A 66,406-nucleotide genomic window follows, 5' to 3' on the forward strand; every position below is an offset into this window, starting at 1 on the left:
CCAGCCGGTTGTTTCTTTCCTGCGCTTTTTAAATTAGAGCCCCCCCCCGGGGGGGAACTCCAGACGCCTCGCCGGCCCCCTTGCAGGATGGCAATGAGCAGCACGGGGGGGGGCTCCCCTTCCCGAGTCCTCTTTCCTGCTTTCCTCCCCCATGAATGCAGGACAGACAACCAGCGTGTTCCTGCATCTCTGGGGGAGCGAGGCCCCCCCTGTCACCCAGTCCCTGCAGTTGGCCCAGCCCCTCTTTCCGCCCCAGTTCTCTCTGCTTGTAGCAAACAATAAAAGGCGCCCTGGGCCTGCGCTTCCAGGCCCTGCGTTGTGGGGTCTCCTGGGGGATGAGGCCGTAGGGTCAGCCGTTAAGCAGGAGGTGGCTTGGCTTGGGGTTATACCATTCGTGCTGCAGATTTTGCTCCCAAGACGCACAACTCTTACGTGGACCACATCTATCTGTGTCCATGTTCTGAGTTTAATTCTCATCATAATCATAACATGAAAAAATGCTCCAGAGGGCCTGGAAATGATGCAGATAGACTTATGATGCGTGTCTCTTAAGAGCCACAGTTGGGAAGGGCAAATCCATTGCTAAGCAGTGTGGTCGCTAACCAACACATCACTTGACCGCAACTTGTGATTTTTCCAATTCAGTGTCTCTGCACGCTCCCATTGTCAGATGGCAATCGTGCAACCGTAGGATGCTGTGTTGGTCATAAGTGCAGGGACCGGTTGTAAAGCTACATGTTCAGTGCTGTCACAACTTCAGGTGGCCACTTAAAACAGTCAGTGTAACAGTTGTTAAGTGAGAACCGTACATTATTTGGCAGTTGTGATTTCCTGAGTGGGAGGAGGATGCCTGTAGTTGGCAATGAATTTTTGGCTGGCTGGTATGGATGGTGATGGCTGGTCTTTGGACATGCCCAGAGAAGCGGAGGCTCTCGGGGTTGAGCTTGGTTCTGTGTCGCCGGTGCGTCTCTGGGCGAAAGCCTGCGCTAGAAGGAGCTCAGTTTCTCTTCCTCTCTCCGTCCTGCAGGTGCTGCAGCTCTGCTGGATGGTGCAAGGCATGGAACGTTTTGCCAGCTCCGGGACCCAGACGGATGCCGTGGTGGTGCTGTCGCTGGCCCAAGCCGCGGTCCTGGGCCTGGTATCCGAGAATGAGTTCTTGGGAGGCACGGTCAATCCGGACAGCATTTTCTCCAGCTTGGCAGGAAAACTGGATGACGCAGCTGCCGCCGCCGCGGCCGAACTGAAGCAGCCGGAGAGCAGCAGCCCAGCTGGCCCGTCCCAGGGGGAGCCCCTTGAGGAAGAGGAGGGCCTGGAGGCAGAAGCCCCCTTTGGGAAACAGGCCCGGAGGAGGAAGCGGCCCCCTATGCGCCTGGTGCCCAACGTGAAGCACGAGAGGGGCGAGATGGAGGAGGAGGAGCAGGAGGGCAGCCCTGAAGCGCCCACTGGAGGCCCCGAAGAGCAGGTGGAGAGCAGCAACGTAGAGGGGCCCTGCTCTGAGCCAACAAGGCAGGGTGGCACCGGCAGGATGGCAAGCCTCAGCCCCTTCAGCAGGCGGCCTCAGCCCCCGCAGCCTCCGCGAAGGCCCCCGCAGCAAGAGCATTCCTTGGGAGCCTACGAGGAAAGGTTCCCCAGCTCGCCCCACGCTGGCCTGGACAGCGGCTGCAGTTTCCCGCCCGGCCTGCCGTCCCTGGGTGGCGTGGAGAACCAGCTGCCGGCCTCTCCCCCAGAGCAAGGCAAGAGTGGGGCGGGCTTTGCCTGGCAGGAGCCCCTGGACTTTGAGGCGGAGGTCCCCGGTGAGCACAGCAAGAAGGTGCACATGGACCGCCTGGACATCAATGTCCAGATTGACGATTCCTACCTGGTGGAGAAGCGCTGGCAGTGCCGCCTGTGCGAGAAGTCCTATACCTCCAAGTACAACCTGGTGACCCACATCCTGGGGCACAACGGCATCAAGCCCCACTCCTGCCCGCACTGCAGCAAGCTCTTCAAGCAGCCCAGCCACCTGCAGACCCACCTGCTCACTCACCAGGGCACCCGGCCCCACAAGTGCCAGGTGTGCCACAAGGCCTTCACCCAGACCAGCCACCTCAAGCGCCACATGCTGTTGCACTCAGACGTCAAGCCCTACAGCTGCCGCTTTTGTGGGCGTGGCTTTGCCTACCCCAGTGAGCTCAAGGCCCACGAGGGGAAGCACGAGAGCGGGCGCTGCCACGTCTGCGTGGAATGCGGCCTGGACTTCTCCACTCTCACCCAGCTCAAGCGCCACCTGGCCACGCACCAGGGGCCCACGCTGTACTCGTGTCCCGAGTGCAACAAGTCCTTCCACTACCGCAGCCAGCTGCAGAACCACACCCTCAAACACCAGAACGTGCGGCCCTTCGTCTGCACCGAGTGCGGCATGGAGTTCAGCCAGATCCACCACCTCAAGCAGCACTCGCTCACCCACAAGGTAGGCCGGGCCCACTGGGGTCACGCGGGGGTCCAGCAGCCGCCTTCTGCCCCGCTGTCCTGGCTGGAGCGGCTGAGGTCAGGCACAGAGCTTTCCGGGGCTATCCAGACCACTTCCGTCTCTTTCAGGGTGTGAAGGAGTTCAAGTGTGAGGTGTGTGGGCGAGAGTTCACGCTGCAGGCCAACATGAAGCGGCACATGTTGATCCACACCAGCGTGCGCCCCTATCAGTGCCACATCTGCTTCAAGACCTTTGTGCAGAAGCAGACGCTCAAGACCCACATGATTGTGCATTCACCCGTCAAGCCATTCAAATGCAAGGTAGGGCTGGGAGGGAGGGGGCCAAAGCCCCGTATCTCGTGCCTTCCCCCCTCCCCCAGCTGTGTTTGGGGCCCCATGCCAAGTGTTCTTGTGGGCCACCAGCCACACTGCACGTTGGCCACACGGGGAGGCTGCTGCCCACCAGTGGAGGGTGCTTCTCCTCTCCGGGCATCCCCTTGGAGGGGCTCTGAGTCCCGCCCTGTCCCCTCTGTCTGCAGGTGTGTGGGAAGTCCTTCAACCGCATGTACAACCTCCTGGGCCACATGCACCTGCACGCCGGCAGCAAGCCCTTCAAGTGCCCTTACTGCTCCAGCAAGTTCAACCTGAAGGGGAACCTCAGTCGACACATGAAAGTCAAGCACGGCGTGATGGATATCAACCTGGACAGCCAAGGTGGGCGAGGGGGGGAGGGAAGCACCTGAGAGGGGAACCCCAGACGCTGTTTTCCCAGAGGTGCCCCCGAGGCAACCTGGCATGTTTGCATTTCTCCCCAGATCCCATGCTGGAGCTAGCAGGCACCAATCCCTCGGAACTGGACGGGCAGCAGGAGATGGACGACTACGAGGAAAACGCCTACGACTATGGGGCAGTGGGGAACCCCAGCGGTGGGTCTGCCTTGGCAGAACAGACCATGAAGGAGATAGCCTACTACAACATGCTATAGTTGGAATGGGAAGGGCCTGGTTAAGGGGGTGGGTGGGTAGAGTGGGTTACCCCCCCCCCCATAAAGCAAGCTGCACAGACCAGGAGAGCCCTACGAGGACCGTGCTGGACCTGCGGCTCTTGCTCTATTACAGCCTCTGTGGCCCTCCCAGCCGCCTCTTGACCAGGTGTGGCTCCGCTGGCTGGCGGCCCTAGCTGGGTTCCAGCCTTGCGGGACTCCGCTTGCCTTACTCTACCTCCCACACTTGGCCAGGGTGACCTTGAAGACCCAGCCCAAGTCGTGGCTAAAGCGACTGGGGGGAGTGGGAGGCTAGGCAGATCTCCCTCAGTTTGCTACTGGACCAGACCGCAAGCGCTCGCCTCCCACCCATGTTGCAATCTACCTCTGCCCTGCACTCTGAAAGAGCAGCCTGGGTCAGGAAGCCTCCTGATCCAGTGGACTCCAAAGCCCACCCCACCCCCCTTACTTGGCAGAACGGTCAAGGCGCGCCCTGCACAGTCTGTGGCCATGTTCTATTCCTGGGGCGTTGCCACCAAGTGGATTGCTCCTTTTGTGCATAGAGCTACTGTGTTTATTTTCCAGTTCTGAAGAAGTTCAGCAATAAATGAATATTGTTTGGCAGACGGACTGGGTGGTGCCGCCGGAGCAGTGTGGATGTGTTGCACGGACTGACTGTCGCACTAAGGGAGAAGCCATCATTTAATAGCTCTCTTTGGCACCCAAGGCAGTTACAGCACTCAACCATTGTCTTCTCTGCTTGCAAGATCTGCAGTCAGAGTGGGGAGGGGAGCAAGGTCCCCTTCCCAAGTGGCCAAAATGGCCTCGCAAGCTTTAGGAACGTGCCCCAAAGGACCCCTGTTGGACGGGAGCAGCCGTGCTGGCGTGCCCAGAGTCCCCGTCAGCAGGGTCCCTGCAGCCGCAGCCCTCCTCTCCTACTGCTTGCTCAGGGCTCTATCCAGATTGCTTTTGATGGCGTCCAGGAAGTCAGTGGTGTTCACGTAGTGCTCGTTTAGCTTTACACTGCAGGGAGACAAGAGGCACACGGTCATTCTGGGCAGCGCAGGGCTTCTGGCCAACGCGTCCCAGCCCGAGCCAGGCCTCACTTGCTCAATCCATGGATGCAGCCAGCCAGATCCTTGGTCATTGTCCCGCTCTCCACCGTCTCCACGCAGACCCTCTCCAGAGTCTCGGCAAACCTGGTGAGGGAGGGGAAGGCTGAGGGAGAGAGCGGAGGCCTCCTCGGTCTGGGGAGAGGCTTCCCCCAGCCGCTGCTCCCCAAGAGGGCCAGGGGCTGCTCTAACCTGACCAGCGGTGGGTTGCTGTCCAGCTTGCCTCGGTGCTGCAGGCCTCTGGTCCAGGCGAAGATGCTGGCAATGGGGTTGGTGCTAGTGGGACGGCCCTGAGGGGGAGGGGCAAGCAAAGAGCCTGTGCTCGGGGGACTGTGGTGGCCTGGCCACCCAGAGCAGCGCTCCCCAGGACTTCCCTGCCTGCCAGGCAAACTCACCTTCTGGTGCTCCCGGAAGTGGCGAGTCACCGTGCCATGAGCAGCCTCTGCTTCGATGGTTTTTCCATCCGGACAGACGAGAACCGAGGTCATAAGACCCAGCGAGCCAAACCCTGGGGACAAACCCAAAGCCTGGTCAGGCAGGGTCCGTCTGACCAGGAAGAAGTGGGACTCTGCTCCCTTTGCTCACCAGCGTCCCGAAAACTGTGCAGCCCCCCAGGGGCACCCCAGGCACAGCTTGGCACCAGCAGCCCCGGTAAAGGCAGCAAGAGCCTGCTGTGGGAAGAGGAAAGCCCCCTCCCCCCAGGTCTCCCCCCGCTTCTTTCCCCAGGAAGAAGTCCTGTGGCCCTTAGGAGGGGGGGGGCTGAGCCCAAGCTGCTTCCCCTGGAAGGTGCCACCCTAGCCTGGCTGCACCAGCTGTAGGCAGGAGGGACCACTCTTGCCAGATCTAAGAGCTCAGCATGGGGTACTCAGCGCCTTGGTCAGCGAGTGCTCAGCCCCAGTCCACCTGCTGGTTGTGTGCCCTAGGCAGGGCCAGCCAATACCTTGGGCGAGGATGTCCGACTGGACATCTCCATCGTAGTTCTTGCAAGCCCAGACGAAGCCGCCAGCTGATTTCAGCACCTGGGCCACCATGTCATCAATGAGCCGGTGCTCATACCAGATCTTGATCTTGTCAAACTCGGTCTTGTAGTGCCTGACAGGGAGGAGGACAGGAACCCTCCTCAGACAGGGCTGGCATCATGCAAGGCCGGCCCTGTGTAACTTCCAGTGCAAAGGGCCCCCCGAGGCCTGGTAGGCAGGCTCGGACCCCCCTGTTGAAAGAGCCAAGGGGGCTGCTCCCACCCCACGCTCCCTCTGGGCTAAATGGCTCACTTGTCAAAGATTTCCTGGAAGATGTCCTTGAACCGCCCGTCGTAGGCCTTCAGGATGGTGTTCTTGGTACTCATGTAGAGCGGCCATTTCTTCTGGATGGCGTACTGGAAGCAGCTGTGAGCAAAGCCCGAGATGGACTGCAAAAGGCAGGCCGGTGCTCAGTGGGACGTGCCTGAGGCGGGGCCTGCAGAGCTCCCCTCCCTCCTCAAGGGAAGATTCAGCAGGCCGGACCCCCCCCCCCCCGTGAGGCTGGGCATTCCCCCAGGAAAGCTGCGTCTGTGCGAGTCCTGGCCTGTCCCCTCTGCCCAAGCCGCCCCTCTTCCTCCTCACCTCATCCGTGTTGTACATGCCCAGGCCGACACCCCCGCCTGGGAAGTTAAAGACTTCCCACTCCTTGGCTCCACTGCCATCTTTGGGCACGAAAACCATCTTAAAGGTCCCTGACCTATCCACCACGAAGTCTGTGGCTTTGTACTGAAAAGCAGAACCCCGAGGTTATTGCAGGGTTTACAAGATGCAAAGTCTCTAAAGAAACCAAGATCAAAACCCACCTAGGGCTGGCAGTTAAACCCACTTAAAAACAAGAAAGGTTTCAAAAACGGCATTTTTAGGCAAGACAAGTAAGTAATGCTTTGCAAAACGAAAGATCCGGGAGGATCAACCCAACACTGCTGAGGGGAGTCCCAGAATGGCCTGGCTAGAAAACGGGCTTTTTCCTCCCATGTTCAGGCTTCAGAGCAGCTGCGGAAATTCCTTAGCTTCGGTTTTTCCCGTCTTTATAACCTCTGGTCTAATCTGGGACACAGGATAATTTGAGGGCTTTTACCTGGATGCATTATGGCTGCCCGCACCCACCTTGCTTTGCCCTGGTGCATTTCCTGACCATTCTGCCTGTTACATCAGCTCTTCTGCCCATCCCCCAGCCTGCTAGGAAGTGTCTGTGGCTTCTGCCCCTGTCCTTGTCCCAACTGTTTGCTGAGCTACAATTCAAGGTTATCTTTAAGGAGAAGCTGTCCGTCCCACAGAGGTGGTGGCCCCACTGGGAAGCTGTGACTGGGATGATTATTATTATCACACTTTTTAATATATTGGAGCCTGGATTCAGGTGTGCATTCCAGAAAGTGTTTTTGGATCGGATCAGCAGATTATATCCCATTCACATTCACTTAATGACTTCCAGGTCCTGTAAACGTTCAACTATTAAACCCTGAATAAAGTGCAGAAGTTTCATCTGTTTAAATCGTTAGCAACTTTGCTGGTTCTCTTAACTTCCATGGGTGGCTGTGCAAGTAGAAAAACTCCTGGAGCCCACAGAGATCCCAACAGGCCTTTCCTTCCATGGCTTCAAATGGGTCCTGGGAGGTGCGCCAGGACACCCGGCAGCAAGAAAACTGCTTTGTGTGGCTTGGCAGCAGGTCAGCCCTCCCCCTCGCAAGCCCACCTGGTCACCGTGAGCATGTCTCCCAATGGTGATGGGCTTCGTCCAGCCTGGGACCAGGCGAGGGATGTTCTTGCAGACGATGGGCTCTCGGAAAACCGTCCCGCCCAGGATGTTCCGGATGGTGCCGTTGGGGCTCTTCCACATCTTCTTCAGCTTGAATTCTGCAGGGGTCATGAGGAAGATGCATCTGGCATTGGGGCCAAGGTGACTTGCCCACCCCCTCCGACACCAGCGGCATCCTCTGGGTCCACCACCTTGCTCAGACAGATGCTCTCCAGGGGCCCCTTGGTGGAGCTTCTGCCTCGCCTGGTCGCACATACCTTCCACACGGGCCTCATCGGGGGTGATGGTGGCGCACTTCACAGCCACGCTGTACTTCTGAGTGGCCAGGGCTGAATCGATGGTGACTTGGTCCTCTGTCTGGTCCCGGTGGGGCAGTCCCAGGTCAAAGTACTTCAGCTGCACGTCCACGTTGGGCAAGATCAGCTGCAGGCAGCAGATGAGAAGCAGTCAGGAGCAGACACCTGTTTGCCCGCCTCACCTGGGCAGTCTCTCCTGTCACCAAGAGAGGCAGTGGGCGTGTGCTTCCTCCTCTGCACGTTTTATGGGCAGAGATCACTTTCAAGCCCTCAGGGCGCTATTCTGCAAGGATGGAGGGGAACTTGACACTGCTCTCCTCTGTGAGCCACTGCCTTGCATGTGAAAAGCATTTGTGGCATCACCTGGGCTGCCTAAGATGCATGCAGGAATCAACAAGATACCTCAGGATTCCCCATCTCAAAGCTTCAAATCCAGCTCCCCACTTCTCCTTCGCTTTCTACTCTGTCCAAGCACTCCCACCATCCACCCTGGGCTCCCGGCCACCGTCTCAGTGGCTCATCGGGGCAGGGAGGGTGGGCAGTGCCAGGTACCTTCTCCTTGATGAAGGCCCAGATGATCCGGGTCATCTCATCCCCGTCCATTTCCACCACAGGGTTGGCAACCTTGATTCTCTGGTCAGCATCTGCAGAGAAGATGGGATCAGAGGTGGCAAGGCCGTGACTCTCCCTGCGCCCCTGGACAAACTCAGGCTCCTTTGCGGTGGCAGCAATGCCGGACAGGCCCATTTGGAAGCGTCCCGTTTGTTAAAAGCGATTAGAAGGGCAGGTTTACGTTCCCCAAGGAGACCAGACTCCTCTCTCGAACCAGCGGCTGACATACTGCCCCCTGCCCAGCCCAGCCCACCTGCGGAGGCTTTTGACCGGCTAGCGAATGATGGCTGTTCGGGGGCATCTAACGGTCCGCCCGGGAGGAGGATCAAGCGCTTTCGGGGTCCTGGGCCAGTTTCCCGTCCTCTGCAGGGCCCACTTGCTCCCCGGAGGGTCTCCAGGGCTGCCACCACCCTCCTGCCACATCGCGCTCTCGCTGAAGGGCCGCCCCGCCCCAGAGAGGGGCGGCCTCTGCCCGCAAAGGGACAAGGTCACGCTCAGAGGACGCCGGGCAGCGGCAGGCCCGGCCGCCCCTCTGCAGCCCGCCGAGCGCCAGCTGGCCCCGCGTCCTCCGACAGGTGCCCGGCCGGGCCGGCTGCCAGGGCCGTGGAAGGGGGGCGGCGGCGCGGGCTCCGCTCGCGGCCGCCGGAGGCCTTCCCCAGCCCGACCGCTCCGGCCAGCGAGGAGGGCCGGGCCCGCAGCCCTTCGCCGGCCGAGACCTCAGCGGAGCAGCGCCGGTGTTCGGGCGGGCTGCCGCCAGGCGCGGCGCCTCCTGCATCTGGCCGCGTTCCAGGCGCCGAGCTCCAGCCCGTCCTCGGCCTGGCCGAGCTCCAGGAGCCGCGGGACCGGCGCGCTCAGCCGGCGCTCTCCCGGCCAGGCGGGCTGCCGATGCCCCCGCCGCCACCCTTCCTTCTGCCGGCGCTGCCCGGCGGCCCTGCGGCCGGACGAGGGCCGGGCGGTCGGCGGAGACAGGCCGGCGGTCGGGACCCCAAGGTCACCGGCGGAGGCAGGGCGGCCCCCCGGGCGGGCGAGTCGCGGCTGGGGCGCGCGGCGGGACCGTCTCTCCGGGGCCGGGAAGCGGAAGGCGCCGCGGCGCTCCGACCCGACCCGACCCGCGCCCCACTCACAGTGCCGGTGAGGCGGGCGAGGCCAAGCGTTGAGCGCGGGGAGCGCCGCGGCCGGGCAGCGAGGCCAGGCGGCGGCGGCGGCGGCAGCGGCCCCAGAGCGGAGGTAGCGTGCCATCGCGGCGGGCGGCGGCGGAGGAAAGGGAAGGCGAGCAGAGCGCCGCCGCGAGCGCAGCAGCCCTGGAGCCGCCCCCGCCCCCCCCCGCGCCCGGCCCTCCCTGGGCGGGGCGTCCCCGCTCGGCGGCCACGTGCGTCTTTGTTCCCCGCCCGCCCCTGGCGCCCCTTGCGCGGCCGCCCTTCGCCCGGGCCGAGCCCTGGCCGGACCGGGACCCGCCGGTGCCACCTGCTGCCTCCCCGCGGATGGGTCTGGACTCAGCTGCACCAGGCCGGGGGGTTGCCGGGATCTGGGTTTCTGCCCCCCCCGCCCATGCCCCAACCCCCGGCCCAGGAGAGGCAGGGCCAGCAGCCCCCCCCCCGGGCACGCCAGGTGGAGGTGTTTCCTCCTGCCAGCGGTTGACATGACTGGAACTTTGCACCAGGACATCAAGCTGGTTGGGGACAGATGGGCACTCAACGTCGACCCTAGTTGTGGAAATGCAGGGGGGGGAGTCGGTAACTGGGGCTCACGGCGGGACTGCCTCTCCTGAGCCACGCTGATCAGGACAGTGGTACTGAGGGGGGGGGATTTTCCTTCTCCCCTGGAGCAGAGAGGAAGCCCTCCGGCTATTTTTAGTCTTGCCACTAGTGGAAATCGGGAGGGCCCCAGGCCAGGGGCCACTGTGCACAATGATGCTGAAACCCACCTGATCATCCTGGGCTATTCGTGTTTTGGCCAGTGCTGACTGGCTGAATGCCCTGCTGGCTCCTCTCCATATGAGGAGATCCTCTTCATCTCCGAGAGACAGCTTGCCATTCTTATCCGGCTGGTCCCTTTCCCAGTCTGAGGGCTGCAAGTTCTGCCTAAGAAAGAATAGTGCAAAGGCCTTTATGATAAAGACCGGGGTGGGGCAGCCAGCAAGTCTAGTTGCAGGCCAGCCACCTCTGACCCACTCCTCTTGACCGCAGCTGCAGAGTCCAGCACAGCACAGGTGGCCTTTCAGAGGGGCTTAAACAGGGGAGGCCTTCAAGACCAGAACTCAGGGCAGGCAATTCCCACATGCTGCAGATATGGGTCGAATTATGGCTAGTATCTGCCAGAAGAAACATTTCTATGTTGGGGTGCATTAACAGAAAAAGTTCGGCCTGGGGGAATTAGATGTCAGCCCTTGCTTGAGTTTTTGTCCTGTTCTGGGCTCTGAAAGAAAGGGGAGCAAGTTTGCTGAGGGCAGGTAGAGGAGGGGCCAGGAGGGGATGAAATGAGGGAGGCTCCCTCTTGGGTTGTCACAGCAGAAAAAAGAGAGGGGATTTACTGTCTTGCTCCAGATGGGCAGCTCCAGGTTCCAGAGGTCAAAACTGTGAGGAAGGAGGAACTGCCTGACCTCACAAACTATCAGCAGTTGCAGAGGCTGCCCCATGAAGTGATGAGGTAAGCAGACAGGCTGGATGCTCGTGCTCAGATGGATCTTGCACCAGGCAAGTCTAGATGGCCTCTCATATCTCTTCTAACTCGATTCTATCCATTTAAGAAAAGAGGGTACTCATTCCAAGCATGTATATTCACTTCAAAAAAGGGGATCTGGGTGGCTTATAAAAGCAGTAAAGAATTAATTGTAAGGTATAGCTCTGTTAATAATTGTCATAAAATCATGTTCCGCACATCATTAGCAGCCACCAGCTGCATCCTACCAGTTGCTTATGTGAATCATGACGTCGTCTCTGGGGTGCTGAAGGTCAAGTTCTGGCCTCGTTTTGTGGGGTGGTGATCCTGAGGAAAGGGGTTCTGGCCACGGCTCACCTGCGACTCCCTTTCTGCCACACGTCCCCAGAGGCTCCTGGCATGGTTGTTCCCCCTATGTGCCCAGGGCAGGCAGATGGGTTTAGAGTCAGCAATTCTGCTGAGGTCCAATCCCCCAGCCTTTAGGATTCAAGTGCCTGCTCAGCACTGGCATCTCGAATTGCCCCAGGAACAGACCACGGCTAATGCAGCTCCCAATTTCCCATTGCTTACATGGCCAACTGCATCCAGCTGATTTTCAGGGCAGTGCCATCTTGTCACGTGACAAGGCCACGAGGATGGCCAATCCCTCCTGCTGCAGGATGGGTCATACCTAGCGCACAAGCCAAAGCTGAGCAGGCTGTTCTGTGCACACCTTCCACCTGCTGTTCTACTTGGATCCGAGTCCGGAAGTTTCCCCAGATTGCAAATCAGCTCCTGCTGGGGGAGCACTACTCCATTAAGAGCTAACCTTGGAAATGTAGGGGAATTGGTTAGTTTCTAGATTAATAGCCATTTCTTCTAGCTTGAGATAAGTCACCGCCTCTTCCATCCGGAGCTTTACAACCTCCTGGCACTGGGTCAGGACTCTTCCTGCATCTCTCTCCAGAAGAGGGTAGAGATGTGTAACTGGAAAGCCTCACTGCGTGAATTCCCCACACCGACTGGGCTGCTTGCGGAGGAATGAGCTAAAACATCACAGGGAGGCCAGAGGGGGTCAGTGGTACAGAAATCCACCAAGAGATCTACCAGGACTAAAAGGATTCCACTGCCCCGTCTACAATATGTCACCAAGGCCTACAACAGGGGTAGGCAACCTTGGCTCTTTTATGACTCGTGGACTTCAACTCCCAGAATTCCTGAGCCAGCTGGCTCAGGAATTCTGGGAGTTGAAGTCCACGAGTCATAAAAGAGCCAAGGTTGCCTACCCCTGGCCTAGAACTATTTATACTAAGATTGGTTATAGTAACTTTTGTTTTGATTTTAAAATAAAAAAAAATGGACACTAGAGGGAATTAAAGATTGCTCTTACCAAGGAGAAGAAAACTCAACTTACTATTATAGAATAAAGCAAAATACTTTTAACATTTGACATACTGAAGGATATTTTTGAACAATAGACTTGGGAGTTAATTTTAAGAACGTCTGTGTCATGGTTCCAACAGACAGTCCCTAGTCTCGGGAGCAGCAGGTTAAAATAGGTGTATTATCTCTGGTATCCTCTGGACTTTTGCTGACATGAAGACCAGAATGACAAGGTTTTATGTGTTGACAGATAACAGAGGGGATATGGGGAAAGAGTGGGATGAAACCTATTGGCTGCCGCCTAGGGGCTAGACTATATATTGTGGCTGGCTGCAGCCAGGTTTCAGTACAGTTCTAGGAAGAATAAAGTATGTGTTATCCTGTACTCAGCCTCGTGTCTTCCTTCCTGCACCAAAGAGCCCACTACTTAACACCTTTTTTGCATTTTATCTGTACTTTCAATTCTTCCTTTTTATTCTATTTTTTTCAGTTGTATTGGTTTTCATTGTTACAATCTTTAATAAAATGGCTATATAGAGAGAAAGATATCAGTTTTAAGAGCCAAAGTTTACAACTTTGATTATCTTGTATTTCCTCTTGCTACTTACATTCTAGTGAAATGGGGTGGTGCCTATCGGATTTGCTTTCAGATATTATCTGCCTGTTGTGGACTTAAAGTATTTGTCTCCGCTCATTATCTTAGCAATGCATCTTGCATATCTTCATCAAGACATGTTCCCTAATCTCTATAACTTCACATTCAGTTCTTCATTATAATTCAACTGTCTTTTCTATTTGTCAGGCACAAACAACCAGATCCACATGTGAAGAGTTCAGGTCGCTGTTTCATTGCTCAAGCCTATATACAGGAATCTTTTCGGAGTTGCACCTCAGTAAGACTAGATAATTTTCAACGACATTCAAGGAGAGTCAGACTTGTGCCCACATGGGGATTCCAGACTAATTCCCTGCTTTACTCCCCCCCCAACCCCAAGCCAGGCTCTCTCCTACATCTGCTCCCAGTTAGTGTCTTCTCCCTCTGGTAAGGAATCCTTCAGTCCTCTGATGCTCTGCACAGTATTGGCATCGCTCCCACTGCCAACAGTCTCCAACGGTGGCACAACTGTTGAGCATCAAACAGCAACAGTGGTCTTTCTTGGGGTCTGCAGCTTCCCAGTCCCTGGCAGCTCTGAATACTAGGACTCCATACAAAGCCATCCTCTAATTATGCCCTCTAAGCTGCCACTCCAGTTGCCCACGATGTTCTGGAATGGCCCAACTCTGCTGACTCCATTGCCCACCTCTCCAGTCAAGACAGCTGAAATAGATCCACCATCACGACGGCTGACCTTTTCTTCTCTGCCACTCCTCCCTCCAATTACTTTGCACGCAGATTTGCCTTTAGTATCTATCCACATCCCTTCATACACCTCTCAGTACTACTAAGAAGATGCCCTGACTATCCTGCACAGTATCCTAAAGTCTAACTTAAAACTGGCTACACTTAACAACCTAGATTAAAATACTTTTTCTTTCCTTGGCAACATCTTTTAAAAATAGCAAGGTGTTTATACCCTCCCCGTCTAGGTCAATAAGACGCAGTCTTGCCTGCTAAGCTCTCAAGTCTTACTTACAAACAGCTTGGAAGCATCTGGGTGCCATTGCTAGAGTCAGAACATTTGCACAGTGTTTAATGTAATGGATCACGTATTCGTGGATGCCCTGATGTGCTTTGTTTTGTGCTAGCCCTGCCCACTTTTCCTTTTCAAAAATGTGAGTACAAAACCTACCTTGTGTCCCTTGGTTCAGCATAAGAGTTGCTCCCTCTGGGCCTTGGGATATGGTGTTCCACGGGCTATATCACTAATTGATCATACGCCTGGTTCTGGTGGTATGAATCTTTTTCCTAAAATGGCTCACTTCAGTCCCTGCCCCGCTAAGATAGCTCAGCTATTCATTCAACAAGTTATCTAGAAGCGTGGTTTGCTAAGATTTCTGACCAAGACCCACAATGCATTGTTTCATCCAATGATTGAATGTGAAGTTTCCCCTGCCCTCTGCTGGTCATCCATAGCTGATGATGAAGTCAGGAAGGCAAATGGAGCAGAGCCTTCATTGCCGTACAAGCTGCCAGCATGATGTGTAGCCTCATCTCCTACTCCAGGAACCTACAGACTTCCTGGCAGCTTTGCACGGTGGTGGGAATCAGTGATTTCATTCTTGTCTGCAATAAAGGTTCTGATCTAGCTGAGAGGAGTCTGGGACTCTCCTGCCAAACCAAGTGGAGGAGTCGAGTCTGGAGATCTGCAATTTAATTCAAGCTCACCTGGGGAGCCTCGGAAATGCCAATTTGGCAACTGCTTGTCCAGCTCTTTGTATTCTTGAAGTGTGGAAAGGGTATCTGCCATCCCTTCTTTGACAAAAGGAAATCTTAACAGAGGCACTGATACGCCCCTTATTAAAATCTTTGACCCAGCAGACTGGGAAAAGGATGAGCCAGTCTCAGGTGTATCAGGGTTGTGTTTTGTTTTTTTTGCTAAGTTGGCCAAGGTTGCTGCATTTCCAGAAAAGCTGGGTAGCTCTTGAATGGTTTTCATCAAGCTTTCGACCAAGAGGTGTCTAATGGGTAACCTTGAGGAAGGAATGCAAGAGTCACTGGGAGAGCCAATCCGAGGAACTAAACAAGAGAGAGGGAGAGAGCAAGAGAGAGGGAGGAGAGGCAGGAGAGGGGGTGGGCCCAATCTCTGCTGCTCTTACACCTTCGCCAAGAAAGTGTCCTCCCGAGATCCTCTTGGGGTCTGTTTACTGACTTGGCTTGCGCAAAGGGACCCGGTGGCTGCTTTGGTGGATGTTACAGCCTCACCAGAGTCCTCGGAGCCTGAGCAGAGGAGACCCCATGAGACCACGAGGGGCCAGATTCTGGCAGAGCCCTGACCCAAGAGCACATCAGCCACTCTGAAGATCCGGGGGGGGGGGGAGTGTGTCTCGGAGGAGCAGACCTCCAAACAGGCCCCAAGTCGATCCACATCCAAACCAGCCCACAGGCCCAAGCCTCTCTGTTGGGGCCAACTCCAGATTTGGGCTCCTGGGCTCTGTTTCTGGTAATCTGCATGTCGAGACTTGATTCAGAAGGTGAAGGACGGTCACCAAAGAATACCAAGAGAATTTCAATCCATCTTTAAAAAAAGGTTTATTAAGAAATTGCCCCTAAATACTGACGTGTCAGGAAGATACAACCCCAACGAGCCAAGTGGGCCCCAAGGACAGAGGTTCATACTCTGGAATTTGGCTCACAAGAAAGCTTGGAAAAAGGGCTAAATCCTGCAGCCCTCTTGTCCTTTGTAGCCCTCACTTGGATGCTAGAAGAGCAAGGCGAAATCAGTGTTTGTGTTCACAGCCGCTGGAGGGGGAAGAGATTGCCAGGAAGCAAGCAAGCACACAATGGGGAGACTTGCCTTGGCGCCAGCTATTTGCTTAGCTGCTCCCCTGCCTTAGAGCACAAAAGGAAGCCTTTGGGGTAATCTTGGTCAGGATTATGCCAATTTCAGGTAGCAGGAAGAATCAACTAATCTGGCAAAGAAAAGCAGCTTAGGAAGATACAGCTGGTCCAAGCAATATCTTCCTTCTACGGGGGGGGGGGAAGTGGGAGGACAATACAAGAAACAGGAGTGGGGCACGTGGCAGAGGAATGACTCCTGCAGTCAGCCCGGCCTGCTGAAGAGGGGCAACCACTGTGGCCCTCGGCCCTTTCCTCCTGCTAGCAGTTGCTGACGGAGCTTGGTAGCAAAAGCTCTCTGGCTACCTACTCACCCAATTCCCAGCTACGCTCAGAAACGTTAATGTAGCAACAAAGCCTCTGAAGCCTTTATTTGGCTGGCTTTTGGGGGATTTGCAGAAGAACAAAGGAGCTCCTCGTCTTGGGCCTTTTGAATCGTGTTGTGGGTTTTATGCCAACCACAGTGTCTTTGTGGATCATCTGGTCAGGTCACAATCTGGTGATGGTGCTGTTGCAAGGTTCAGCCCTTTTCATCTGCATGAGGCAAAGTCAGTGCTGGGTATTGGATTATCCTTAAAAAGGTTAATTATAATACAGGTAGTCCTCAACCACAACTGACCCCCAAATTTCTGTTGTTAAGTGAGACATTGAGTTTTGCCCGATTTTATGACCTTTCGTGCCACAGTTGTTAAGTGAATCACTGCAGTTGATAAATTAGTAACCCGGTTGCTAAATGAATCTGGCTTCCCTGTTAACTTTGCTTGTCAGGTCACTGCAACTGTCATAAATATGAGTCAGCTGCCAAGCGTCTGAATTTTGGTCACGTGACCCTGGGGATGTTGCAAGGGTTGTGTGAAAAGCAGTTGTAATTCACTTTTTTCAGTGCCGTTGTAACTTTGAACTGTGGTAAGTAAAGTAAGTAAAGGATCCACTCTGGCTGTCATCTGCTTTCCTGACTTAATTCAAGATGTCGACCACCTACTTTGGAAGCTTTAAAAACAGGACTTGACTGAGCAACCCGTGTAAGAAGTGCTGATGGGTCCAGCTCTGGAGGAGAGGGTCTCTTGCCTGTGGAACATCTGGGAGGGCCCTTCCCTAATTCCTGGATGTGTTCTTCCGATTCCAAAGCATAGTGTCACTTCATTGATGCTTGTGAAGATATGCATTAAAAATTGTGCTTAATCAGGTTCGTTAAAAGGCTTTCTATGCCATCTTAACATTTTAATATTATCTTATAGGGAGGGGGTGGAGGCTCTGGTGGACTGGTGCAATAAAAATAACCTGGTTTTGAATGCTAATAAAACAAAGGAGATCATTGTAGATTTCAGAAAGAGCCGGCATAGTCACTCTCCACTTTGTATCGAGGCTGCAGCTGTGGAGGTGATCAAGTACCTGGGGTTGCAGATCACTAACAATCGTACTTGGTCTCTTTATACAGCATCTTTAGTGAAGCGTGCAAACCAGCGTCTGCATTTCCTGTGTCGGCTGAGGAGAGCACATCTTTCTCCTTCTGTCCTGGCCACTTTTTACAGAGGCACAATGGACAGCGTTGTAACAAACTGCATCACTGTCTGGCTTGGTGGTAGCAGTGCCTTAGATAGAAGGTCCATTCAGAGAGTGCTAAGGACAGCCGAGAAGATTATAGGAAGCTCGCTTCCCATTATTCAGGACGCTGCTTACAAGCGCTTGTATGTGCTCAGAGCGCGAAACATTGTTAGAGACCTCACACACCCACTTCACGGTCTGCTGCTGTTGCTTCTCTCTGGGAGGTTTCCAAGTATTTCCAGCAGGACTACCAGATTCTGTAACAGCTTTGTTCCTTATGCCTTCCATCTTGTGAATTCGTGGGATTCTTTTTTTTTGCCATGTATATGTATACGTTCGAACTAGACACTGATGTTTCTCTGTGTCATATATGTGCATTTATGTGGGTATATGCATAATGGTATTTTTTGAGAGATGAATGCAACAAAATTTCATGTTAATGTATGCTGATTAGGGTACATTTAAAGTGACAATAAAGATTCTATTCTACTCTATTCTTAACATGTTTATTATTGTTTGGGAGAAATTCACTGTACATTTATCAACATTGATTGATTCAGAAGAAGGTGACAAAATGAATGGACTAATTATGAAATGCTTTGTATTATTATGGAATTGGTTGTGGCGTGTGATTAAAGTGGAATATGAGGGAACTAAAGCCTGTGCAACTGTAAAATAAATTCTTAGCAAGTGGCTCAGCCTGGAGCCCAGAACAAAAGATGGGTGATCTTACCTTGATCATTTAAGGGGTTAATGGCTGAATGTGTATGGAGGGTTTCTTTAAAAAAATCTATATACAGTATTTATTGTTAATATATTGAAATACAAAGAAAGAAGGAAAAAAGGAGATACAAAAATGCATAGTAAAAATAAGAATAAAGGAAGGCTTGTGATAATAACAAAGGTGTCTTGGTTGCAGATATGATGTCTGTCTGAACCTGAGTGACAGTTTCTCTGACACAACAAAAAGTTTTGATCTAAACATTAATGAATGGAGGATTGAGTTAGGTGTCTTTCTGAGGGAAAATAGGGGGAATATTTGCAAGATATCCATAAATGGTGACCAATCAGAGCAAGGGGATGGATTTCTTTACTGGACAGAAAGCTTCTTAAGGGGAAGGGGAAAAGGGCAGAGCAAGACCTGCAAATGCTGCATAAGGGAAGTGGATCGGAAGTGGTTCCTTGTACGGAATAAACAGCTGGAAGGACAGAAAAAGACATTGATTCCAACCTCCTTGTTGCTGGAAGTGTCAGGAGAAACATCAAAGGAACGTGAGTGGGTGGGTGGCAAAGCCAGGACTGAATTGACGGGCCTTGAAATATCTAAGCCTTGAAGTGGTCTGGTCTTGGAGAGGAGATGAATTCAGATCCAGCTGCAAAGAAACATGCAAAGGAAGAAATGCAATAGATGAGTATAAACAATGCTTGGATTGGGGGGGGGAAGGGACCTTGGAGCTCTCCTAGCCCAACCCTTCCCAGCACAGAAATTCTCAGACTGTCCCAAGCAAAGGGACATTCACAACTTCATGGGGCAGGCAGTTCCACTGCCATTGCCAAAAGGTAACAGATGAAATGGTTTGCAGGGATAGAAAAACAGGGAGAGGCATGGTGGATAGGGATGGTGGAAACGAGTTTTACCTGCTTCCATTACCTGCTTTTCATTTCTTTTCCTTACTGTTTTCCTGGGCAACGCACAGTGTTGCCTACTTGACAGGACACAGCATCCTGGGTGACTGTGTGCTTGAAATACACGTGGGATAAGGAGGACAAGCCAAGAGAAGCAGCAACTGAATGCTCCTGTAGCCAGAGGGACTCCTAAGCCTTGTCAGCCCCTGAATTTCAGATTCAGAGAAGCATCGCGGCCAGTGCGACATGGCAACCATAATTGCTGCTATGTTCAGTTAATCAAGAATTTTAATTTTTCCTTTTGGAAAAAGGGTCGATCTTGGTCTACACTGAAAGCTTTATTAAAAACAAACAAAAAACAAGATCAGGTGGATTCAGAATATAGGAAAGTAAATACAATGTTTTTTGTTTATTTAATGTTTTTCTTTTGTTTTTGTGGATGGTAAATTATTCATTTTTGTTCTGCATTATTTTACAATTGTTTGTTTGAAAATTGATTAGTAAAACCAATCTGGTTAAAAAAAATGGAATTGCTTATTTTGGGGACTAGAATATCCCAGTTGTTCTACTTTGGGGTCAGCATTTGATAAACCCCTGGTTAGTTTCTCCAGCGCTGATGGCTCCCATCTGGGGGGGGGGGCTAAACTGGCCTTTCCCTGCAAAAAACCCTAACCTTCCCAAGAGGATTCTGGTTCTCCAGCCACCCTCTGGTGCCCACTTCCCAGCCAGTGCTTCCCACCCAGGACTTAGCTTCTCAGCTGGAAGGAATCCAGGGGGTCTTCCTCTGTAAGAAAGGGAACACCCCCTCCATGAGGCCTGGAGGCCTCTTGACCCCTTGAGGGCAGAGGAGGGTCCAGAACTGGGGTCAAGGGCTACCCAGGCAGGGGGCAGACCCTGCTTTAAGTGGACATGTCAATCAAGTCTGCCCAACCTATGGACAGCCAGAGGTGCTGCCTGCCATCTGCACCCCGGGGAGGTTCCTAAGGGCTGGGAGGGCCGTCCTCAGGGCTGCCAGCCTAGTGGGGAGCCTGTTGGCCAGCTCCAGCAGCCGGGCCTCCTTCCTTCTTCTGCAAGGGATAAGTGGAGGTAGAAAGAAAAGGCAGCCCACCCTCAAAGTTTGTGAGGCAGACAGAGAGAGCAGGCAAGAGTCCTTTCTTTTTTTTTTTGCCAAAGGCCAGGGTGACCCGCTGCCCAGCACCCTTTTGGCCCTTGCCCCCCTCCCCCATTCCAAGGGCTGGTATCAGCTTGGCTCGCTGACCCCTTGAGGTTCCAGGGCCATCTTCCCAGGCTCCAGTTGCCATGGCTATTGCTGGGAACGTGTTGCTATGGAAACAGTGGGAGTGCTGCCTGCAGGGCTCCATCTGCCTCTGGAGCACAGGGAAGGGGATGGACGTAGGCCAGGAGTCTTCAAACTCAGCCCTTTTATGACTCATGGACTTCAACTCCCAGAATTCCTCAGCCAGCATGCCCATGGCTCGGCAGGGTCCTGGTCAGCCCCACTTCCCAAAGCAGCGATGCCTGCCCAGGATCGAGTAGGTGGCTTGTAGCCCAACTCTGTCAGGTCCGAGCCAGTCAAGTGGGCAAGGATGCAGCTGCACTCCCAGGGGGTGACAGGAACCCCCCTTCCATAGAAGACCTGTACATTGTGTGGGTCATAAGGAGGCCTGAGAAGACAACTGGAGATCCCTCACATCCTGGACATAAACTGTGCCAACTCCTTCCCTTCAGCATGCTGCTCTAGAGCACTGCATGCTAAAACAACCAGACACAGGGAGGTTTTTTTCCCGTGTGCCATCACTCTGGCGAAGACTTAATCCCCACAGTTCTGTCTAATAATAGCTATGTATGGTTGTAATATTATTATTTTCCTTTATTATCTTCTTTACTCCCCTTTTATTGGTGATTATCATTATTCTGCGCTGCATCTGGAGACAAATTCCTTGTGTATCTATCTAATCACACTAGGTCAAATAAAATGTGCCATTCAATTTCTGGGTTGCAGCTGGGCACCAGCAGGCGGAGAGGCAGGCTTCCTCTGCAGGGCCTGGGCTGTCCAGCAGCCTCTCAACTGCACCTGGCTGGCTGATGCCAGGATTTTGACTCCCTTTTCAGCAGGAAGAAATCCGGAGAGCAGCTCCAGGTAAGGGGGGGGGAGGCAGGCGCAGCAAAATTCCCAGGAAACCTGGACTCTGCCTGGGCAGCGGCAACTCTGGCTGACCCTTCCTGGTCTTTGCCTGGCACCAGCGGGCATTAGATCCTGGGGGGGGAGGCTCCTCCCTGGCCAAGAGGAGACAAAAGTGGGAGTCGCCTCCCTTGCCCAGGGGAGGGGCTTGCAGCGAGGCCGTGGGGCCCGGGGCCCATCGCCGCCCCGTCCCCTGGCGTGGTTCCCGACAGCGCCCCCAGTGGCGTGTTTAGGTAGCGCGTCTGCCAAAGGAAGCAACCGGGCAACGCCTGATTTAATTCCCAACTCCGGTGACTCTGGCGCTGAAAAGATACGAGGCCGCTCCAGGGGAAAAACGAAATCGTGGCTGACCCCGGAAAACGAAGCAATAAGAAAGGGCCAAACTCTGCCCGTCCCGAAGAGGTCTTAGCGGGCGCCACCAGCGCTCCGCAGCTGCCTCTCTTTCGCCTCCCGCGGGTTCTGCCCGCGGTTCACGGGTGAGCGACTAGCGCAGCGTTTCCCAACCTTAGGAACTTGAAGATGCGTGGACTTCAACTCCCAGAATTCCCCAGCCAGCTATGCTGGCTGGGGAATTCTGGGAGTTGAAGTCCACGCATCTTCAAGTTCCTAACGTTGGGAAACGCTGGACTAGCGGATCTCGAGGGGTCTCTCCCCCCGGCCCGGCCCGCGGCTGCCAGGGCGGGAGCGCCCTCGGAGGCGGGCAGGTGCGCGCCAGGTGCCGCCCGCCGCCGCCCTCCCCGCAGGCACGCCCGGGCGCGGCTCCGGCTCAGGTACGGGCCTGCCCGCCACGCCCCGAAGGCGGAGGCGCCGCCACGCCCGCCCGCCCCGGCCAGCTGGGTTGGCCGACGCCGCTGCCCCCCGCGCCCCGCACTCGCCGGGCCCTCGCGCCATGGGGCCGCCGCCGCCGCCGCTGCTGCTGCTGCTGCTGCTGGGGCCGCTGCTGCCCTCGGCCGCCCCCGGGGAGGCGGTGCCGCGCCTGAGCCTCGGCCACGGTAGGCGAGCCGCGTCCGGGCGGGCGGGGCGAGTCGCGGCCTCAACCGAGCCGGGGCGTAAAGGAAGGGGGGCAGCTGCGGCGGGGGGGGGGTCGTGCGGACTCGGCAGCCCTTGCGCGTTTGCAAGCCGGGCGCCGGGGACGGCGGGTTGGGCCCACCGGAGGCGGGGCTCGCAGCGCCGGCCCGGCCTTTCCCGCTTCTCAGGGCCTTGGGACCCCCCCCCGCCCCCGGTTGGGCCCGCCTGCCGGCCGCTTGGGATGCGCAAAGGGCAGCAATGGGGCAAAAGGCCTGAGAGGAACCTGTTGGGCCCCGTTTCCATTCGGTGACCCCACACACGTGTTAAGAAGCCTGAATTGGCCCAAGCCCCCCCCCCCCGTGTGGATTTCGACCCCCGTCCCCGTCCCACGACCAGACCGTCCCCAGCGTCCTTTTCCGCGACGGTGGCCACGCGTTCGCCACCGGACAGGCTGAGAAAGCGCGATTCGGGGGCTTCGTGCACGACACGCGACTCCCTCCTGGGCCGCCCCCCGGCCCGCCTGGCGGGGAGCTGCTCGGTCTTCCAGACCGGCCCGTCTCCGGCTGGAAGGGCCGGGCTGAAGAACGGCTTTGTCTCGCTTTAAAGGGAAAGGAGAGCAAGAATCCTAGGGGATGGGGTATTTGAGCATGCACAGAGGGTCTTTTTAATCGGCAGCCTAAATTGAGTGGATATGTAACTACAAGAACATGGCAAAAGAGGGTTGTTGGGGTTTGTTTTTTGAGAAAAATAGCTAAAAATACAATGCTGTAGAGGACTTTTATCCCATGAAAAAAGAGTATATAAAGTTGCCAGGTTTTTTTTTCCTCATGAACTGGCACGAAATACTTTTCAACAAATCAATGGATATTGTTTTGTTCCAGAGGAACTCCATATTTCAGGCAGTAAATGTGTTTCCAGAAAGCCAAAAGTTAGAACAGGACTGTAATTCCACAGAAGCTCAGGGGCTGAACGGGACCCCAAAGAAGAAGTCTGCTTTTTCAGTTTTCCCAGAATGCTCAGTGGCAAGGACAAGACACATTTCACTACTCAGCAAAGAAAGAGCAGCTTATAGTTGCTTTTGTCTTGTCCAGATCCTCATTTCTTGTGCCCAGGACCAAGAAGAACGAGCTATGCAGTGTTTACTTTAATGCGCTCCCTGAGTCATCGTGCACCAAAGTGCAACTAACAAAACCAGACTTGAAACAAAATGTTCTCCTGGAGGGGTTCTGACCTGCCAGTGGTTGGGATGGGACACCCTTAAATCCTGGGGCCCCAGGACGGGCAGGCTGCCTGTTTTCGAACTGAGGCTGGTGTTGAAGCTTGTTCCCCTCCAGGATGTGAGGGAGGGCGGAGCCAGTGGGAGTAAAAATGGCTAGCTTGTCTTTTGGGGATTGCAGCTTCAAGTGAGTGCTTGCCTGTGTCACACCGCAGACAATGTGCATGATCCAAGGAGAGCTCAGACACAATATTTATCGGTGAAAACAATTTGCTGCTTCTGTGAGGAATTCTGCACAGACACTCTGCACTTTCATGAGCTGCACTGTGTTGCCAACATTGCCTCGTTGCTAAAAGATGAGGACTGTCCCTGCCTGTAGCATTCGGGCAATTATACAGTCTAAGATTGGAAGGAACTTTACTTAATGTCAGCATTGGATCAGGAAACAGATTCCACAAGAAGATGAGAACTATACTTCTGGCCTATCGGACAGAGCAGGGGTAGGCAACCTTGGCTCTTTTATGACTCGTGGACTTCAACTCCCAGAATTCCTGAGCCAGCATGGCTCAGCTTGGAAACCTCTCCCCTTTCCCTCAGCACAGCTGGCTCAGGAATTCTGGGAGTTGAAGTCCACGAGTCATAAAAGAGCCAAGGTTGCCTACCCCTGGGATAGAGTAACAAACCTGCCAATAAGAGAGGCTGAATATTTGCTCCAAGACCGTCCTGGTTTCCCTCCTTAGAGGCTGCCTAGTCCAGCTCCTGGCCCAGGACAGGCATCCTTTACTGCAGCATCCTGGCTGCTCTTTAAATAGCTCTGGTGAAGGAGATTCTGCCACTCCCAAGGCAGCTGATCCACTGTACAGCAACAGGTCCTCTTGTAAAGATGTTCTGATACTTGCTTGGTGGTTAGAAACTCCCCCCCCCCGGGTCTTATCCCATGTCTGGGAAACTGCCCCTCTTCTGTGTATTCCAGACACCTCCCTTTTTGCAGGCATCTGCTGAACTTCCCCTGGTGTGTCACTCTCCTTTTTGAAGGAGAGTTCTGGGGTGCCCAGTTGCTCAGGATTAACCAGGACACTAGGTTCCCTTCAAACATATTTCTGCCAAACCAGGTCTCCCCCTGGTCTATTTTCCCCTTTGCTCAGCTCCAAAGCAAGACTTACATTTCTCCTGTTCAATTCCATTCTGTATGTTTCACCCGCTGCTCATCTGAATATGCTGTCTTTCGTTGGAAGGATTAGCCCCAGCCCCCTTCCAGCTTTCTGCAGACTTAATACAGAAAGTCCTTGCTTAATGACTATTCATTCAGTGACCATTTGAAGTTACAAGGTGCTGTACAGGTGGTAGTGATCATCAGTCCTCAAAGTCTGTAGCAGCCCCAGGGTTTGTCAGCCAGCTATAAATCCACCTGGTGTTGTCCGTTCCGCCTCTTTCTAACTTACCAAGAAGTAGGTTTGTCAAATGTCTTACTGAAATCGAAATATACTATGTCAGTGGCATTTCATTGGTCTACTAATTTAATCACTTTATCGAAGAATGAAATAAGATTGGTTTGGCACGATCTGTTTTTAACAAGCACGTGCTGGCTACTAGTTGTGACTTTGTTTGCTTCTAGTTGTTTGCAGATCTATTTTTTAATTATCTTTTCCAGGATCTTCCCAGGTATTGATGTTAGACTGATTTGGTCTGTAGTTTCCTGAGTCCGTTTTTCCCCCCTTTCTTGAAGATGGCAACCCCATCAGCCCTTTTCCCATCCTCAGGTACTTCCCCTGGTGCTGGAGGATTTTTGAAAGATGTGGTGCAATGGTTCTGAGATAACATCTGCCAGCTCCTTCAGAACTCTGGGATGTAATCTGTCAGGCCCCAGTGATTTATATTCGTCAAGGTCTTGCCATTTTCTTGCTTATTTTAATTTTTGTTTCTAGTTGTCTTTTGCAGTACAGTAGTTTTTTTTGGTATGCTGGGCTGTAATTTCTTGTTGTGTGAAGACTGATGCAAAGCATGAGTTAATCAGCTCTGCTTTCTCCCTGTTGCCTGTTATTTCCTTGCCACCTTCTCTCTTTAGTGGACCTAGAGTTTCCTTGACTTTTTTCTTGTTATTAATATGTTGAAAGAAACTTTTTTTTCTTGTCCTTGATTTCTGTTGCAAGTCTTTGTTCATTCTGAGCCTTTGCTTTTCTGACTTCATTTTTGCATGTTCTGGCTATCTGCTGATAATCGGCCTTAGTTTGACAGAAACATGTAATATTGCAAAGGGTACAAGACAGGGGTGTCCGTTGTCACCTTTGCTGTTTGTTTTAACATTGGAAATATTATTGATTAAAATACGAGATTAAAAATAAAATTAAGGGAATTAAAATAAGAGATCAAGATTATAGATTGAGAGCGTTTCTGGATTTAAGATAAACACGCAAAAACCTAAAATATTGTCTAAAAATATGACTATAGAACAAAAGGTTGTTTTAGAAGAGTTAACGGGATTTGAAATAGTTAAAAAGATTAAATATTTGGGGGTATATCTTTCTGCTTCAAATGTAAAATTATACAAAAATAATTATGAATTGTTATAGTTAAAAATACAAAAAGAGCTAGATAGTTGGAAAAAAATTACAATTATCCTTATTGGGAAGAATTGCAGCAGTAAAAATGAATGTTTTGCCAAAATTCTTATTTTTGTTCCAAATGATACCTGTACTTAAAAAAGACTCAAATTTGGAGGAATGGCAGAAAGGTATTAATAAATTTGTTTGGGCAGGGAAAAGACCACGAGTTAAATTTAAGATAATGCAAGACATACGTGAAAGAGGTGGTCTTAAAATGCCCAATTTTAAATTATATTATGAGGCTGCTGCTTTATCATCAATTAGTGATTGGTTTAATTTAACACAAGGGAGATTATTGAATCTTGAGGGTTATGATTTGTTATTTGGTTGGCATGCATATTTATTGTATGATAAGGTGGATAATGTTTCTAAGATACATATATTAAGGTATGCTCTGTTGCGAGTATGGAAAAATATCGATATAAGTTAAATTATAAAATACCAATTTGGGCAATATCTAAACATGCAATAGAAAATATAAATGTGGGATTTAAACATGATGTGATTACATACAAAGAAATTTTAAGGATAGAAAGGAATGTATGGCAATTAAAGCCATATAATATTTTAAAAGAAGAAAAGATTGTACAAACTTGGTTCCAGTATGGGCAGTTACAAGCAAGATGGAAAGAAGATCAGAAAGTTGGTATCTCGATAACGGATGGAAATTTGGTAAAACAAATTAGAGATCAAGGTCAAGCACATATAAGAAGGATCTATAATGCACTGATAGAAATTGACTCAGAAACGGAAGTTGAACCTTTTTTTGTACATGGCAGAGGCCTAGCGCTAAAAGGTTTTATAAAACCCAGTTGAAGGCCTAGGATTGGGGCAACGGCGCGTGTGCCCACAGAGAGGGCTCTGCGTGCCACCTGTGGCACCTATGCCATAGGTTCGCCACCACGAGTCTAGGCTGTTCCTGAATATACTGTGATCCACTGGTTCGCTGCCCCCAACAGTCTCCCTTCTTTGCTGTTCAGCTGCCGGTTCGCCCTCAGTTGCCTCTTTTCCAGCGTTGCTCTGCTTCCTTGGGCTCCTGAGCTGAGGCTGTCGTTCTCTGCTGCCGGCTGCCTCTGACTCCACGTGCAGCCATTCCTTCTCTGAGCTGCTGTTTTTCTCTCTACTCCAGTTACTTCTTTTCCTTTATTCTTTCTACCTTTCTTATCTACCTTTCTGCTCCTTTTTCCTCCCTTTTCCCCCCCCTCTCTTTGTACCTTCCCACTTAGTTTACTAACTTCTCTCCCCGTGATCTGATACTGCTTCCTACGCTGCCCCAAATGCCTGCCCAAAACAGCATAACCATCTAGGACTCCATTTCCTTCCGAAAGCCAGGTACAAAAGTCTGTTTTATTAAATTGTAGACCTCAATCGTGCCGCAGCATTTCAGTGATGCTGAAATACAGCACTTGCCCTTCTAGGTGTGCTCAGACCGACCTAGAATAGAGAGGATCTTGATCTTGATCTTGATCTTAATGCTGTACTTCCGTTGAAGCAGTCTGGGATTGTGCTTGCAGACTGAATCACGTTGTGTCATATTGTTGACTCATCTCCCATTTGTGATCCACCGAGATACTTAGATGCTTTTTGTAGGTCCTGCTATCTCCATTGTGGTCCCTTCGTAGATTTCTCATAAAATCCCCCAAGTTGTATTTTTTCCCCCCAACTGAGCATCCCAGATTCCTTCAGTCTGTTCTCATAGGCCGTGTCCTCAAGATCCTGTACCATCTCCATTGCCCTCTGCTGAAATCAAATACATCTATTACGGCCCTTGGCCAGCCAGACTCTACTGAAAGCAGGGCTGAAGATCCCTGTGGAATGAAGAACCAGCAAGTACAGGTAGCTCTCAACTTACAACCATTCTTTCAAGGACCGTTTGAGATTACAGTGGCACGGAAAAAAGTGATTTATGATTATTTTTCACACGACCGTGGCAGCATCGCCAGAGTCACCTGATCAGAATTTGGATGCTTGGCAACTGATTCATATTTATGACGGTTGCAGAGCCCTGGGGTCATGTGGTCCCCTTTTGCGACCTTCTGACAAGCAAAGGGAAGGGGGAGGCCAACTGTGTTACTAACCTCAGTAACAGTTCACTCATTAACTGTGGCAAGAAAGGTCATAAAATGGACAAAACTCACTTAGCAATTGTCTCGCTTGCAACAGAAATTTGGGGCTCAGTTATGGCCGTAAGACGAGGGCTACCTGTAGACCAGCTCTTCCTAATTTCTCTGGAGACCAGGAGAGGACTTGAGATTGCCTACAGGTGCTCCAGACAGCTGTTCCCCACGAGGAGACCACAAGACAGCGGCCTCCGGTGGGTTTAGAGTTCTGGGAGATGAAAGAGTAACCAGCTTGCTCAAAACACAGTGGCACCTTTGAAAGGTCACTGAGTTCGCACACTCCCTTTTCTAATCACTTTTGGAAATTGCTTGTTAACCTCTTTTCAGTCATTAGGAACTTTGGATTGTCCTATTTCACAGCTTTGGGTGAGTTTCCTTTAATCCTGAGCAGAAGAAGTTTTAAATACATGTTTATTTATTTTTTCTTTAAGACTCTTTCTCACAGCTGCCTGGCACTATTGATTCAGGTGCTCCTTATTCTCAGTAACCCCATGACCTTCTCACACTTATTGTTTGTTTCCAATCCGTGAACACCCCACCTTGTATATACACATAGCTAAGCTGAACACTTCTTGCTGCTAAAGGATGTCTTGTTCCTTTTAACCCAAGCATAGACAATTAGTTTTCCCAAGGGGCCGCATGAGAAGCTGGGACTCTTGTGGTACGTCACCGCTGCCCTTCCCCCTGTGCTGCCCTGTCAAACCCTCCCCCATCCTGCTCCTTGTCCTTGCTGCCACCCTGCCACCCTGCCCACAGCCAGGGTCGCCAATGCTGCAGGCTGCACAGGGAATGCTGAATGGCTGGACGTGGCCTCCAGGCTGTAAAACGCCCAGGTCTGCCTTAACCTGATCTTCCAATGTTAGTTTACGATCTTGATATATTGTGCTGGGCTTTGGCCAAGTGCCCCAATTTTGTGTACAGGTAGTCCTCGACTTACGACCAGTCGCTTAGTGACTGTTCAGAGTTAGGACCTACCTGAAAAAGAGGCAAAAAAGATCTGGATCCAATGCCCTCCCCCCATGATCTCACATTAGCTCAAAGCTGCCTTGGACTGCTCCTGAGGGGCTGCTCCTTGGAAGAGCAAATGATGAACTCCAGGTCTTATTTTTTGGCAGTTCCCAACCTCCTTCCCTTTACCTGAAGAATTTCTGTCTGTGGAATGTTCCCTTCCTTTGTCTGTAGCAGTGCAGCGCTAAAAAGCTTGTGAGCAACTTTCCCCGTTGGAAAACTAGATGTGCAGAGCATCGCTGGTCAGTGGATCCAGCCACCCTTGCTTGTGGAGGGACCTTTGTCTAAATGGCCCCAGTTATTCTCACAAAACACAGGTGTGCTTGTGCTCAACATCACGCAATCTGGCTCTAACCATCCAGTGTTGCTATTTTAGCGGGGGCGGGGACAGGGGGGGCCTTCTGGAATCTGGCTGCAGGTCTTTTTGATCTGGCTCCTGGTGCGAATCTTTGCCTCCTGGTTGAACCTGGTGTGGCTGCCAGGCAGGGGCTACCGGTGAAGGCCCCCGTTCGCACTCTCTGCCCCTGTGGAAGATCAAACAATCATGGAAGCGGCTCCCATAGGAAGCTGGGGGAGAGATCTGTGCTGTGGGGATCTGGCCGGCAGTAGGGCACTCCCGGGATGGGGCTGTGCCACTCTCTTTGGAGTGCCCCAAACTGCCTGACTTGCCTGGTTTTTGCCACCTGTGCTGGGAGAGCTTCCGGCCTTGGCGTGCCAGCCCTCCCTGAAGCGCAGCAAGTTGGAGCCCGTCCAAGCCTGTCACCAAGCACAGACTTGCTGCAGACAGTCCCAACAGGTTCCACCACTGAGCAGGATTGGCGCAGAGCAGGTCCTCCAAGGTCACTGGGCAGGCTTCCCCTTCCAGGTGGGGCAGTGCCGAAGTCGCACTGGTTGGGGGCTTCAGCTAGGCTTCAGAGCCGCCATGTTGCTGAAGGAGTCCACCCTTCCCCCCTGTTATTTGGAATGCCAGGGAGTGATACCCCCACCCACTCCTTGCCAGGAGGCCACGAGGCTCCACCTGGAGCAGAGGCACCATCCTGCAGCAGGTCGATCCGGCTCTGAAGAGCGTGAGAGTCCCAGCTGCCAGCCCAGCCCAGCCCCAGAGCTGCTGCTACTCGCCTCTGCTTGGCAGCTCGGCTGGCACAGTTGCTCCGAGGCCGAGAGCACCCGGGGGCTTGAAGCGCTGGTCCAGGCGTCCCTTTTGCTGAATTAAGTGATGAGCCAGGCCACCTCAGTGGGGAGGAGAGTGCGGCAGGCCATGTAAGCCCTGCCCGAAGCCCACACCTGTTCTGCCCCGCAGGGCCCTGCAGTGGGGTGAGCAAGTGTTCAGGCAAGGGCTGCATTTGGCTCAGCGTGAGGAAATGCAAATAATATCTCTTAAACTAAAAACCGCAATTCTGGTCAGTTCACCTTAATCATTTTTACATTAGTTCAACTGCTCACAGAATTGGAGGTCATTATTTTTGTCTCGTAATTCCAAAACATTCCAATATTTCCAGCTGGGGTAGTTTTCATGGGTAGCTGCTTCCTACAGAACTAAAGGAGCTCATCCGTGGGAGTCCGAAGAATGCTGGACTTTGCCTGGTGAGCCAGGACCGTCTTTTTCTCCTACTGCTCCTGACACACGAGTGCGGGGCTGGGCTGGGGGAAGAAAAGAGACCTGACCCAATGATTAGGAGCTGTACTAAGAAGCAGCTGTCAGGAAGCAGTGGAGTCACTCCTCTGAGCGGCATTAGGACGGGCGAGGCTCCTGCGGGCACTTCTGGGCACGTCCCTGAAAGCGGAGGGCAGCAGCGGAGACCATACGGGACTTGAGGGTCATCTGGAGGAGCCAGATGGAAGGGAGGCCAGATGGCTGTGTCCAGGGAGGCAAGCAGAAGGGAAGAAGGTCAGCAGCCACCATCCGTGGTCACAGCAAATATTGGGCAAAGGTTGCAGCTGCCTGGATTTCATGTGAGCGGGAGAAAAAAGGCCCCAGGGGAGCCCTCCGTTGCAGGGAAGAGTTTACCTGAGGAGGTTGCAGGTTCGCCATCTGCAGAAGTCTAACCCTTTGCAGAGGGTTGGACTAGATGATCCTTGTGGTCCCTTCCAACCTTATAATTTACAGAGGCTTCGGGAGGGAAGAAAGAAAGCTCCGAGAGAGCTTGGGGTTTCTGACCAGCTCTTCTAATCCATCATTCAGGCAGATTTTTGGAAGGCGCTTTGCTTGATTTAAGCGATTGATTTTCTGTTTCACTGACAGAATAATCTCTCTCCCTGGATTACTACCCGGATTGCCCCTGCATTACAATGCACGTGAAGGGATTCCACAAGGCTACTGCTCCCCTGGGAGATCAGCAGTCCTATCACCAGAAACACACAATGAACAATAAGAATTAAATCTAAATAAATAGTAACAGTTGGATGCCCAAACCTGGGGCTGGTTTCTCCGCCACATATCGGGGAGGGGGGGAGGTAAGGGGGATGGGCAAAAGTCTGTCAGGAAATCCGTCCATCTCTGCCGAATGAAAGGACGCGAGGCGGCACTGCAGCCTGGCCTCAGAGCGAAGGTGGGCTGTGGGGACGGGGGAAGAGTCCCGAGTGCTAAAGTCCAACTAAGGCACCCCCACAAATTGCTCTCCAGCCTCCCTTGGAGCCCTGCATGAAGGGGACCCCGTCACTCCTGGGGTAACTCTCAGCTGGGATCCACCTTTGGGGATCTCTCGGGCTGCTGCTTTGCAACCGCCATTCTGAAAAGAGGCGGGAGGCCTTGTGGGAGGTGACATCCTTGGGGTCTGCCCCAGAGCTCCCCCTCCCTCTTGCAAGCTTCCATGTGAGCGTCCCCAGTGGAGGGAGGGGCCCTCATTGCATCACAGGCTGTTATGCAGCCACTGGGGTTCAGCTGGAAGAAGGAAGGGGCCCGGAGATTTCTTCACTGGCTGATGGTAACGTTACTCATGCTTGCTCAGATCTGGACTCGTTTTGGCACAGCAAAATTAATTAAGTCTGCGAGGAGACTTGGGACTCCTTTAGCTCGGGTGTTCTGATGAAATGGGCAAGGATGAATTGGGAAGGCTGTCGGTGCCTTAGACCAGGGGGAGGCAACCTTGGCTCTTTTTATGACTCGTGGACTTCAACTCCCAGAATTCCTGAGCCAGCCATGCTGAGGGGAAAGGGAAAGGGAAAGGGAGAGGTTTCCTAGCTGAGCCATGCTGGCTCAGGAATTCTGGGAGTGGAAGTCCACGACTCATGAAGGAGCCATAGTTCCCCCATGCTGGTTCAGGAATTCTGGGAGTTGAAGTCCACGCGTCATAAAAGAGCCAAGGTTGCCTTTTTTAATTTTATTTTAATCCCATTTATATCCCGCCCTTCTCCGAAGACTCAGGGCGGCTTACAATCTAAAGCACAAATCAATGTGCTTAGCAATAGCCTTCATTCTATGTGTATGCCTGCTTATTAGGGCTTTCACCCCCCCCAAGCGGCATTATTACAAAGTCAGCTTATTGCCCCCAACAATCTGGGTCCTCCTTTTACCTACCTTGGAAGGATGGAAGGCTGAGTCAACCTTGAGCCTGGTGGGACTCGAACCTGCACTAATTGCAGGCAGCTGGTGTTACTTAAGGAGGCATTAGCCCACTGCGCCACCGAGGCTCCTACCTGCCTTAGACCAACTGGCCTCCGAAGTGCCACTTTTTTCCCTGAGGAAGACAAACCAAACTCCTGGAGCACCAAGGAAGCCTCCCGGGCATCCAGGCAGAGTTGTCTGGAAGTTGCATCATGGCAACGGCTTCTTTTCTATTTTGATTTGAAATGTTTTGCTGCTTGTCCAAGAGGCTTCTTCAAACTGAGCAAGGTGGTTAGGGGGAGCCCACAGATGTCCTCCAGGGAGGTTTCATTTCTCACCTAAACTGGAGAGGCCCGTCAGGTGAGTCGGCAGAGAGTCGTTGGGATGTCAAGACTCCAACTCCTAAATCTGTTGTTAAGTGTGGCCTTCCTGGTGAACATCCTGCCAACGTCCAGAGGACACGCATGGGGTCCCACTAATCGACTTGCTCAGACTGAAGAAGCTACTTGGATAAGCAGTTGAAATGTTTTAACCCCCCCCAAAAGAAGCCATCCAGTTGCCGTGACTCGGCTTGCAGACCTAGAGCACCACCAGCATCGGGCGATCAGACCAAGACGGGAGCCTCTCCCCCCCTTTTTTTGATGCCCTCAAGTCAGAGTTGCTCCCAGCTACAGCTTGGAGTAGACCATGCAGGTTTTTTTGGCAAGGTTTTTTGGAAGTGGCTTTCCCTTGCCTGTGCCATCCCAGATCTGAGAGATTGTGACTGGCCCAGCAGCTTTGAGCCTCAGGAGGGAGCAGGGCACAGGATCTGCCAGGTTCTAGCTAGCCTTTTTAACCACTAGCCAGGGGTAGGCAACCTCGGCTCTTTTATGACTCGTGGACTTCAACTTCCAGAATTCCTGAGCCAGCATGGCTCTCCCTTTCCCCTCAGCGTAGCTGGCTCAGGAATTCTGGGAGTTGAAGTCCACAAGTCTTAAAGTTACCAAGGTTGGAGACCCCTGATCTAGATGGAATCACAATGTCCTTTACCAAACTGGTTCATAAAGGGAATCTTAGACTTGCAACTCTGGCTGAGGTAGCAGCTGTGCCCTTGAGGGACTTTACACAGCATCTGGTGATATACTGTATCTGTTAAATTCCTCCTGGAACCAGATAGATAGACCAACAGACAGAATACTCATAATCATTTGTGTACCATTGACTTCTTCAGTTGGGCTGTTGCAATGTGCTAAGCGTTGAAGGCTGCCCTTGAAGACAATTCAGAAGCTCCAACGGTCCAAAATGCAATGTCTCAGGTGTCATGGGTGCTTCTTGTTGTGCCCACATCACATTGTTGGCTAGCAATCAGTTCTGTGCAGGTTTCAGAGTGCTGTTTGTTGCTGCACAACAAACTCTTGCTGCTGTTTCAAGTGCTGAGACACCTCTGGGTTCAAAGGATTAGCTGGTGACATCACTGTTGCCCAGGGGATGCCTGGTTGAAGGCTCATTTTGTGTCGCCATTAATGTGCCCACCAAAGTGGTATCTGTTTATCCACCTGTATTTATCAATTTATCTACCTCTTTTGCACACTTTTGAATTGCTAGATGAACAGGAACTGGAGTGAATGATGGGAGCTTACCCAACCACACAACAGCACTCGGGTTTCGAATGCAGCCTTGCAGATTTTCAACCCAGTGTTGTAACCACGTAAGCCACCACACTCCTCACTGTTTGTTTAAAGCCCAGGTTCAGGGCCTCGATATTTGTGGGACCACCTTCTGCTTAATGGATACTGTCAGCCAGGGTGGGTGCTCTCTGCATTCTTTCACGCAGGTGTTGCCATTTGTGAAATGTGAGGTGTCTTATGTGGCACTCCCCGTGCCTTGGGTTAGCATCTGTGCAGACACTGACCTTTCCCTTTTGGGGGTCAGAACCCCAGGCTCTAGGGTGACATTTCTTTTAAAATGTGAGTGGGTAATGATGATGATGTTAGAAGGGACCTTGGAGGTCATCTAGTCCAACCCCCTGCTCAGGCAGGAAACCCTATACCATTTCAGCAAATGGTTGTCCAGTCTCTTCTTAAAAACCTCCAGTGTTGGAGCATTCACAGCTTCTGGAGGCAGGTTGTTCCACTGGTTAGTTGTTCTAACAGTCAGGAAGTTTCTCCTTAGTTCTAGGTTGCTTCTCTCCTTGATTGGTTTCCATCCGTTGCTTCTTGTCCTGCCTTCAGGTGTTTTGGAGAATAGCTTGGCTCCCTCTTCCTTGTGGCAGCCCCTCAGATATTGGAAGACTGCTATCATGTCCCCCCTCGTCCTTCTCTTCATTAAACTGCACATACCCAATTCCAACAACCGTTCCCTATATGTTTTAGTTGATAAGGTTTTATTTCTGAATCTTAGACATATGTTTTATGGGTTTGTTTTTTGTGTGCTTTTTATTCTGTTGTTTCTAACCTGTGTTAGAGGAGTTTGTGATTGGAGCAGTCTAGAAATTTGATAAAATAAGTAAGAAACTCACCCTGTCCTCAGTCTTCCCTTTTTGATGATAGTTTTTTTCAAGGATTAGGAGGGAAATTGGGTTATCTTGATCCAACGCAGTCAGAATCCAGACTTAGATATGAATGGAAGTGACTATTTGCACTTGTGGATTATCTCCAAGGGATCCTGAATGGAGAAAGTGCAGCAATCTTGTTTCTTTTGGGTTTCTCAGCAGCCTTTGATGCCATTGATCCAAAGGTTTAGGGACTCTGTTCAGCAATGCTTCAGTGTTCTCTATCATTGTCTTTAGCATCTCTAGAACTGTTGGGAGAGGCCAATGGGCAGTTAATGTCCAATAGTATGTTTCTACTGTGGGCCAGGCAGGAGATGCCGTAGACAGCCTAACTTGCATCTGGTGGCTGAGAGGATCTGGATAGGAGGAAACAGTAAGGCAGAGTGGCTGCCTCTGCAGAAGCCAATTGGTTTTTCTAGTTGATTGATTGATGTGTGCCCTCATGGCAATGTCAGCTCTCAGCATTCAGATCCATCTCCCTCCCCGCTTAATGTCATCTAGTAATGTTTGCTGCAGATAATGTGGTTTCTCAGCCAACAACATCTCAGCCTCCTCTGGGTGAGAAAGTACCAGCCAATCCATCTCTGCGCTCACCGTAAGGATCCCTTGTACTTTATCCACCAATCAGAAGAGTAACTTCTAATGCTTTTCATACCTGACTTCGGCTTTCTCATTACCTTTGTATTCTTCGCTCATTCTGTCAAATTTTCATCATGAACTATCAAATCAATTGTGCTTTTAGGCTTGCATTCTGTTCTTTGCCACACATAACATGTAATTGACGTGTTTAAACCATGTATTTGAACAGAGCATCTTAATTCACATCTGCTACATATGTCTCCTGTCTCTTAGCACCACAGACATGCAGTATATTTTTTAAAATTACATTAACGCACACCCTTCACCATGTAGCATCTGTGTTGCTAACGTTGCTCTCTTCTCATACTGAAAGAGGACTCTTTCCTGTGCTATGGCTGCCAACAGACCGGCCTGCACTGCCTGTCCTGGCTTGGGCCTAGCAAAGCTTTCCCAAAAGGCTTTTGGGGAAGGCAGGGAAAGCCTGGATCCATTGGCGGCCTCCCTTGCAGGTGGGTCGCAAGCAGCAGTTTTGCCTGCTAAAAGGGAGAGAGTCCGGGTAAGCCTTGGCATGGCTCAGTCGAGTGGCCACCAGCGTAGCCAGTTGTGCTCCAAGCGTGCTCAGAGGCAAACCAGGACATTTGTGACAAGCCCACCCTTGTTGCTGTTAGCCCACCGGTCAGGAGGCATCAAGGGAAGATGTTTCTAATTTGTGGGGAGGGGAAACTTAGGAAATAATAAAAGGGAGCGATCCTGAGATACTTAGCTTGCACACCTCTGAGTGTGATGCTCGATTTGATTTGCGCAGCAGCTTCTTGAACAGGTAAATCACAGTGGAAACAATGCTACCCACTGTTTGTTGGAAACAGGAACGTGGGTCCTGTAGCCTCTGCCACTATTGTCAGGCTAGATGCCCAAGAGGCTGCCTGGGGGGGCACGACATCTATTCACGGTCATCTCTCCTCCTGCCTTCCATTTCTGCACCCCAAGATTCTCCCCGGAGGCGGCTGTGGAGTGACTTTCAGATGCCTGGAATCACCAACTATACCACAATGATGCTGAGCCCGGATGGCCAGGTCTTGTACGTTGGTGCCCGCGAGATGCTTCTTGCTCTGAACACCAGCGCCTTCTCGCCTGGGCCCCAGCACCAGCAGGTCAGTTCAGATGCCCTCGTCTCTTGGCTCTCCTTCCCTGCTTCAGAGGGGTAAAATAAAGGTCCTCGGGCGGGGGGGGGCGTTCCTAACTACCCTAGCAGCATGTAAGGCAGTCAGCCAGGCTTTGATCCTCACGCTGGAAGGAGCAGCCGTGCCATACTGGTAGAGGTGAGAACGCTCTTCCCTCCAGCCTCCAACTGTCTGCCATCTCATTACACAGCCACCACATTTGAAAAGCTGAGGGTGGCAGGGAGAAACTGGTTGTAGTTTCACCTCTGGCAGTTGCCTGTATAAATAAGAAAAGGTTGGGTCTGTGGCTGGCCCCGGGGCTGCTTCCTTCTTAGCGTGTGGACCTGGAACTGAGCAGGACAATTTGCCCATGACTGGCGTTGCCAGGTGAGTGATGGCAGCCTGCTTTCCTTCCCGTAGCTGATCTGGCACGCCGAGGAGGAAAAGAAACAGCAGTGCATCTTCAAGGGCAAGGACCCTCAGGTGGGTAATGCCAGTTTGGGGGGGGGCGTAAACTCTGGCAAGAAGGGCAAGGTTGAATTCCGCTGGGAGTCTGGGACCCATCGGGGCATTGCCTCTTCCTCCCGGGCAGCCAGAACAGCCCAGACCCAGCAGGAGCTTCTTCCTGTGGCCAGCTGGTGCTGAGCGCAGCCTTCTCCTCTCCCTCCCTCCCTCCCTTCGCAGAGAGACTGCCACAACTACATCAAGGTCCTGCTGCAGCTGAACGAGACCCACCTGTACACCTGTGGGACCAGTGCCTTCAGCCCCACCTGCACCTACATTGTGAGGACCATCCCAGCCCCCCCCCCCCGCCCCACATTTTTCTCCTTTGGCTTAGCAAGGCATACTATCTTGAGGCCACCCCCGCTTGCAGATGGTTGGATGTTTTGTGGAGCAGAACAATAAGACTAACTTTATTTAAATCAGAGCCGGGTTCCTAGTTACGTTTGTCCTGCCTAGCGTGCATTAACCATCTCAAGAGTCCTGAAATGTTGCATCCCTTTAATCTAGCTTAAAATTAATGACCTTCCGAACGAGGCCTGTTTTAGCCCCAGGCTGAAGTCAGTCCCTGGTGAGGGTTTTCACAGCTGCCCTGGACAGCTGTTGGGAACCACCCAGCCTGGCAGGGGTCAAGTACAGAGCTAGACTGGAGTCACCGCGCTCAGCTGCGAAAGGACCCAAACCGGCCCTCCCTGAATTCCTTGGAGCCTTATTGAGTGGTTCCACAGAGAAGGCTGCCAGACTGGGGAGATTCCTGTATTGTAGGCAGAACATGTGTGGGTCTGGTTGGTTGTGCCTGAGAACAGCCTTGTGCAGGATCGAGCCCTCTTCCTCCCAACTGGCGGGAAGATCCAGCCTGAGGCCACATTCTGGACAGCCCCCCTTGCCCGCTATGGGGCTGGGCGGGCAGAACTTCTGAGTTTGCCTGGCTATGCAGCCTCCTCGTGTGAGCTCCCTGTTAGAATTTGCATCCAGGCTCTTTCCCGGGAGGGAAATTGCACGGAAGATCGTTTGCAGCACTGAGCCTTGCAGCAGAGGGGAGAGATTGAAAATGGGCCTGTGTAGAGCCGGCCAGCTCAGCCGGGTGGGGCTTGTGGGTCTGCCCTTCCTTGCTGGGGACTCACCGAAGTTGCCCTCCCCCTTGCAGAGCCTGCCAGCCTTCCAGCTGCAGCGAGACCCTTCTGGGCAGCTCTTGCTGGAGGACGGGAAGGGGCGCTGCCCCTTTGACCCGGAGTACAGATCTACAGCCATCACGGTCGGTAAGGAGCTTTGGGGGTTTCAAAGAGGCTGCCCTGGGCGCCTTTTTGAGGGAGGGGGGCTGCTGCCTGCAAGGAAGATGATCTTCCCTGGGCTCATTGGACAATACGGGGGTGGTCTTCTCTCCGTTCCCTTGGCGAGGAAGTCCAGGTGGTGCAGGCAGAAAGCTTCTCATGGCCCTGTAACGGCTGCTTTCTCTCAGATGGTGAACTGTATACGGGTACCGTAAGCAAGTTTCAAGGCAACGAGCCCACCATCTTTCGTAGCCTCGGCAGCCGCCCGCCCATCAAGACAGAAAGTTCCCTCAACTGGATGCAAGGTGTGTGATGAATGGATGGGAGGAGGAGGAGGAGGAGGAGGAGGAGGGTGGTGATGGGGGCATGTGGGGGGGGGCGTGGGCTCCCTTTCCCACATATGTTCCTCTGTTGTTTTGGCCAGGTAGCTAATGCCAAAGACGCCACTTTGCAGAAACTGCTTGTGCATATTAGGGGGAAAAATTGCTGGAAATTGTACAGTTTAGACATTTCCAAGTCTCTGTTTTTGGTGGGAAACTCGCAACATTTTGAACCCCCAGGGAGGGACCGTGCTTGGATCCTTTCGTAGCCTTGTAGGCATTCAGTGCCATCATTTCAGAAATTCCTCACTCTAAATTGGTTCAGCTCACATTGCCTGTTCATACTTGCAGGTGGACTATCAGCTTTTTGAGAGAGAGGAAGCAACAGGTGAAAGTAGGCAAAATCGCATCAAGCACCTGGACAATTAGCAGATATGCCCCCCAGGACTGTGTGCTCTCTCTCCATTACTCTGTTATCTCTCTATATCAATGGCTGCATCTCTAAGGATCTCTCTGTTAATGCAGTGAGGTTTGCAGACGCAAAGTCATTTGAGACGGTGCTGAGTCTGCATATAGACGGGAAGTTGAACAACCGGCCTGTGGTGCAGCTGGAAGAATCTGGAGCTGAACGTGCTTAAAACTCTAGAGATGAGAATAGGTTTTAGGAGAAGCCCTTCTGTTTTACCACCTGTTACTATGTTCGACAGCATCAGCAGTAGAGTTCTTCCAATTTTTGAGTTCTATAATCTCTCAGGATTTGAAATGGACACCTGACATTAGAACCGCCATTTAAAGGGCACAACAAAGGATGTCCGTTCAGTTCTGGAAATTCAAACTGCCCAAGGAGCTGCTGACACAGTTTCACAGAGGAATTATTGAGTCTGTCATTTGTACTTCGGTAACTGTCTGGTTTGGTACAGCAACCACACAGGGCAGGTATAGATTCCAATGGGCAGTTAAGACTGCAGAAAGAATAACTGCAACCAACCTGCCTTCCGTTGAGGACCTGTGTATGCCACGAGCCAGGAATGGGGCTGAGGAAATGTCTATCGCCCCCACACATCCTGGACATCAACCGTTTCAACTCTTCCCCTCGGGATGCTGCTATAGGGGGCTGCCTGCCAAAAGAACCAGACACAGGGACCTTTCCCCCCCCTTGTGTCTGCTGAACACCTACTTCTGTCTTGTGTGTGAGTGTGTGTGTGTATTTACCCATGTAGTAAAGCTCTTGTGTTATTTCTCCATCTGATTATCTTTGCTTCCCCCTCTTTATCAGTGTTATTATCATTATTCTGTTGTTTGGCACGTACACTAGAGAGACTTCTGCACCAGGGCAAATCCCTCGTGTGTCTAATCACACTTGGCCAAATAAAGTATTCACGCAGATGAGTTCTTTCTAGGGGGAAGTTCTTCCCCAGAGGAACGGGAGAGAGAAGTGGGGAAGGCGGAGGTTCCAGCACTTTACCTACTTCTGCCAAGGGAGTGTGTGCCCAGAGACTGGCACCTGCGACTGCTCTGAAGGGCCCTCCCGGCACTGGCGGCAGCGATAGCAGCTTTGTCTGTGCAGCTCCCCTCCTCCCCCCTTTTCTTCCTGGGGCCCTTAAAGGAAGTGGAGGAAACGAAGGGCCCGACCCGCCTTCTTTCTCTTGGGCAGAGCCGTTCTTCGTGGGCTCAGCCTTCCTGCGGGAGAGCAGCGCCCAGGAGGATGAAGAGGGCAAGATCTACTTCTTCTTCAGTGAAGCCGGCAAGGAATTTGACTTCTTCGAAGACACTGTTGTGTCCCGCGTTGCACGTGTGTGCAAGGTGAGGGGCATGTGAGGGAGGGAGGGAGGAGCGAAATCTGCTTATGCCGCTTTTTGCCCTCCGTCCCTGCAGTGCCAAGCTGCCTGTGGTGTCCCGAGCCGGTTGGCAACCCTCTCCGTGCCAAAAGGCAGCCAGGACACTCCTTGGTCTCCCAGATGCTTCCAGGGAGAACTCGACTCTGGCATCCAGAGCAAAGCGCAGTTGGAGCGCCTCAAGCAGCTCTGGGCTCGCCCAGAATGGGCGTTTCTCCTAAAATCAGTGTGAGGTCAGCAGGCGGTCGATGGAAAGCCACCGTTGCTCCTCTTGCTAGGACTCCTTCAGGCTAGCAGGGAAGGGCAGCCCTGGAGGGGGACTAGAGAGGCTCCTGGCCTCGACCTGCCTGCTCTGCGTGGCGCCCATTTTACCTTCCTTTTCTGATGGGAGGGTCCCCTCAGAGGAGAACCTGCTGTCTGCGAGTGATCTCGGGACCTCTCGGAGAACCTCTCCGTCCCTGCCCAGCGTGCTGAATGCTCTCTTCTGAAAAGGAGCAAATGGCTGTTTGGCACGAAAATCCGCCCTGCCTTTCTCTGCTAAGCGTTCTCAGAATCTGGCGTTCAGGCTGCATTGGGGCTCCTGGCAGCTGTCTCTCTGTCCTGCTCGTGGGTGCCAGAGCTTCCCATGGGCTCGACAGGCTCTGTTGAGGGAGGAAGATTTGCTGGGCTCACCTGGGCTGGGAGCCGAGGCTGGAGGGGCAGAGGGCAGTGGCTGAGGCGCCAGCCAGAGGTGATCTCTGTCCAAGGAGGCACAGAAGGTGGCTCTGCTGCCACTCAGCCGGGGGAATGGCAAGCTTTGGCAAACCTGCTTCCCTTTCTCCTCTTCCTGGCTTCCTCTTCCTCCTCCTCCTCCCCTCTTCCCCAGGATGACCTGGGTGGAGAGCGTGTGCTCCAGCGACGATGGACCACCTTCCTGAAGGCTCAGCTGCTATGTTCCCACCCAGAGGATGGCTTCCCCTTCAATGTGCTTCAGGACATGTTTGTGTTGACGTCAGCCGATCGCTGGCCAGAGACGGTCTTCTATGGGGTCTTTACCTCTCAGTGGTGAGCCTTGGGGGGACTGGCACCAAAGCACCCACAGAGGGTGGTGGACTAGGTCAGGGGTAGGCAACCTTAGCTCTTTTATGACGCGTGGACTTCAACTCCCAGAATTCCTGAGCCAGCCATGCTGAGGGGAAAGGGAGAGGTTTCCAAGCTGAGCCATGCTAACTCAGGAATTCTGGGAGTTGAAGTCCACCAGTCATCAAAGAGCCAAGGTTCCCCACCCCTGGTCTAGGTAAAGAGGCACATCATGACTAAGGCCCACCATGCAGGCGAATGGTGGAAATGGTGTTCTCCGGGCACCTCAAGGCCCACGCTGCCTCTCCTGCCCCTCTCTGCCAGGGATAGGAAAGGGCCTGGGACTGCAGCGGTGTGTGCCTTCTCCATCTCCGATGTGAAGGAAGCCTTTGATGGGCTCTACAAAGGGGTCAACCGGGAGACACAACAGTGGTACACAGATGTCCATCCTGTGCCAGAACCCCGGCCCGGAGCAGTAAGTGGCTTCTGCTGTCCTCTCTCTCTTATTCTCCTCCCTCCTCAGCCCTTTTGGTTAGATTACTACTGCAAACAACTGGTCCAAAATGTTGCATCTGCATGATTAAACAGGCTGCACAAGAAATGGGTTTTCCTTGTGAAAAAGAAGCTTCTAAGTTAAAATGTTCTTCTGTAGCCCTTGGGACCGGATCGAAAGAGCAGGAACGCCCTCCCCAGTCTTCCGCCCTTCAGGGGGAGCCAGCTCAAAAGCCAGCGCTAGGAGGATGGTCCTGGGCCTTCTGAAATGCAAAGGAAACTGCAGCTTTCCTTAGCGTGTCTCCTTACCCACCGTCCAGATTACTGGTGCAGTAGATTTTTACTCTTCCCCGTCACGTTTTGGTAAACCAGCCATGTGCCCAGACAGTTGCCAACAGCAAGGGAGTCCGCTCTGGAATTCCCACATGCTGGTGCTGCTCTGTTTTTGTTTTTTGCAGTAGCTGTGCGAATGCTAGTCTTTGCCTGGATGTATTGGCAGAATAATTCTGTGAGCATCTACACATCTTAACAGCATGTTTTAAAAACAAAGAGTTGAGCTGCAAATTTTGTAAATTCCTGTGCTGCTCCTACCTTTTGTTTTGGGTTCAACTTCCAAACTTTACAGTCCCCAAATTCTAGCCTTTTTTTGGAGAAAAAGAAAGCAAACGTCCTTTCCAAGAAAGTCCCTGTTGGTTAAAACAGCTGAATGGTGGGAGCCTCGCAGAGCCTCGAGCCAAAGAAGAACTCCAAAGCCTCTTGGTTTTCTTCCCAGAGCAATCCAGAGGGGGGAGGGGCCCCCAGGGACGGGCGAGGGCTCTGCCCAAGATCCCCCAGCCCTCCGCCAGGACTCACGGGTGAACTCCTGCTCTTCCCAGTGCATCAACCACAAGACACGGCAGATGAAAATCACCTCTTCGCTCCAGATGCCGGACCGGGTCCTGAACTACCTCAAGGACCACTTCCTAATGAACAGCGCGGTGCGGAGCCAGGCGCTCCTGGTGCAGTCCCGGTCCCGCTACCGGCAGCTCAGTGTGCAGCGTGTGCAGAGTCTGCGGCAAACCTACGATGTCTTGTTTCTGGGCACAGGTGAGCAGGACTGGCAGAAGGGGGCAGAGAAGCCAGATTCACCTGTTCTGTTGCTGCGGCTGCCCTGGTGGTATTGCCACAGCTTCAGGCTGATCCACGTCGGCATATAAATGGCTTGGGTAGAGAACATGTGAGTTGGCAGTTACGGAACTTGAAGAAATGTGTGTGTGTGTGTGTGTGTGTGTGTTTGTGTGTGTGTCAATGCCAAGCCAAGGAAAGATGGCAGAGGAGGTGATGCTAGACCCGAACCTGAACCCGGGTCGTTCCCATCTTCTTGGACCTCAGATGGTGGACCAGGCCTACCAGAAGTTAAAAAGACTCCCTCGCAGGGAGGGAGGAGGGGGGGCCGTCACTGGGCACCTCTTGTGTCTCGTAGACGATGGCCGCCTGCACAAGGCAGTGATCACGGGACGAGGAGTGCGGATCATTGAGGAAATCCAGCTGTTCCCTGCGGAGCAGCCTGTCCTGGAGCTGCTGCTGGACTCTACCCAGGCAAGAGCAGAGGTCAAGGGGAGACCGGGGGGGGGGAACCCCTGGCCCCAGTTCTTTGCATGAGAGAAGCAGCTGGCTGGCCCGGCATCCGGGCTAGACGTCTGGTGGGCTTCTGAATCAGTACCACCCAGGCAGCAGCTGCCGCCGCCTCCTCCTTGCTCTCTTCTGCTTGGGGAGGATGCACTTCCGGGTCTTGCTTAGTTGGCGAGAGGCAGATGCCGCTGGGTACAGGACAGAAAGGGGGGGCTCTTCTAATGACAGCAGAGGTGTATTTCCTGATGCCAAGGCAATGCCCCCGCCCTTGGGAGGTGGCAGAGGAACTGTGGCACAGTATCTTCCCGTGATCTTGGTTAAAAGTGCCCCACGGTGCTCCTGCTGGGGTGTCTCCTGTTCTCCCCACAGGGCCTGGTTTATGCTGCCTCGTACGATGCTCTGGCACAGGTGCCCGTTGCCAACTGCAGCCTGTATCGGAGCTGTGGAGAGTGTGTCCTGGCCGGAGACCCTTACTGTGCCTGGGGTGGAGGGGCCTGTCAGCTGCTCCTCCCAGGCCCTTGGCCACTCCAGCCAGTGTGAGTGCTTCCCAGATCTGGCCACAGGCTGGTTTCCAACCCCCAGCCCCCCCCCCCGCACCCCCCCAGGCCGTGCTGCCGGACCATTTGGTGTAACCGAACCATTCCCCTCCTTTCTCCCAGTCCCTTGCTGCTCGTCTTCTCACCCGTAGTGTACTTACAGGGGCACGTGGTCCTCGGGGGCACCCCTTCTGCTCCTCCTTTTTCCCAGGTCTCACCTATTTCTCCCTCCAGGACCTGGGTCCAGGACATCGAAGGGGCTGAGGCAAGCCAGCTTTGCCAGAGCAGCGGTGTGGAACTCAGCCGTTCAGCAGGTAACCTGCCGGGGTTGGGCTTTGAAAGCTGGGGGAAGGCGGGGAGCGAAACGGGGCCTCGCCCCCTGGCTCCAAAGCCAGGGAGGATCTTGCAGGGATTGGTGTCTGCTGTGCTGGAGCCAAGTGAGCTGTTGAGAAGGCTGGTTCTGTGAAGGCCACAGCCAGGTCTGATGGGCGCTCTCTCCCCCAGGAGAGCAACCCAAATGTCAGCAAGTGGTGCTCCAGCCCAACGTTGTGATGCCGTTGCCCTGCCCGCTGCTGTCCAACCTGGCTTCCCGGCGCTGGGTGCACGACGGGGCTGCCCTCAGCTCCTCCTTCCTGGTGCTGCCCAAGGGAGAGCTGCTGCTGGTGGGGAGCCCGGCCGAGGGGGGGCACTACGAATGCTGGTCTCGGGAGGGCAGCTTCCAGCAGCTGATGGCCAGCTACTGCGTGAATGTGGAGCCAGGACTCTGGGCCAAGCTGGTGCCTCCCCAGGACCCCCTGAAGACCCTCAGCACCTCCAGGAGCATCTCGGGAGAGAACACCTCACTGCTGTTGGAGAGTAGGACCTACTGGGCTGAGTTCCTTGTGATGTGTGTGCTCTTCAGCATCGCCGTGATGCTGCTGGTCCTTTTCATGCTGCACAAGCACCAGGTCAGCCTGAAGGCCTGCCTCAAGCAGGGCCGATGCAGCTGGTCCCATCCCAGCACCTCGCAAGACAGAGAGGCCCCGCCCACCGAGAACATGCCTCCACTCAGTGGCCCGAACATGTCTGGTGCTCTGCAGGACCACAAGGGCTACCAGGCTCTGTGCGAGAGCCTCGTGGTGAGCACACCTGGGCACGAGTCCTTAGCCTGCCCACGCGTGGCTTTTCTGGAGTCTGATCGGCGACCCCTTAATATATCCAAGACTTTCGTGGAGGTGTTGGGTTCTGTCCAGCGTCCTCGGGTTCGCCTTGGCTCTGAGATCCAGGACTCAGTTGTGTGACCCTCCCCAAGAGGCGCCGTTCTGTGGGCTTGAAAGGAGCAGGGCGGAGTCTTCTGGCATCACCGTACTCGGGCAGAGGAACAGGCGGGAGGGCAGCCCCGCTCACTTGGGGACTAGGGCCGGGCCCTCAGGGTTGCTGCATGGCAGTTGCCAGTGACGCCACATGGCCTTGAGGGCCAGTCTCACGCTCTACGCCAGGGGTGTCAAACTGCGGGCCGGATGCGTCACATGAAAGCCATGCCCACCCCATTGCTGGCAATGGAGAGAAAGCTCCGATACGTCACACGATGTCACGTGACGTCGCGGGTTTGACATGTCTGCTCTACGCTGTGCTTCAGCTCGGGTGGCCCAGTCCTTACAAGCACTGCCAGGATGGGACGGAATGGGACAACTGGCCAATGGGCTTCTCCGGTGTCTGCGGGCAGCTGGCTCCCATTTCTTTGGCCTGTGTGGGAGGGACCGTTGCTGGGAAGGTACCTTGCGTACCAAAGACCCTCCCGGAAGTCACCTGTGAAAGGAGATACTCTGGTCGAGCACCCGGTCTCCCTGAAGGGAGATGCGCTGATCTGACTTCTAATGAACCGTGCACGAGGGAGAAAAACGGGGGACTGTTTAGTATCAGAAAAACTCCTCTGTGTGATGTGGGTGCAAAACCAGAGACCTGGTCCAGGGGTGGTTAACAGATGATATCCACTGAGGAGCAGAAAGCGTCGGGGAGCATCCTTCAGGGCCGTCCGCCAGAAGGGCTGCCGAAAGTCTCTGCTCAGGGCTGCTTCCCGACCAGACATACAACAGAATAATTGCCCCATTACTAAATGTCTGGGGTGGCCCAAGTGGGGAGAGCCACTTTCTTCCAGCAGATCTCTTCACTGGCAACAATCCCCTTTGGCCTGTACCACCAACTGGGGCAGCTGCTTCGGGAAGAGGCCAGGTCCCCACCCACCCGAGGTGTTAACCCTGGAAGGCCCAAGGCCTGCCCAAGAGGAGCCGCCAGGATTCCCGCAGGGAAAGAAGTTCCTTGCACCGTCCGAAGCAGGGATCTTTGTGGGCTGCTTTGGGCTCCCAAAGGGAAGTGGGCTTGGGACTGGGTGGGGTTCCCGCAGTCCTTCCCACCTACGTGAGAGGGTTGATTGGAGTGAAGTGTGTCAAAGACCGGGAAGACAGCAAAGTTGTGTTTTTTTTGTTCTTCACTCCTTCAGAGACTTAACTGAGCACCCTCTGCTGTGCTGGGAGCAATGCAGACGAGCTTGTTCTTTGGAAGGTGAAATAAAGAGGGGAGGAACACGAGCGGTTTCCATTTGTTGAGTTTTATTTAGCAAAAGTATAGAAATCAGACAAAATCATGGCAAGAAAAAAACCTCAAGAGGCTGGCTTATGGGTGGTGCTCTTCCCCACCATTCAGAAAGCAAGAAAAATGGTCCGGTGATTCAGACCTTCCAATATGCCCAGCAGGGTTTAATTGGAAAAGTCTCCGTTGTTCCGTGACAAAGCAGAAAGCAGCAGGAGTGACTTTAAAGCCCTGCCACAGTTTGCTCTTTTTTCGATCTGCTACAGCAGCAACCCCAAGCCATCGCCCAGAACCAACTCGGGTGAGGCAGGAGCCAAGAATACCAGCCCCAGCTCCCAATGTCCTTGCCCCTCCCCGCCCCTCCCCACAGCATCCCCAGCCAATGGATATGATTGCAAGGCCATGATTTAAGTGGCTCTAAGAATTAGACAGGGCCAAGGTTTGGATTCCTGTGTCCTGTGAGAAAAACGAGCCATTCTCCGAGATGTCGAATCTTCTAACAAGTTGGGGAAGAATCAGAGGACAATCTTGAAGGAGCTGGAAGAAAAAGATAGGAGGACTTTGTTATCAAAGGCTAACCAGCTTCATTCTAAAACTCTCAAACCAAGAAAAGCAGGCAGTTACCTGGTGAAGTCTGGAGAGCGGGAAATTATATGCTGGAACTCGGAAAGGTTGATGGTCCCATCTTTGTCAATATCAGATTCCTCCAAGATCTGCCCAAATGGAGGGAGCATTGTGGGTCAGAATTGGCTGTGCCCCTTCTGGCCGGCCCTCCTGACATGTCCCCCCCCCCCCGCCCCAGCACTCACATTCTGAATGAGCTGCTCCATCTCCGAGGGGCTCAGCCTGCTGTCCTCTCCTTCTCCTGTCAGGGAGTTCACCAGATTCTCCAAATCCTTCTTGTCTAGAGTGCCATCATCGTCGGAATCTAGGGAGAAGACGGGGTGAGAAGCTGGGTTTAGCGTCCCCAAAGCTAGAAGCTTCCTCAGCTCCAGCAGGAGGAAAGGCTGAGCTCCAAGTACATGAGAGAACAAGTGGTTCTCTGGCAACAGGTGTGTATTCAAGGATCCAGAGAGAAACAGTCACTCCTCCCATGAAATCCAGCAAGTGAGGAGAGGATGATGTTATTAGCAGAGTAACTCTGGGCAGTCTTAAGATTCCTCACCTCGCTTGTTAGAACAGGCTCCAGGGCGAGGCAAATGGGGTGAGGAAGATCTCACCGGGTTCAAAGCAAGAGGTCCAGGAGAGACCAGATCCCACAACACCCGCCTGGAGAACTCTTTCCCCCTCTAGTACCACCAGACCCAAACTCCTAACTGTTCCCCTGACCCCGAGTCAGCGTTCCCAGGTGGGCACATCAAGCGCTGCTAACCACCCCAAACTGAAACCCTCAATCGGGCCCCGCTTGGTTCCTCGGCCCGGGAGGCAGCGAGCGCAGCCGCGATCCTCGGGCGGAGAGCCCTACCGAAGAGGCGGAAGGCGTAATGCGACTTGATTTCGGGGGTGGCCGAGTCGCTGAAGACGCTCAGCAGGTCCAGGAAATCCTCGAAGGACAGGCCGTCCTCGCCGTTCTCCGCCGTGGAGAAGACGCGGCAGATCCTGGTCCGGAAGGGGTTCGCCTGCAAGAAGAGCCGGCGGGGGCTTCAGTGCCGGCGGAGGGCCCGACCCCGCCGCCCGGCCCGCCCGAGGGGGACTCCGGGGCGGCTCACCCGCAGCTCGGGCAGCGTCAGGAGGCGGCTGGTGGGCACGCGCGTCTGCAGGGCCTGGCCGCGCGCCTCCCGGGGCAGCAGCTGGCAGAAGCGCTTGTGGGCGCTGCAAGGCAAGGCGGCGGTCAGCGCGCGCTCCCGGGCCCGACGCGGAAGTGGCGCCGGCGGCCGGCCCGGCTCCCGCGGCGCGCTTCCGGGAGCGACCCCGACCCGACCCGGCCCGACCCTGGCCCGTCTCGGCGCGTACTCACAGCAGGATCTCCTGCTTGCTCAGGAAGGTCAGCTCCTGCGGGAGAGAGCCGGTCAGGGGCCGCGCAGGCAGGCAGGCAGGCAGGCAGGCAGGGCACCCCGCCGCCCGACCCCCAGCGCCGCTCCCTCCCTCCCTCCCTCCCTCGTCCCCCCCCGGGACGCACCTGGTACTCGCCCAGCAGGTCGCGCGGCAGGCGGCTGCCCGAGCCCCCCATGCCAGCCTCGGCAAGCCCGGCCCCGGCTCTTCCTGCTCTGCTCCTCGGCCCGCCCCTGGGCGGAGCGGCTGCCCGACCGCCCCGCGGCGCCGGGAGGGAGAGCGCGCCAGCCGGCCGGCCGGCTCGGGGAGGCGGAGCGCCCGCGTGGTCGGAGGACGTCCGGGAGCCGGTTCCGCTGCCACGCCGAGCTTCGGCCCGGCTTCTCCTGCGGAAGTCTCGCCACGGGATCCGCCGCTCGCTTCCAGCATGGCCGCGGAGGGGCTCGGGGCGGCCGGCCGGGGCGGCGGGAGCCCCGCGGAGCTCTTCTGCTACGATCCGGAGGAGCTGGAGCTGAGCGGGGTGGAGTGGCCGGGAAGCGGCGCGGGGGCGCCCGGGAGCCCCGCCTCGTCGCGCTTCGACGGGGCGCTGCTGGAAGGCTGGCACGACCGGCTGCGGCGGGGGCTGTTCCGCTACCGCCTGGGCCAGCTGCAGACGCGGGTCCTCCCGGGCAGGTTGGGCCTCGTGGCCCAGCTCAACGTCCAGCGGGCGACCGAGAGAAGGCGGCCCCAGGAGGCCCGCAGCGTCCGGCAGAGATTCGATCCCCGGCAGTTCAACTTCGGCCAGATCCGCCGGGAGGAGATCCTCTTCTGCCTGTGCCGGCGCTGCCCCGCCCTGACCAGCTCGCCCCGGGCCCTGGTGGCCATCAACGTCAGCCCGCTGGAGCGGGGACACGTGCTTCTCATCCCCGACCCTGCGCTCGCCCTGCCGCAGATCCTCACCCCGGAGGCCCTGCTGGTGGGGCTGGACGCCGTGCTGCTCAGCGCCCACCCCGGCTTCCGCCTGGGCTTCAACAGCCTGGGGGCTTTCGCCTCCGTCAACCACCTGCACCTGCACGGCTTTTACCTGGACTGGGAGCTCCAGGTGGAATCCGCCCCCTGCGAACCCCTCCTGCCCGAAGCGGGCCTCTACTGGCTGCGGGAGGCCCCGGCGCCCGCCTTCCTCTTCTACTGCGACGATGGGCGGCAGTTGGAGCCGCTGGCTCATCGGATCGGCCGGGTCATCTGCCATCTGTCCCAGCGGGAGGTTGCTCACAACTTGTTTGCCACGCGGGGGGCTGCCCCCGAGGGCCCCCTTGGCTCCAGAGCAAGACCTGGGCTCCGTGTCATTCTTTGGGCACGGAAAGCCTGCTTCGGTACCAAAGACGAATTCGCCTTCAATGTGGCAGTTTGTGAACTGGCAGGTCATCTGCCCACTAAAACTGTCCAGGAATATGAAGGCCTCACTGAGGCCTCGGTGCTTCACAGAATTCAGCAATATCTCCTCCCAGACAGCCAGTTAGCCCAGCTTCAGGGCGAGCTTGTGGACCTCCTCCGAGAGTAGCCTCGATGGCCTCCCTGACACAAGGGCTGGGAGAAGCCCCCCTTCAGGCCCAGGGTCCCACCCCTGCTAGGATGCCGAGCTTCTCGCTGCCACGTGGAGCTACTTCCAGATGAAGCCAGCCATTGATGAGTCAAGATGTACAAACTACAGAGTAAGAATGAGGAGACAGAAGATGCTGGATAATAAAAGCACAAGGCTTAATAACTTTCAAGGAAAATAAAATACCTCTGAGAAAGAAGCTTGTTTGTGGGGGGTGTTTAAAGGGTCCTGCAGGTACTTGTGAAGATCTTCACTGCTGCTAGGAGGGAAATCACAGGCTGAGTTTTTGATTAACAGTTAGCTCAGTTAAACCATCCTGTGGTGTCTTAGAAGAGAAGATCCTTACCGGTGACAGGCATCACGATCTTCAAGGGATTCCATCTTAATTCCTATTTGAACCCTAAATCACACCAGTCGCATGTACATTTAGTTTACTGCCACGTGTAAGCATCAGCCAGCTGAACAGGGGCTCCCCTTTTCTAAAGCTCACCCCACCCTCTGCCTTCACCTTCATATCCTGGTAGATCCAAGAGAGATGCTATATTGCTGAGAGTTGTCCAACACTGTTAGCTGCACGTGGGCCTGGGTCACTGGGTTCATTCCACTGTGGGGGGCAGCCTTTCCTTTCAATGTACCTGAACCAGACCTGCAGTCAGCCATAATCCGGTTTTATTTATAGCAGGATAGCATGTTGTGCTCAAACACAATTGCCTATTGCTAAGTCAGCTTTGGTATGCTGTGACAGGATATAAAACATGATTTTAGCCACAAAATCTTTAATGTAAATCTAGCAGCTTGTAATTGGACTAGGAAGAACAATCTAAAATAAGGGTTGCATCTGCACAATGCCCATCTTTTATGCTTTATTGTCAGTCAATTCCAACCAATGGGAACCCTCTTGCTAGGGAGGCCAACAGAAAATAGGGTACCCAGATCCTATCATGGGTACCCTGTCTTCTGTTGGCCTCTTTTTCAATGGCCTTTGAGTTTTCCAAACATCAGGAGCTTCTACATTGTCTTCACATTGTTTCAAAATATTTAAGTTTCAGCGTTTTTATTAGTGCTTCCAGTGAGAGCAACTAGTATGGAGTGATTTGATCTTGTTTTCTTCAGCACCGTAATTTAACGCATCCATTTTTCTTCCTTCAGCCTTTCTCAGCCTGGGAAAAAATGTAGCTTTGAAAATACAAAGCTTTGCGATGTGGTGTCTGCCGATTTGCCCTGGATCTGATACTGTCTTCCTCCCAGATAGCTGATGTCTCTGTATTTCATCAGCACAGACACTGACTCTGTGTCTTGAGCCTAGAGAGATAAAGTATGTCACTGTTCCAAGACATCCTTTCTCAGTGTGTCTGCATTAGGCTACTACTGACAGTCACTTGTCTGAGATGGCATAGGTTCTGCTTGAGCAGGGGGTTGGACTAGAAGACCTCCAAGGTACCTTCCAGCTCTATCTGATTTAGAAGATTCAATATTGAACTGAGTTTTTACTCTCTCTTTCATCCTCAACAGAGATTCTTGTCCTCAGCGTATTTAAGATTGTTACAGTTTTCCCCCCTGTAATGTTAATTCCAATTTCTATTTCTTTTGATCCAGCCCTTCTCATGTTGCAGTCTATGTTCATTAAATTAACTGACAGCATACAGTTTTGCCTTTTCCCTAGGATAAAAGAGAGCTCATAAAAACAAAGTATATGTATTTAATTTATTTGGTCTTACATGCTGCTCCAATCTAATAGAACTGTGAGTGGTTTTAAACACCATTAATACATTTCTTAATGCAACCGAAAAATGCATCCCTCCCCCCACCCCATGTATTCCCTTTGGAGGTAAAGTATGTTATGCAACATGCAGGAACAAAAGGACTGTAAGTGCATTTGAACTGACTGAATTGCCTGGCGGCCCGTATGTAACACAACCCTGCGAGGGGGAGCACAAAACAGTAAGGTTGAACTCAGCAAAAGAATTCATGGCATGAAAAAGAAAGGTTATCGAATTTCATTTCCACAAAGATGTTCATCACGTCTCTCCCATCTCTTCTGTCCTCGGAAATCAACCTTGTCCGCTGCACTTCCGCCTATTCTCTGGTTCTTCGCCGTTTCAACCCCGCCTTCTGTTCTCCGGGTCGTTCTAACCTCGGCGGCTCAGAATCCGGCTCTTCCTTGCAGCGTAGAATCCGTCCAGCATTTGCCGCAACCCCCCTCGGCCTCGCCAGCGCCACACGGGCAAACTCCAGCGCGCGTCCCGCCCAATCCGACCCACCTTTCGTCCACTTGCTCCCGCCGGAGAGCGCCCGAGGAAAGGCCCGGGCTGAGCAGGAAGGCCCGGGCGGCGAGGGGCGGGGCCTGGGCCCGCGCGAAGGCGTCAAAGGAGCCGGTCGCCCAGAGATGACGAAAGACTCGGGAGCCCCGCCTTCGCGTCCCTCCTCGCTGTGGCGCCGGGCCCCGCGCGCTTTCCGTAGGCAGCCTGAGGGGCGGGGCTCCTGGTCGGCATGGAGACGGCGTCGCGGCCCGAGGAAGCCTCAGGCGCCGCCGCTGCCCCGGGAGAGCCGCCGGGCTCGCTGAGCGGGCGGGCGGGCGGGCAGGTCGGCCGCGGACGAGTCTTTCCCCGGCCTGTCCCGGTCCGGCTCCCCGGGCGGCCGCCGCCGAGGTGGGCAGGGGCGTCGCGCGAGCGGCTCGCAGTAATAATCGTTGCGGTTGTCACAATCGCCGCCATCGCCGCCGCCGCCGCCGCGCTGACGCCCCGGCCGGCGCTCTTGGCGGAAGCGGCGGCGAGGATGCGGATGGGCCGCGCGGAGAGCAGCGACTCCGAGAACGGGAGCGGCGAGGAGGGCGACGAGGAGGGCGGCCTGTCGGACGAGTCTGCCGACGAATGCCTGAGGAGGCTGGAGGCCGAGCGGAAGGAGGCTCCGCGCGGCTCCTCTCCGGACCGAGGCGCGGAGCCCAGCCGGGAGCAGCCCGGGGCCGGCCCGGAGGAGCGCGCGGCCAAGGAGCCCCGGCCGAAAAGGAAGCGGAAGCACCGGTGCGCTCCCGGCGGGCGGGCGGGCGGGCGGGCGGTGGGTGCAGCGCCCGGCCGGGGCTTCTCCTGGCGGGGGGCGGCGGCTGCCCCTCCCGGCCCGCGCGACGCGCCTCTCGCTTTCCCCCCTAGGCTGCTTTCCATCAACCTGGTGAACTGCAAGTACGAAAGCGGTAAGTGAAGGCGGCGGCCTGGCGCTTCCCTCTCCCGCTTGGGGCGCCTACGGGATGTGCCAGGACACAAACTGGCGCCGAATCAAAACAGAAGCGAAATGACCGGAGGTAACGCGATTTTCTCTCCTGTGTAAAGAATTAGCTCTCCGGGGAGGGGGAAGCATCCCAAAGGAGGATAAAATGCTGCTTCCTTCATTAGCTTTGTGCAGTAATGCGGGAATGATCCAGTGCTGGGCCAGGAGAGCCACTGGGTCCCTTGCCGGCAAACGGAGGATTCCAGGGACTCCCTTGGAGGGGTTGAATAATCTGAAGGATCCTTCCTGACGCTCAGCTGTGTGTAGCTTCTGGGCCAGAAGATCGTCCGGAGGCCTCTTGGAAACGGCTTTGTCCCTCTGCTTGCTTTGCTGCAGTTAGGCGTGCCGCTCGGCGCTGTGGCCTGAAAGAAGTGGGGGAGGATGAGGAGTGGACGGTTTACTGGACGGACTGCTCCGTTTCCCTGGAGCGTGTCATGGAAATGAAGAGGTTTCAGGTACCCAGCAGAGCTGGGGTGGAGGGAGCAGAGTTCCGATTTCGGTTCTTTCATAGCTTGGGAAGGCTGGCAGACTGCCAAGTTCTGAAAGTGGGGAGCCTTCTCCTGCAGCTGAGCAGTTGGGAGAGGGAGAGGCTGCGGCACTAGGATCCGGCTTACCCCAGGGCTGGGCTTATGCTGCCCCTTCCTTGTAGCTCCCGATAGTGGGAAAAGATCAGAAGAGCCTCAGAAGGATGCAGAACAGGGATTCACCAGAGTGGGTTCCTATTTATAGTATTTTCCCCCCATATGCCTTTATGCAGCAATTCGCTTTGTTTAGTTGTTGGATGAAATGAATAAAAAGTTACTAACGTGCCTTTATTTTTTTGTGGAGGTTGGGGTTTTTTTTCTTCTGTGTTCATAATTATTTTCTTAAATGTTGAAGCTGTTTGGGAAGTTGTATTCTGTGACTGAAAAGTGGGGCAAAGCATCCTGCAGAGCAACAGAACGAAGAAAGCTAGCCAAAGGCACTTCCGTTTCCTTCTCCTGCTTTTGCTTCATTCCAGAAAATCAACCACTTTCCTGGCATGGCTGAGATCTGCCGCAAGGACCTGCTGGCCCGCAACCTCAACCGAATGCTGAGGCTGTTTCCCAAGGAGTACTGCATCTTCCCTCGCACTTGGTGCTTGCCAGCTGAGTGAGTGAACGAGAGGCGGCTGTGGTCGTACCAGCCACGGAGAACCCTCTCAGTTGACGGCATGGGAAGCTGGAAGGACACGGCGTCTGTTACATGCCGGTCCCTCTGTTGTCCTTCTGCAGCTATGGGGACTTCCAAGCCTACGGACGAATGAGGAAAAGCAGGACGTACATTTGCAAGCCAGACAGTGGCTGCCAGGGGCGGGGCATCTTCATTACCCGGAACCCCAAGGAAATAAAGCATGGCGAGCACATGATCTGCCAGCAGTATATCACCAAGGTAGGCCCAGGAGCCTGCGGGGTCAACAGTTCTCCGGCCCTGTGACAGAGAGCAAGAGCCCCAGCTGAGAATGTGGTCTCGGCTGCGGGTCCTCCACTCTCAGTCTCTCATCCTCTCTTCGTAGCCCTTCCTCCTCGATGGCTTTAAGTTTGACATGCGCATTTATGTCTTGGTCACCTCCTGCGACCCCCTGAAGATCTTTATCTATGAGGAGGGGCTGGCGCGCTTAGCCACCATGAGGTACATCGAGCCCAACAGCAGCAACCTGGTAAAGAAGCCCAGGAACTGGCATTCGCTTTCTAGGGAGATAAGCTGTTGGTGTCTGGTGGGGCTTGGGGGGCGTCTGTGGAGAACCTGACGTGGTGAACCGCCGTCCTTGGGCCCTCAGGGTTCCCCGGACTGGCAAATCTGGTCACAAGGAGCAGGTGAAGCAGGTGGGCAAGGGGAGGATTCCAGGGGCCTCAAGAGTGGAGGATCAGGCTCCCCCTCCCAACGTCTCTCTCGCAGGATGACATCTGCATGCACTTGACCAACTATGCCATCAACAAGCATAACGAGAATTTTGTGCGGGATGACAACACGGGCAGCAAGAGGTATTGCTTGTACCCACTCCCTTGCAGGAGAGGGGGCAGCACTTCTGCTAGTATGTGTGTGTGTGTGGGGGGGGGGGAAATAGGGCATCAGGTGCCTAGGAAGGAAACTCCACTTTTTTCAACTCCATGAATTGCTTTCTTTGAAGAAAGTAGGTTTAGGTTTTAGGTTTTATTAAATTTTTATACCGCCCTTCCCCCGAGGGACTCAGGGCGGTGAACAGGGCATATCATAAAACTACAAAATTACAAAAGTTAAAAAAGAATTAAATTATTGCCCAAAGTAAAAACAATAAAAATATATTCAAATATTAAAACCCTAAGTAACTCCCCATCAGGCCAGGCCAGCCTGTTCAAACAAATGGGTCTTTAACCCGCGCCGGAAGGAGCGGAGATCCGGTGCCATCCGGAGCTCAACCGGCAATTGATTCCACAGAGCCGGGGCGCCCACAGAGAAGGCCCTCCCCCTGGGGGCCACCAGCCGACATTCTCTGACTGGAGGCACCCTGAGGAGGCCCTCTCTGTGGGAACGCACAGGGCGGAGGGGAGTCGACGCCGGCAGCAGGTGGTCCCCGAGGTACTCCGGACCCATGCCATGTAAGGACTTAAAAACCATCAATAAGACCTTGAACCTCACCCGGAAGACAACTGGCAACCAATGCAGCTCGCGGAGCAAAGGTGTAACATGGGAGTACCGGGAAACTCCCAAGACAACTCTCGCGGCTGCATTCTGTACCAGTTGGAGCCTCCGAGTGGTCTTCAAGGGAAGCCCCATGTAGAGAGCATTGCAATAGTCAAGACGAGAGGTCACGAGCGCATGAGTGACCGTACACAGGGCATCCCGGTCTAGATAGGGCCGCAACTGACGCACCAGGCGAACCTGTGCGAAAGCCCCCCTAGTCACGGCTACTATATGATCTTCTAAGGTAAGCCGTGAGTCTAGGAGGACTCCCAAGTTGCGAGCCCTATCCACGGGGGGTAAAGACTTACCCCCCATAGAAAGTGATGGAACATTTTGAATATCCCGGGATGCCGGAATGTACAGCCACTCAGTCTTGTCAGGGTTGAGTTGAAGTCTGTTCCTCCCCATCCAGACCCGAACCGCCTCCAGGCAACGGGACATCACAGCGAGGGCATCACTGGGGTGGTTTGGGGTCGAAATGAAAAGTTGGGTATCATCAGCATATTGATGATACCCAACTCCAAAACCACGAATGATCTCACCCAGCGGTTTCATGTAGATGTTGAACAGGAGAGGCGAGAGAACCGACCCCTGAGGAACTCCACAAACGAGAGACCTAGGGGCCGATCTCTGCCCCCCTGCCAACACCGACTGCGAACGTCCCAGGAGATAGGAGGAGAACCACCGAAGAACCGTGCCTCCCACTCCCAATCCCCTGAGACGCCGCAGCAGGATACCATGGTCGATGGTATTGAAAGCCGCCGAGAGGTCTAATAGGACTAGGACAGAGGAATATCCCCTATCCCGGGCCCTCCAGAGATCATTCACCAGAGCGACCAATGCCGTCTCCGTGCTGTACCCGGGCCTGAAACCCGATTGGCACGGGTCCAGATAATCCGCTTCATCCAGGACCAGAGGGAGCCGATGCGCCACCACACTCTCAACAACCTTCGCAAGAAAGCGAAGGTTGGAGACTGGACGAAAGTTGTTCAACACAGCTGGGTCCAAGGCAGGCTTCTTGAGGAGAGGTCTCACCACCGCCTCCTTCAAGACGGTGGGGAAATTACCCTCACTCAAAGAAGCAGAGATAACCGCCTGGAACCAGCCTCGTGTCCTCTCCTTAGCTGCATAAACCAGCCAGGAAGGGCACGGATCCAATAAACATGTGGTGGAGCTCAACCTCCCCATAATCCTGTCCACTTCATCAGGGGTCACAGAATCAAACTCCTCCCAGATAACATTGACAAGACCGCCCGTGTCCTGGTCGTCAGACTCTGCCCAGCTGGAGTCCAAACCGGTCCGAATACGAGCGATTTTATCCGACAGATGTTGACCAAACTCCTCGGCACGACCCTGTAAGGGATCCTCCCTCACCTCCTGATTAAGGAGGGAGCGAGTCACCCTAAACAGGGCGGCCGGGCGATTATCTGCGGACGCGATGAGGGCAGAGAAGTAATTACACCTCGCTGCCCTCATCGCTGCGAGATAAGACCTAATATAGGTTCTTAACCGCAACCGGTCGGATTCGGATCGGCTGGACCTCCAGCAGCTCTCTAGGCCCCGTTTCCGACGCTTCATCTCCCGGAGCTCCGCGGAAAACCATGGAGCTCGATGGGATCTGCACCGGGTCAGGGGCCGCAAGGGTACAACTCGGCCCAGTGCCTCAGTGGCTGCCCTTTCCCAGGCTTCCACTAAGGCATCCGCCGAGTTGTGAGCAACAGAGGCAGGTGGGGATCCCAGCGCTGCCTGGAACCCGTCAGGGTCCATTAAGCGCCTGGGGCGGTACCATCTAGTTGGTTCCGCATCCCCACGGTGGGGGGTGGCAAGACGGAAGACCAGCCGCAGGAGGTGATGATCGGTCCATGACAGGGGCATAATAAATGGAGAGCCCCCACCAAGATCATCCAACCACCGTCCAGATAAAAAAACCAAGTCAAGGGTGTGGCCTCCCTCATGAGTTGGTTCAGAAATTACCTGCGTCAGGTCCATGGCCGTCATGGAAGCCATGAACTCCCGGGCTAACTCAGATGACCCTCCCAGGGATGGTAGATTGAAGTCACCCAAAACTAGAAGTTTGGGGAACTCAATCACCAAACCGGAGAGGACATCGAGTAGCTCGGGCAGGGCTGCCGCTGTGTGACTAGGCGAAACGTACACCAGCAGCAAGCCCAACTGCGCCCCTGAACCAAATCTCAAAAAGAGAGACTCACACCCGACTATCTGAGGAACGGTGGTCTCCCGCGGACATAAGGTCTCCCTAATAACTACCGCCACTCCCCCGCCCCTACCTTGAGCCCGAGGCCGGTGTAGCGCTCGGAAACCTGGTGGGCAAAGGTCAACCAGAGGGACCCCACCCTCTGGACCCAACCAGGTCTCGGTGATACAAGCCAGGTCCGCATGCTCACCCTCCACCAAATCCCGCACAAGGGGAGCCTTATTAACCACGGACCTGGCATTCAGGTACACCAGCCGGAGCTCAGGAGGCTGCACATCCTCACTCCCGGCACCTCGGGGAAGAATCAGAGGGTCGGAGCGCCTCACCGCTTTTAAACAGCGGAGACGGCCCTCCCGGTAACGATACGGCCCTCTGTCCATACGCCTGCTGCCATACCCCAGTGTCGTGGGAATCGGCAATCCCACGACCCGCTCCCGAGCCCCAGATGTAACCACAACCCGCTCCCCCCGAACGCCGTCGGACCCAGGCCTGGCCTGCAACACGGCTGTATGGCCACCCCCCACAGCCAGACAACCACCACCCCCCACCCCTCTCCCCAACCCCCTAAAAAATTTCACTAAAAAATTAACCAGGGGCTTCTTGTTAAATTTATATCGAGAGCCCCTGGCCTTACCCGGCCATCTCTCAGGGTCCCAATAATTGGGCCCTTCCTCGAGACTGAGAGTAGCAAAGAAGGCGGGACGCACCCAGGAGAGGGGGGCACCCCTGAGGGCGAGCAAGTCCGTATCGGAATATCGGTACATACAGTCCGAACAAGTCCAGAGAGGGCAGTCCAATGGTTGAAAAATCCAACAGGAGGTTCGAAGGTAAGGAGTGGAACATTTGGGCCATCCACCAACCTACTGCCACTCGGTTGGGTGCTCCCAGGGGCAGACCACAACCCGTCCTCTCACGACGGGGCGCGAATCTGCTCCCGGGGATGGTCCAAAATGTACACCCTGGGTGGGGCATAACCCATAGAGCTCTCACCTCTATGGGGCTGCCGATGTAAAACAGGCCACTCTCCCACTGTGGCTTGTGCCCAGGTCCGTCCCAGTCCAAAGGGGAGAAAGGAGGCAGGTGGAAAATTAATAAATAAGTTGGTAGTCCGCTATGTCGCCGCCGTTGCCACGTAGTTGAGGTGCCCCATCTGTGGGGCTCCCAAGGGGGGCCGCGAGCCATGCCTGCGTCCTGGTGGGAAGGCCTCTGCCAAGATCTCCATCTCAGAAGGAGCTAGGACAGGGGTAGGCAACCTCGGCTCTTTTATGACTCATGGACTTCAACTCCCAGAATTCCTGAGCCAGCCAAGCTGGCTCAGGAATTCTGGGAGTTGAAGTCCATGAGTCATAAAAGAGCCGAGGTTGCCTACCCCTGAGCTAGGAGAACTCTCCCTGCCCTCGAGCAAGTGGCCCTACCCTCTCTGGGCAAGGCTGGCAACCGTGGTGGCTGGGAGGGATGTGGCTGCACCCAAATGAAAGCAAGACCCCCAGGAAGGGCCTCGCATTCCCGGGACTGATCCTGGGGCAGGGCGGAAGTGGACTTGCTCCTGCAGTAGCTCTTCTCCCCACCCTGGCCTGGCAGGAAGCTGTCCACCCTGAACGCTTGGCTGCGGGAACACGGCTGTGACACGGCTGAGCTGTGGCGGGACATCGAGGACATCGTAATCAAGACACTCATTGCTGCCCATCCGGTTCTGAAGCACAACTATCGCACTTGCTTCCCCAACCACGTCTCTGGTTGCGCCTGCTTTGAGATTCTGGGCTTCGACATCCTCCTTGACCGGAAGCTCAAGCCGTGGCTTCTGGAGGTAGGTGGCCTTCCCAGAGCCATCTGGCCCCGAGACGGGTGAGAGGCAAAGTAAATTAAGAAGCAGGAAGGCCGGCCCACCTTCGGCTTACCTGCTCCGGTGCTTGTTGAATTTTGAAGGAAGCGGGAACAAGGTCCTCCTCGGAGATTCTGAAAGTTGGGGAGGAAGTAGGGCAATCTTTTCAAACATCCATCAGGCAGCAGAAACAGATATTGGAAATTAGGAACTGCCCTGGCTGACTGCAGATGTCAAGGCCTTTCCCATCACCCTCTTGGGCAGAGAGCGCTTCTCTTTGAGACCCAAAGGAACAGTTTCCTCTACCCATCTTTTATTCTTAGTAGTAGCCTCTCCTAACCTAGCTCCTACGTACAGCCTTACAAGATTTTGTGATTTCCAGGCTTCCTCAGATCAAAATGAACGCGAGTGCTGTCTGTGTGTGTGTGTGTGTGTGTGTGTGTGTGTGTCTTTGATCACTCTTTCAGGTCAACCATTCCCCCAGCTTTACCACGGACTCACGCCTGGACCGGGAAGTGAAGGATGCCTTGCTCTGCGATGCAATCAATCTCATCAACCTGCGGGCCTGTGACAAGAGGAAGGTGCTGGAAGAAGACAAGAGGCGGGTGAAAGAGCGCCTTCTGCAGCCCCACCAGCAGCCCCGAGAGGCCAGGTAGCTCTGTCAGCCCCTGCCAGGTTTGTGGTAGCCTTCCCCGGAGAGCCCTCACGCCCCCCCCCTGTCCAGGAGAGAAGCCGCACTGTAGGCTGCTGCTGCTGCTGCTGCTGTGTGTCTGTGGGTGGGTGTGTGAAGCCCAGGGCAGGAAGGTTCCTTGGGGCACGGCGGATCTGTGGTCTAAGGCCAGCTCTTTGCTGTTTCCCAGGCGTGAGCAGATGGAGAGCAGCCAGGCCGCCTGGCTGGCCCAAGCAGAGAAGTACGAGAACAGCCACCTGGGCCACTACCGGCGCATCTTCCCCTCACAGGGCACGGAGAAGTACAGCCCCTTTTTCAAGCACAGCGGATCCCTCTTCCAGGAGACGGTGGCCTCCAAGGCCAGAGAAGAGTGTGCCAGGTGCCTGGCTTAGAAACGGGGCTTTCGGGTCCTAATGGAAGCGTGCCAGAGTGAGGCCAGCCGGTGTGACCGCTGACTGGCTGCCCTTTCTGCACCAGGCAGCAGCTGGAGGAGATCCGGCAGAAGCAGGAGCAGAGGGAGAACACGGCGGGGAGGAAGAAACGGGAAGCGAAGGAGAGCTTGCAGGGGGAGTCGGCTGGGGAGAAGTCCCAGGAGAAGAGCAAGGGCAAGGCGGTCCTCACCCGAATGGCCTACAGCCACAGCAAGACCTGGAGCCCCAAGGTGACCTGCGAGGATCTCGGGGGGGGGGGGCGCCGCAAATGCGCTGATTTTTGCCCAAATGAAACCCAGATGGAGTTCCACGCAGTGTTGCATGAACCTGGGAAAAATAGAGACTGATCTCAATTGTTTTTGCCTTCAAAAGAAGCCACTGGGTGGCTGAAATCGGATTTTGAGGAAAGTGTATTGCTGGCTGACTGGCTGCCCTCGCACGATGGGCAGAGGGCCCAGACTGGGGCAGCAGCCTCAGTGAGGCCTGATGTGCTCAGGAATCGGCAAGAACCCTTGAGGCTCGGAGCTGCAGAACAGCTGGCCAAAGTGGGGCCCAGCGCCAGCGTCAGTTCTAATTGTAGAGAATCAAAGAGGCTCCGGTTTTGCTTTCTGGGGAGCGTTTAAAAGTTAACTCACGTGGGCATGGGTGAGTTTTTGAATTGACAGGCTGCCATTCTGCTTCCTAGATGGCCTCCTTGCAGTATGACAGCATGACTCCCCAAGCCATCGTGGAGGAGGAGGAAGTGGAGAGAGTCAAGGCCCTCCTGCGGCGAGAAAACCTCATCCGGGGACTGGGCATTGTTGACCAGCTGACCCGCCTGCTGCGCAGCACCGAGCCAAAGCCCGCGGAGGTCCAGAGGCCCCACATCAACGTCTCTGAATGCCAGGTGACCCTCTGCACAGGCCTGCCATCCCGGGGAAGGGCCGGGCACCAACGTGGTCCAGTGGGGAAACTCGAGGCAGCCTGTAGCTGGGCAGATCATTTGGCATCAGTCTTCCCATCCGATGAATGGGTACCCTCTGCTTCTACTTTGTCTGTTTTTATCGCCAGTAGTTTTTCTTAACTTTCAATCGGAGTCTGCCCCCATTAATTTAAGTGGATTATTCCACGTTCAGTTTTTTAGAACAGTCTTCAGTGTGACATCCTGTGAGGTGTTTGATGGAGCTGTGGGTCATCTCCCTCCCTCCCTCCCTCCATCGGACTCTCTTTCTGGCCCTTCTCTGCCAGGGTGTGTCTGCAACCATCTTAAGGCCTGGTGCCTGAAAGAGGAGAGCACTCAAAAGACCGAAGCAGAACCCCGTGGAGGTTTTGCTTTGATTGATGGGATCTAATGGCTCTCCTGGGACTTGTCTCTGCCACTCCAGATAATATATCAGTTTATTGCCTAATTTGGAAGGGCCCAAATATGTCGTTAATAACTTTCTGATTTGTTTGCGTGCCTTTGAGTCAGTGTTGGTCTCCTGGCAACTGCCTGGATTTGGCAAGGTTTTTCAGAAGTGGTGTGTTATTGCCTTTTTCCTCAGGCTAAAAGGGAGGGACTGACCTGAGGTCACCCAGTTGGCTCCTCACCTGGTGCGACCCCAAATGGGCTCCCCTTTCCCAGTCTGAGACATTAAACAACTTTCCTCCTGCAGGGCAGGGCGAGACTTTGCCGAAAATCTGCACCTTTCGGAGTTTGGTGGCTACCGGTGGATGGTGCAGGAAGGTTGTTTTCCCAGAACCTCAACCTGATGTTTTGTCTTCCAGCCCCAATTTCTCCAGGATGTGTTCAACCATCACAACGCCCAGGAGCTGATGACCCTCGTGCCCTTCTCCCTCCTAAGGGGCTCGGCCCAGGAGCTTGGCCGCCAGATCCTGCAGCAGCAGCAGCCCACAGCACGAGTCCAGCTGCTGGGCAACCAAGGCTTCATCCCAACTATCCTGGGAGCCCTGTCGGGCCTCGGCCCCCCTCGCGAGCCACAGCTCCACTTCCAGCCACATAGGAACTTCAGCTGGCTGGGCACCACCATGGTGGGCGAACCTTGCACTCTGGCACGGATGTTGAAAGCAGGAGGGCGGCGCTTTGCCAGCGCCAAGAATAAAGCAGAAGGCAGTGAGTGTCTGGCTGGGAGCTGGGGATCCCCGCAGGGGCTTCCCTGTCTGGCAACCTTCTAGGGCTTAGGGCCCCAGAAAGTGGCAACTTGGGCCAGGCCAAGAGACTTGTCTGGGCGCCCACCTAGCCTGGGCAGCTTCCTTGCCCCCTTCTGCCTTGTGTCGAGTCTGCACTTTAGATCTGGATGAGTCGATCCTGATGCAGCTAAGGCAGTGGGGTGGGGGCTGGGAAAGAGGCTGTGCCTCTTCCTACAGCCAGTCCTTCTGCCCGAGACCCACCTCACTTCCGGCAACCCTTCTGGCCACAGAAAAGGGGCAAAAAGGAGGTTCTGGATTTGGAGCTGCTGTGGATCTTGGGGTGCAGCAGAGATCAGGGTCCATTTATGGAACTGAATTTTTCCTGCCTGCTTCTGCCCAAGGCCTCCAGCCGCCCGTTTCCTTCTCCAGACAGGTTTTCTTCCAGCAAGAGGCCCCTGTCCATGAGCCCCGGCTCCCTGAACTGCCTGTCCCAGCACGGGAACGTCGCAGGCACCATATACAGCAGCTTCCCCTTCCCGTCCGTTGCAGCTCCGCTCAACCGTGCTGACCTGCACAGATTGGCCATCAACTCGGCTTCGGCCCCCCTCGTGCGGCGCGGGACTCCCCATCGTTCCACCACGGTGGCCGCGATGCATCCCAGCCAAGCCAGGTAGCAGCCCCCTCCCCTCTTCCCTCGATCTAAGTTGGGGCCGAGCCTGCGACTCCTGGCCTGCCGGCTTTTTCTTCCTTCAAGAAGGGGGCCTGACCCAAAAACTCGGTAGATCCCTGGAGCCCAAAGAGTGGGGACTGGGCGGGTGCCAATTATTGAGCCTTGCGCTGGGGGGGCAGCAGCAGAGAAGAACTCTCTGCCCTGGTGCATCCAGACCCCTCCATCTCTTTCAGCCATTCTCCCCCAAACCTCCACCTCTGCAGAGCCGTGTTTCCCCTCCAGCTAACAGCAAGTTCTGAGAACGGTTCTGTGGACTTGGGCTGCACCCCTCCCCTGCTCTCTCTGCAAGCCAGGTTCCCGCTGCAGATGCCAGTTAGCCTGCCCAAGCCCTGGGACAATCCTTGAAAAGCCCTGTGGGCTGGGAAGAGGTTTCTTTTGTAGTCAACTTTATATTAAAGTTTTATACGGTTTGTCCGTCCTTTCACTTACAAGCTGCATCCTGTCATTTTTGTGAGGTTCCTGAGGCTGGATCAAGCCTATTTAGTCTTCCAGAGCTTGATAAGGGCAACAGTTTTATTATTCTTGTTTTAATAAATTTACATGTACCTTTGCACCCGTACAGCCTCGTATTTTTCACATGTGTTGGCTTCACACTTCATGATTTAAGTATTCTTTCAAAGCTTTCCACGTTGGTAGCCTTGTGGACAGCTTGCAAAAAAGAGAGCTACCAGATTTTACGCTGTTCGTTAGATGAGTCCTCAACTTACAACAATTCATTTGCTGACCGTTCAAAATTACATCAACACTGGAAAAAGTGACTTATGATCATTTTTCACACTTGCCTCTGTTGCAGCATCTCCATGGTCACGTGATTGACATTCAGGTGTTTGGCAACTGATTCATGTTTGCATTTGTCCTGGGGGGGGTTACTTGATCCTGTTTTGTGACCTTCTGACAAGCTAAGTCATTGGGGTAGCCAGGTTCACTTAACAACCGTGTCACTATCTTAAGGACCTCTTTTGATTCGCTTAGTGTGGCAAGGTTGTAAAATGGGGCCGAACTCATTTTAACACCGGTCTCGCTTAGCAGCAGAAATTTTGGGCTCAATTGTAGTTGTGAGTCGAGGACTACCTGTACTCACAGGTCTCCAGAATTCGTCTGCCCGAGGGGCTGCTTTTGTTGAGCAAATGTTAGAATCGCTGAAATCCTTTCCTCCCGTCTGAAGCTGCTCAGTTTAGGCCAGGGGTAGGCAACCCTGGCTCTTTTATGACTCGTGGACGCCAGCACAGCTGGGAGTTGAAGTCCACGAGTCATAAAAGAGCCAAGGTTGCCTAGCCCTGGTTTAAGCAAAGGTATCGGTGAATGAGGATTAAGCGTCCGGCAGGCCCTGGCTGCTCCTACGGCGCCAAGGGGGAGTTACGATTTGATTGGGGCTAGAGCTGAAAGCTTTTATTCATTCATTCATGCATGCATTAGATTTTTATCCTGCCTTTATTTATAAGTGATTCAAGGTGGCGAACATACCTAATACTCCACCCTCCTCTTTTCCCCACAGAAAACCCCTATGAGGTGGGTTGGGCTGAGAGGAAGTGACTGGCCCAACGTCACACAGCCGGCTTCCTTGCTTAGTTTGTTAGTAAGCCTGCTATCTTAGAAAACTGGAAGAGCTAGCTTGTGTAAGCAGCCTCTCTTCCAGAAATTAATTGAAAAATGCAGGTTAATCGCAGAATATCTCCTCCCTTTTTCTCTGTGGGGCAGAGGATGGATATTTGTTGGTTTGTTAAACAAGGCCTGAAAGCTGTTCCTGTTGAGTCAGCTCTACAGTTAGACCATGGAAGGAACTGAAACTCGGTTCTTTTCTAAGGCAGGGGTGTCAAACTGTTGGCCCCTGGGCCAGATGTGTCAGGCACAGGCCACGCCCAC

The 66,406-nt window shown here is 54.1% G+C and overlaps 6 protein-coding genes across 23 annotated transcripts in view; 4 read left to right on the forward strand and 2 right to left on the reverse strand.

Annotated features, from left to right (window-relative positions):
* ZNF710 (zinc finger protein 710) overlaps positions 1-4,054 on the forward strand; it is a gene marked incomplete at its 5' end in the record, with an annotated part of 4,907 nt that extends 853 nt beyond the window's left edge. The window contains 4 exons of the mRNA XM_081337007.1: positions 1,028-2,449; positions 2,578-2,769; positions 2,988-3,162; positions 3,264-4,054. Of these exons, the coding sequence (XP_081193133.1) occupies positions 1,028-2,449; positions 2,578-2,769; positions 2,988-3,162; positions 3,264-3,433 (1,959 nt within the window). The 3' untranslated portion in view covers positions 3,434-4,054. The remainder of the gene's footprint in view (positions 1-1,027; positions 2,450-2,577; positions 2,770-2,987; positions 3,163-3,263) is intronic.
* A 70-nt stretch (positions 4,055-4,124) lies between these two features.
* On the reverse strand, positions 4,125-9,523 carry IDH2 (isocitrate dehydrogenase (NADP(+)) 2). The gene is made up of 11 exons (XM_081337454.1): positions 9,350-9,523; positions 8,166-8,257; positions 7,575-7,740; positions 7,255-7,415; positions 6,144-6,287; positions 5,814-5,950; positions 5,483-5,634; positions 4,938-5,050; positions 4,735-4,832; positions 4,537-4,629; positions 4,125-4,453 (listed from the first exon to the last, which is right to left on the reverse strand). The coding sequence occupies exons 1-11, from the start codon at positions 9,462-9,464 to the stop codon at positions 4,366-4,368; spliced, it is 1,359 nt and encodes a 452-aa protein (XP_081193580.1). The 5' UTR covers positions 9,465-9,523; the 3' UTR covers positions 4,125-4,365.
* Positions 9,524-21,470: 11,947 nt separating this feature from the next.
* SEMA4B (semaphorin 4B) lies at positions 21,471-46,949 on the forward strand. 2 transcript variants are annotated; one of them, XM_081337445.1, is made up of 14 exons: positions 21,471-21,570; positions 36,690-36,853; positions 37,283-37,345; positions 37,547-37,645; positions 38,511-38,622; positions 38,823-38,939; positions 40,609-40,757; positions 41,655-41,833; positions 42,173-42,323; positions 43,216-43,426; positions 43,803-43,918; positions 44,321-44,487; positions 44,722-44,801; positions 44,992-46,949. In XM_081337445.1, the coding sequence occupies exons 2-14, from the start codon at positions 36,725-36,727 to the stop codon at positions 45,765-45,767; spliced, it is 2,349 nt and encodes a 782-aa protein (XP_081193571.1). In that variant the 5' UTR covers positions 21,471-21,570; positions 36,690-36,724; the 3' UTR covers positions 45,768-46,949. The 2 variants fall into 2 exon arrangements, with proteins under 2 accessions (XP_081193571.1, XP_081193570.1); XM_081337444.1 differs by lacking the exon at positions 21,471-21,570 and adding an exon at positions 21,914-22,086.
* A 109-nt stretch (positions 46,950-47,058) lies between these two features.
* Positions 47,059-49,473, reverse strand: CIB1 (calcium and integrin binding 1; the record flags this gene model as incomplete). The annotated part of the gene is given in 10 exon segments (XM_081337463.1): positions 47,059-47,592; positions 47,680-47,768; positions 47,865-47,983; positions 48,521-48,674; positions 48,765-48,867; positions 49,013-49,047; positions 49,175-49,233; positions 49,236-49,265; positions 49,268-49,376; positions 49,378-49,473. Coding segments are annotated over 10 exon segments (816 nt in total). The 3' UTR covers positions 47,059-47,570.
* On the forward strand, positions 49,472-51,087 carry GDPGP1 (GDP-D-glucose phosphorylase 1; the record flags this gene model as incomplete). Its single annotated transcript, XM_081337455.1, has 1 exon — positions 49,472-51,087. The coding sequence occupies one exon, from the start codon at positions 49,472-49,474 to the stop codon at positions 50,582-50,584; it is 1,113 nt and encodes a 370-aa protein (XP_081193581.1). The 3' UTR covers positions 50,585-51,087.
* Positions 51,088-53,127: 2,040 nt separating this feature from the next.
* On the forward strand, positions 53,128-65,088 carry TTLL13 (tubulin tyrosine ligase like 13). 17 transcript variants are annotated; one of them, XR_014027689.1, is made up of 15 exons: positions 53,128-53,643; positions 53,770-53,810; positions 54,221-54,339; positions 54,885-55,015; positions 55,138-55,294; positions 55,419-55,562; positions 55,802-55,887; positions 60,363-60,588; positions 61,071-61,255; positions 61,464-61,652; positions 61,751-61,934; positions 62,390-62,590; positions 63,451-63,796; positions 64,215-64,483; positions 64,717-65,088. XR_014027689.1 is itself a non-coding variant. In XM_081337430.1 (15 exons), the coding sequence occupies exons 1-15, from the start codon at positions 53,399-53,401 to the stop codon at positions 64,886-64,888; spliced, it is 2,721 nt and encodes a 906-aa protein (XP_081193556.1). In that variant the 5' UTR covers positions 53,128-53,398; the 3' UTR covers positions 64,889-65,088. The 17 variants fall into 17 exon arrangements, 14 of the variants coding, with proteins under 14 accessions (XP_081193556.1, XP_081193564.1, XP_081193565.1 ...); XR_014027690.1 differs by having other exon boundaries at positions 64,666-64,783; XR_014027691.1 differs by having other exon boundaries at positions 64,747-64,765.
* The last annotated feature ends 1,318 nt before the right edge of the window (positions 65,089-66,406 follow it).

This window comes from Vipera berus, assembly GCF_964194415.1.
Source record: "Vipera berus genome assembly, chromosome: 12".
NCBI lineage: Eukaryota > Metazoa > Chordata > Lepidosauria > Squamata > Viperidae > Vipera > Vipera berus.

Excerpts from the sequence above, each read along its gene's own strand:
- TTLL13 (XM_081337430.1), top strand. The coding sequence starts at position 53,399 with ATGCGGATGGGCCGCGCGGAGAGCAGCGACTCCGAGAACGGGAGCGGC. Across the intron at positions 61,653-61,750 it reads GCCAGAGAAGAGTGTGCCAG|GCAGCAGCTGGAGGAGATCC; the intron begins GTGCCTGGCTTA and ends TTTCTGCACCAG. Across the intron at positions 64,484-64,662 it reads ATGCATCCCAGCCAAGCCAG|CAGCAGAGAAGAACTCTCTG; the intron begins GTAGCAGCCCCC and ends CTGGGGGGGCAG.
- SEMA4B (XM_081337444.1), top strand. The coding sequence starts at position 21,984 with ATGGGGCCGCCGCCGCCGCCGCTGCTGCTGCTGCTGCTGCTGGGGCCG. Across the intron at positions 37,646-38,510 it reads GCCCCACCTGCACCTACATT|AGCCTGCCAGCCTTCCAGCT; the intron begins GTGAGGACCATC and ends TCCCCCTTGCAG. Across the intron at positions 38,623-38,822 it reads ATCTACAGCCATCACGGTCG|ATGGTGAACTGTATACGGGT; the intron begins GTAAGGAGCTTT and ends GCTTTCTCTCAG.
- IDH2 (XM_081337454.1), bottom strand. The coding sequence starts at position 9,464 with ATGGCACGCTACCTCCGCTCTGGGGCCGCTGCCGCCGCCGCCGCCGCC. Across the intron at positions 8,258-9,349 it reads TCGCCCGCCTCACCGGCACT|ATGCTGACCAGAGAATCAAG; the intron begins GTGAGTGGGGCG and ends TCTTCTCTGCAG. Across the intron at positions 4,454-4,536 it reads TGCATCCATGGATTGAGCAA|TGTAAAGCTAAACGAGCACT; the intron begins GTGAGGCCTGGC and ends GTCTCCCTGCAG.